Here is a 54,241-nt window from a genome sequence, read left to right as displayed (position 1 = left end):
CCTTTCAATGTATGTAAATTCATTTAATTGGGCATGGAGTTTAAGAAAAGAGAGTTTTTTTTTGAATTTGTGGTGTAAAATGAGGCATATATATTTTGTGTGACTATAAATAATTGTACAAAGTTAAATTATTTTCAAATAAGAAAATGAGTCATTTTTTTTTGCACGGACTAAAAAAGAAATAAGTTTACCTAAATTGAAACGGAAGGAGTATATGTATTCGTACAAGATTTTGACAAGATTAGAATGATCACTTTGACATAAAGTACAAGTACCACGTATCAAAAATAAAATAAGAAAAGTTGCTTTAAATAATTTGGTTATGTCCTACATTAACTTTCAAATTATCGGTATGCGAACGTGAAATCATTGTGGGTAAAGATACTAGTATGTTAGAACAGGATGAAGTAGACCTATAATTATTGAAATACATACAATCTCATAGTTGATTGTTTTTTCCATGTTAGTATGTTCATATTAGGTCGTATGAGTATTTTAACCTTGCCAAAGATTTACATGTTAGTAGAAAATCTTGATAGCTATATATATTTTTAAAATTTATTTTATATAACATTAATTTAAATTAAGTTTAAATTGAGCGACATAATTAGTGAAATTTCATATAATCCATCTCAAATTCTCAATTTACGAGTCGTTTAGTTGTTGCTCCTATACTCAAGCCCGCAAAAATTAGAGGAAGAAGGTCCGAAACATAGATTGTATATGGGTGAAATCGAACCCACGGGATGCCTCAGTTTTCGATGAAGTAAACGGAGCAAGAGACGTGACCGCAAGGAACCGGAATCGAGGCAAGGAGCCCTCGAGTCGGGATCTGGGCAAAACGCCTGCCCTTGGAAGCATCGGGACTACGACCCCAGGTTCGATTCGAATCCTAAAAAACTTCGGAGAGCATTACCAGATAATTGAGCACGACTAACAAAGGACCGTGATATCCGTGACCAGCCGGATGTCACGACGTGAATCTTAACACGTATCGGCAGAAAATCGACGATTAGTAAAATAAATTTTTTTTATCTTTTATGGAATTGTACTTAGGATAAAACTCCCCTACATATAGAGGGAGTATGATTATTCATTAGCCATATTGTAACACGCATATCAAGGCAATATACTCTTATTTTCTCTGTTATTCAAAGTTCTTACTTTTTGTTCATCATTAACGTGAGCCCGGGATCGAAGGCAGTCATTTCATTAAAGCTGTTACTGAGTCCGGGATCACTTCCCTTAATTGATTTGATAATTTATTACGTCCTTTATCCGTTTAATCTAACGCAATTAATCATTTGTATTGAATAAATTCGCGTATCCTAAAAATTATTTATAAATTTATTTGTTATCCGTTTTTAGGATAAACATATAAAACCTAATTCCAGTAAATTTGGCACTAAAAAGGTAGGAATGTATTACATGCAGACGAGGACAGATAAGCGCGGAGTTGGGATGGAAAGCAAAGTTAGAATAAATATATTCGCACTCGAAATTTATGCTAAATCATTAATTTGATCTTAATAGTTAAAAATTACAGTAAGAATATAGATATGTAAACATATATTTTACATTTATGAATTCAGTAAGGGGAGTTATAATCCGGTCAAAAGTAATTACATCCGCTACACTGATTATGTATAAAAGCGACTATACTATGAAGTGTTTCCTAATTCAATAACCATCGAGTACAGTGGCGGATCCACCCCTTTAAGAAGGGGTGACATGACACCCGCTAAGATGATAAATTTTTTGTATACTTATGTTTAAATTTTCTTAAACTAGGTTAAATATCTGATTCTGTGACCCACAACCGTAAATTAGACAAAGGTGCCATGACTGGTAGATCTTTTTGAAAGATTATCTCGTGTGTAAAATTCAAGTTGGAATTTATCTTGAACCTTGTCCGACTTTCCCGTTTCTTTATGCTTTTTATTTTCTTTTGCCCAGTGATTTTCCTCTTCGGTTATTCCCCCAAATTTTATATTTGTCGTTTTATTATTTTTTATATTTTTTTCTCCATTCTATTATTTTATATGTAGTTTCTAATAAGAACACTCAAAAAAGAGATTCCAAAACTTTAAAATTATTAAATAAGCATTCCTCTTAATGTTAAATTTATGAGCTTTCTTCTTTCAAATCCGAAAAACTTGGATTTTAATGGGAATTTTGAATTGAGATAATTTTTTTAAATCCTTTTTATTATATCATAAAGATTTGTGTTATTCTATGGTTATTAAATAAAATAAAAATCTCTTAACTATTAAATTATGACAAAAATTTCGTAAGCATTGCTTAAAAAAATATGAGATTTGTGTTATTGATTTTTGGGGACTTGTAGTTAATTTAATTTTATACTCATGGGGTATAATTCATCTATTGAAGATACTTTTAAATTTTCTTATTCTGATTGATGTTATTCCCTTATTGAAGATGTTATCTTACTTGTGTAAATTTATTTTTAATATACAGAAAAAGATATGATTTCCTAGTAAAAATATTAATTTTACTTATGTTGTTATAATAAAGGTGTGATTCCTTATTTAAAATGCTAATTATGTTTGTTTTTTTATATCCGATATGTAATTTTTATATTTACAAATAAAAAATACCTATTAGGTTGACCCAAATAAACTATATATAAAAAAAGAATAAATGTTCCTAACAAATTACATATTAATCATTATAAGGTATACATTAAAGGAAATTATGACACCTGCCATTTTCAAATCCTAAATTCGCCTCTGATCGAGTACGAGTACATTTTTATCGGAGCTTGGTGGCTTTCCTAGGTTAGTTAAATCCTAAAATAAGTGTTTTTTTTTTTATTTTAAAATAAGCATTTTGATCTTTGGCCAAACAGGCTATTTCAGGAATTTTGGCACTAAAAGATTAGATATGGATTACATGCAGGGGGGGACAGGTAAGCAATGATGTGAAGTTGTAAAGACAGGGAATCACAGATTATGGTCCCATTAGAGGAGTTACTTACTCCCTGGGATTTCCTAACAAATCAGCAAATTAATTGCGCAACGGAAATTCAAGGTGCAAAGTGACGAAAATAGACACATGATACGTTTTATTCCTCCTTTCAACAAAAAATTTGGTCGAATCAATCAAACCGGACGATCCACGTCACAGTCCCCCCCCCCCCCAACTCCTCGCTCCCCACGCGGCGTTCCCTCCTCTTCTTCAAGCCGTCAACCCAAAACTCAACACTTTTACCAGTACTGTTCATCTGTTTGAACATTTCACAGTTAGAGCGAGAAAGTTTTCTCTCTAGAGAGAGAGAGAGAGAGAGAGAGAGAGAGAGAGAGAGAAAGAGTTCGCTTTGATTTCAATCATTTCTTCTTTTTCTATCACATTGACGATTGTGTTTTAGTTGATACCTGAGGTTTTACGGCGTGATCTTATGCGAATGTGAATGTGAATGCCCGCTGATTTGTTTGCTGTTTTAATTGATGAGAATTGAGAAATTCAGGACTTTAATTTGCTCGAGTTGTGTTTCTGGTGAATCAGCGTGAAGCATTTGATTTGGAGGAGGTCACGACATGAGCAACCAACGGCAGGCGGTGACGGTTCGGGACCTCATCGAAGAAGCTAAAAAGCGGATTGTAATCTTGCTCCTATGTGTCATTGGACTGTCCTATATGATGTCTCGTGAGTGTCCACTTTTTTTTCCCCAGTTTTCTCTGATGATGATGATGGTGATGAATTTAATTTCGCTCCTACTTGTTTTGATTAGCTCTAAATTAAAGGTTTGTGATGTGCTTTTTGCTGCACGGAATGTATTTTTATTGAGACGTTGATTGAATTTAATAGTAGGTAACAACCATCCCTAGTTCACGAATTTAGCATTTTAAATAGATATGGTTCAGGAATAATCCAAGAGGAGCACAAGGCTTCCCGTGGTTTATCACTTGTTGTGACCAATGGTGGAGGTAGGAATTTCATCAAGGGGGTAAGGTATGTGTACACACTACCCTCCTCATACCCCACTTATGGGATTATAGTGGGTTTGTTGTTGTTGTTGTATTCAAAAAACTACTCTCTCGTGTTTAGGATTGTTGTGACCAATGGCGGAGGTAGGAATTTCATCAAGGGGGTAAGGTATGCGTACACACTACCTCCTCATACCCCACTTATGGGATTATAGTGGGTTTGTTGTTGTTGTTCTATTCAAAAAACTACTCTCTCGTGTTTAGGATTAACAAAATATAGCGCATAAAAAGGTTATTCACCTATATCCTACAATTCTCCAGCGAAGGAGATTCAGTTGAATCCCCGTCAATAAACATGGTTCTGCCACTGGTTGTGACATTGGTGAACATTTGTCGGGATGGTAATAGACGTCGAGTATGTTACTGCTTACTCTCTGTATGTTGAACCATGCCTCATGTGTTGCTAACAAGTTCTTTCCTTTGCATTCAACCAATTTCTCTGATTCAAGCCACCAAAGGTGCTGCAGGACTTTGAATTCACTTCTGCCTGTCAAGGGTGGTGGTGGGGGTCATATAAGATGTTCAACCTGAGTTCCTTAAGTAGTATCTCTCTACTTTTAAAGAAGCATGTTACGCGTGTGCATAGTTGAAGTCATCTGGCGCTATGAGGTTTCTCAACATACTAGATTCCCAAAATATTTTTTTTCCATTTGACAGTGTTTAGGAATGTGGTTGTTTGCTAGGTGACTCATTGAAAATCACCAAGTGTATGTAAGTATGTACAAGTTGAATGTGAGTGGGATTTGCTGCCTGCATATCATAGATATTTATTCATCTAAAATATCATTCATCTTTCCATATCTATTAATACTAGGAAAACGCCAAAATAAATGCAAGAGGTTCCATATGTTTAACGGTTCTGCCAGAGGATTAAAGTACTTGAGCAGAAGGTTAGGTCCCATATGTAATTCCCTTATAAATTAACTATAATGTCGGAGCTTGAATAGTTATGCGTTTATGATGCAAGGAGGTATCATAGTATCTACATGAATGGAAGCAAGTTTTGACTTTATTTCTCTGCTTCTCTCCCTCTTGTGCTGTGTTTCTCCACTGATAATATTTGAGGTCATTTGGGGAATATGTTCATTGAACAAAACATTCACTTAGAATATAGGTTGTTCGTAGAGAGGAAATTTGCTTCTCTCTCTCTCTCTCTCTCTCTCATACGTGTTTCTTTCTTGTCTTGCGCTAGAATCACATAGGTGCTGTGGTTATCATCATATCTTCTTTGTTCAGTACTCCTACCATGAAATTTATTTCCTCTTTGGTGAGAAAGCAGAGATTGAGGGGGAAAAGGATTCAGTAGGACAGGGGAGTGCTTTTGTCGAGACTATGTCAAATGATTATGAATAATATGAACCATATTTCCTTTAAATATTCACTTGAATTCTTGGAGATGCTAGATATTGACTTGTCACTTGATAAAGTAGTGAAACAATTGAAGACATAACAAATATAATAGGTAACCAGTTTGGTTTTATCAGTACTTTCTACCTGTATGGCTCGTAACTTTGAGTTCTTATGTCCATGTAGAAAATTTAGACATAACACAATTAGATTGCCAAATGTTAGTTTGCAAACCCTTGGAATAACTTAAAGCAATGTTGTCCAGTCATTACTTATCAAAAAAAAGAAAATAGAGATGAAGCAAAGTTGTCCAGTCAGGATTTGACTTGAATGAAGTGGATAATTATTTTGGAGAATTGCAAAAAAGATTTAGCAAGGAAGACTAACTATTCAAGTTCTGATCGCATGTGAAAGTGTGTCGTAAGCTACTATTCCAAACTTTAGAAGCTCATTTAGTTACTGAAACCGCTCTCAAACAAACGCGCAAGAAGCTTTAAACTACAGGAGACCTGTGCAAGAATTTAGAAACTTAATGTTGGACTGTTGTTTCCTCTCCATGTATAACCAAGATTAATGAGTTTGAGGGAAAATGAACTCTCCTTGCATTTTTCACATTATTCAATATGCCACTTTATGATGAAGCTCTCCAGAAGTGATCATCAGCATAAGAGGCTGGAGATAGAGGGGGTGAAAGTTCACGAAGTCGGACCACAATGAAAATAGCTTCCGTAGCTTGTTCTAGACAAAAATCCATATGGGCAAACAAAAGAAGTGGAGACAATTACACTATCAGGAACAAATTCCTAATGACTGGAAATTAATTGCATGAGTGACGTTATTCGATGATGCATACGTACTTTTTGTTCTTGTTTTTCCTTTTAGTTTGCATGGTTGGTTACCAGTGGATTTGAAATCTTAAAATTTTGTTACAAACGGAACCAGTAGAGAAGTCAGATGTTTGCCGAGACTACATAAAAAATTATCTTCATGGCGTTTTGAGAAACAATTCTTAAAGAGATCCAAGTTGAGAATTATGTGCATGGAACTGAAAGAGATGAAAAGAAAGTGCAATTTTCTTCATCGATTTGTGAGTTACAATAAATTACTTGATAACATCTCTTTCTACACCATGTAACTTACATATGTGTCACCGATATGGATTTCCTTGTCCTCATGAACTGTGTGCCCCATTTGGAAGCAATCTATTTCAATGGAAATTTAATCAAAGGCTATTATGGGAGGTTTATAAATGGAATGATCCTTTTAAATGCAACCAGAGAAACTATAATCTTTTACTGTTGCTCAAGCATTTCAGTTGACATGTTAGAGGGGATAGGAGGACCTTGACGATGATCTTCTTCTAAATGGTGCTGTTGAATGGTTATTAATACAACTTCCATAAGTATATGCTTGAGTTTCACATAAGGTTGTAGCCGTCGATAAAGTTGTAATAAAGATCTTGAGATATCAAGGTTTGAATCCACAACTACTAAAAAGTTACTTAATTGATTTCGCTTTGGTTGGAGTCCCACATCGGTTGTGGGATGGGTAATTGGTCTTCTTACATGGTCTTGGATAATACTCTCCTCATCAGCTAGCTTTGGGGTTGAGTTAGGCCCAAGGTCCATTTTTTCACATCATCTGCTTAAGTCTTGCTGGACAAAGTTACCAGACTTATAGTGGTGAGAATACCAATACCTGGTAGAATAATTGAAATGTGTGCAAGTTGTCCAAGCACCAGTATTAAAAATAGCATGAGCCTGTAATATTGCTAGACCTGATTCAAGTCGGGCTAATGCAAGAACTGTATATAAACGTCCAAGATTCCCTACGAAATATAAAGGTTCATATATTGCATAGCAAAGCCCCATTATTAAATTTCGCGATTCTTATTAGTTATGTCAATGTTTGCTTTCTTAGAAGCTTCCAGCTTTATCTAAGAGTTAAGTCTTACAGCCTTCCTTTTGCATGCCTATCATGACAAACCTTATTTTATTTTAGAAAGCACAAAACTTTTTGGTTTTGCACAAATCTTTGTTAATGAGTACCTGATAAAAAAAAGAACATCTTATTAATGAGTCTTGCATGTATCTCGACGGAGATTCTCTGTTCAGAATTTATTCTTACAAGAGTTCTCAGCTTCACTGGGAGCCTGGTTTTTGTAGTTTCTGTTGAGTGTCATTTTCTCATTAATTACATGTTAACTTTATTGTCTTTGACATTTCCGCTTACGGCTTACTATATATCTTGGCCGATGTCTATATGCCATTTTCTGTTTCCTTTCTCACCTTTGACATTTTTCAATGTACTTTCCACTTGCAGTAACAAGCTCTTCAGTTTTTGTCAACTTGCCTGCTGCTGCTCTCCTAATTGTTATCCTTCGCTATCTATCGCTGGACTTTGATGCACGAATAAAAGCTGTTACATACAAAAGCAAGTCATCCTCATCAAATGGTACTATTCAGAAGAAACAATTAGAGGATCCAAAAGCAGTTAATGAGACTTCTGATTGGAGGAAGAAAGTAGATTCACCTATTGTGGAAGATGCAATAGACCATTTCACCAGACATATAGTCTCTGAGTGGGTGACAGATCTCTGGTACTCCCGGATAACTTCCGATAGACAGGGTCCAGAGGAACTTGTGCAGATCATTAATGGCGTCCTAGGGGAAATTTCATATAGGATGAGATCTATTAATCTTATAGATCTTTTAACAAGGTTTCAAAGTTGTACTTACAGGATGCTACTGACATATTTCCTCTTTAGCTTATGTTATTCTATTTCTTCAAGGAAGTCATTCATTTGGATCATGCAGGGATGTTGTCAATCTGATATGCACTCATTTGGAACTGTTCCGTACAAGCAAAATTAGGATTGAGAAAAAACATTCAAGATCATTGACTATAGAAGAGCGAGATCTGGAACTTAAACTGGTGCTGGCTGCAGATGACAAGTTACATCCGGCTTTGTTTTCTCCAGAAGCTGAACACAAGGTAATCTCATTCTTCGTTCTTATAAGGTAATATCATTCTTTTTCCTGATAAAAACCAATAATCAATTGTTCCATTGGAGAACTATTAATTTAGGATGGCTTTATTTCACGTACACCATTTTCTTCTCTATCTGCAGGTTCTCCAACATCTCATGGATGGTCTCATTTCATTCACGTTTAAGTCAGAGGACTTGCAATGCTCTTTATTCCGCTACATTGTGAGGGAGCTTCTTGCTTGTGTTGTGATACGGCCAGTACTGAATTTAGCTAACCCTAGGTAACTATTCCTTGGGTCTTGCTTCCTGTAGCCATATGACTCTTGCTGCTGTTCTTTATTTTATCACCCAAATTTTCTCAGGTTCATTAATGAGAGGATTGAATCTCTAGTTATTTCATTAAAAAAGGCTGATAAAGGACCTACGGCAGCGGAAACAGAACACCAATCAAGTCCGAGTGCATCTGCAAAGGTATCCGCAGATCATTTTTCTCGGGTGTTGGATCCTTCTGCGAAGGGTGTTGAACTTGTTCAGTTAAAAAGGGACCAAACTAACGATACCAAGGATAATCATGCGATGGACAACGGGAATGGAACTGATTTGTCAAAGGATCCTTTGCTCTCGATTGATACACGGTCTACTCGTTCTTGGAGTTCTTTGCCATCACAAACCAACGCAGATGATGGGGGAGGTATCCAGAGACACCGTTCTGGAGGAGAGTGGGGTGAAATGCTAGATTTGGTGTCACGTCGAAAGACTGAAACCCTGGCCCCAGAAAACTTAGACAACATGTGGACAAAGGGAAGAAACTATAAAAGGAAAGAAGAGGCCAATCTAGCATCAGATTTACTCCAACAGAGTTCCTTGGTAGGGGCACCTAAATCACAGAAAGAGATTGAGAGAGAAAACAAGGTTAACGTGAGCCTATTTTTGAAGGCTAATACTCAACCTTTTCAATATCAAGAGGAAGATGAGCAAAACTTGGATGAGGTCGAATCAGAGAGCACTAGTTCTTACACTACTGAAGATGAGGAACCTAGCAGTGTGACAGGTCTTCACTCTCCTGGTATTTTAGTGTGGGATGCAAAAAATAGAAGGAACGTCAATCACATTCATCATCCACTTGAAAGTAATGCTGGTCATAAGACAAGAAAGGGAAAATCTAGCAAAGGGCATGTTCGCTCTAAGCACTTAAATAAAGTGCCATCTGCGAGGAAAAAATCTAGAGTGAATAGCCAAACAGAGCATGTATGGCAAGAGATACAAAGATCCAGCTTCTTACTAGGGGATGGAAATGATATATTAAACTCTAAAGATAACGAGAAAACAGAAGGTCCGAGTGATGACTCTGATACAGAAATATCTGGTAGAATTTCAAATGGCACGAATGCATCATCATCATCTTTGTCAACCAGCATTCTCGAAAACCACAAAATGGGTGCTAATTCTGCGAAAGGTTCTATAATTGCTGATTCCTTTTTGAAGTTAACATGCGAGGTACAGCAGTGATTGCCATTCTTGTTTTACATGTAACTTCACTTTATGAATTACTTTCACAGAGTTGGACATCCACAGATGCTATCCTTTCTTCTGTTGCAGGTCTTGAGTGCCAATATCGTAAAATGTGGCTCAAAAACTTTTGCTGTTTATTCCTTATCTGTTACAGATGTAAACAATCATAGTTGGTCTATCAAAAGAAGGTCTCTTGATGTAACTTTCTGCTTTTATCGTTATTGTGAATATCAAACACCTCTTTATCCAGAATATATCTCAACAGTATCCAGTGTCTTAATTTGTTCTGTTTGCTGCTTCTGACAGGTTTCGTCATTTTGAGGAGCTCCACAGACGTCTTAAGGAGTATCATGACTACAATCTTCATTTGCCACCCAAGCATTTCCTCTCCACAGGTCTGGATGTTCCAGTCATTCGAGAACGATGCAAATTCCTTAACACATATCTGAAGGTGGTGCTCTAACAGATAGCATCTAGAAGTGTTTTTCAACTAGTACTTTGTGATCTATACCACAGTAATTTCATGTTATAAGAGTTTGCTTTGATGTCACAAAAATGTGCTTAAGTTCTTATCTCATACTGTTTTCCTTCTCATTATCGTATATTTTATCTTCTCTAAAAAAAAAAAATCACAGCAGTTTATCTTAGTCTTAATCCTATAATTGTTATTGACTCCGTGATTTGCTGCGAAGTTTCTTCTCGCTTCCTGAAGTTGATCAAGTATAACTAGTTCTGGTGATATAGGGATTTCATGGGCAGCTTCGACTAGAAAAACATTTCATGAAACTGATTTTTATATATTCCTCTAAACTATCTTGTTCACTTTTTCTCTGCAGTTCAATTTATTTATTTATATTTTTTCTGATGTCACCTTTAATTTTTATTTGACTCTTTCTTTTTTTGTCACAGAAACTGCTGCAGCTCCCAACCGTTTCCAACTCCATTGAGGTTTGGGACTTCCTCAGTATTGATTCACAGGTTAAAAGATTGCTGATTTTTTATTTTTTGAGCTTAGATGCATCTTTTGAACAAAGAGCGTTGATCTTGTACATTGTTTTTGCAGACATACAGCTTTTCAAATTCCTTGTCCATAATCGAAACATTACCAGGTGAGTAACTGACTTGGCATGGCTAAGGGGCAGAAGGTTGGGTTTCGATTTTTATGTTAATCGTAAATGGTTCTTGTTATTCTTTCAGTTGACCTGGATGATAGCGTATGCCGCGTAAGTAAAGAACCTCTGCCCAGGATTGGCCAAAGAACTGATATCATATCCTCCACGGGAGAGCATTATGCTGAAAGAAAGGAGCGAATCATGATGCATCAACCTGTGGTGGATAAATCAAGATTTGGGAAAAAATATGTCGCACTGTCCCCTCCAAAAAGACCCATCAAAGAAACTTTTGAGGATTCAAGTAGTGACTCCGACAATGTGGTACAAACAAATAAAGTTTCTATCCCAACCATGGAAACGACGCTAAAATCAGTTGAAACTAATCCACGTGTCTCACATGCATCATCCGAATCCTTTATTGATGCTCCTGTTGATTCCTCCCTTCCCGTAGAGGTAGCTGCTACCAACTTGTCTTAAGTTTTAGGCTAATAGGTTCTTTTGCCATTGGACACCTGGGAAGAAATAGATTCGCAATGATCAGCTTGAGTTAGTGAGGTTAAAAGATATGCAAGTTACCTTTTTTTTTCTTATGATGCTTTCATTTGGTTTTCTCTTAAGAAATTACATGTAGCTTTAGCCTTTCAATGAACTAAGATGGTTACGAACCTTATTTATTTTATTTTATTGGTTTCACTGTAGTGGGTGCCTCCGAATGTAAGTGCACCTGTTCTAGACCTGGTTGACGTCATTTTTCAGCTCCAAGATGGTGGGTGGATCAGGTATCATTATTTTCCAACTGTTTTGCTCTTGGACCTGATTGATTACTCATTTCTGTTATAAACTTCTTCGGATGCCTTCCAGGAGAAAGGCATTCTGGGTGGCGAAACAGGTTTTGCAACTGGGAATGGGTGATGCATTTGATGACTGGCTAATTGAGAAAATCCAGCGTCTGCGCAGGGGTTCAGTAGTTGCTGCAGGCATAAGACGTGTTGAGCAGGCAAGTGTCGCAATTTAGTTGTTTTTTCTTATCACGGTGATAACAACAATTCAATTTGCATTTGATGACAAGAGGGGTTGCTCTGATGGTAAGCAACCTCCACTTCCAACCAAGAGGTTGTGAGTTCGAGTCACCCCAAGAGCAAGGTGGGGAGTTCTTGGAGGGAAGGATGCCGAGTTTCTATTGGAAACAGCCTCTCTACTTTATGGTAGGGGTAAGGTCTGCGTACACACTACCCTCCCCATACCCCACTAGTGGGATTATACTGGGTTGTTGTTGTTGTAATTTGCATTCCTAATTGTTGTGATTTAATCTGTTAATACGTCCTATATTATAGTACTGTTTTCCAAGATTTGTTGGTTCAAACAATGCTCTGTCCTCTTGTTATTTTTTGGTTCTTATGTATGCTTTCCTTTTTTGTGAGTGGGAATTGGGTAAAAACTACCCTCGTTAGCTTGCTTTAAGAGAAAAAGTTATAGTAGTAAGTATTGTTGTGTCTTATATATGTGCATTTAGATGACAGAGGTGTATGTTTTTTCTTAAAAGGCTGAAATGTAGCTTCAGATGACTGATGGTACCCAAGATTCTGTCATTAACATTTTATTGATATTGGATCAAGTGTTCTCATTCTTTGTGCTCCATGTAGATTCTATGGCCTGACGGAATATTCATAACAAAGCATCCAAGACGACAACGCCCTACCCCATCTACCAGTCCATCTCTTAATTCTCCTCACAACCAACCCCCCACTCCATCATCATCACCAACGGTAGAGGATATCCAGAAACTGGATGAGATGCAGCAGAAGGAAGCAGAACAACGTGCAAACCTTGTATATGAGCTAATGATTGGTAGGGCACCCGAGAAACATGCGCCCCTGGTTATTGACCATTTCAACATTCATGAAAATCCATAATACTTTTTCCTAGTTTGCCATAATTTACTCTGATAACTTTTTACAGAAAAAGCACCTGCTGCTGTTGTTGGACTTGTTGGTCGCAAGGAATATGAACAATGTGCAAAGGATCTTTATTACTTCATCCAGGTAATATAGTCAGGGTCTTTAGAATCTGCTTTAAATATGATAATATTTCGTATCTTCATCTTGTATTGGTTTGTTCTAGACAGACACCTTTCCTGAAGAATTACTGACTGAGGCGCTGTTCCTTTTACAGTCATCTGTGTGTCTAAAACAGTTAGTCCTTGATCTTGTTGAGCTGATACTGTTGTCCGCTTTTCCGGAGCTGGATTGCGTGTTCAGTACATTGCATAAGGAGAAGTCGAAGTTCGGAGAGCTCTAAATAGATTAGTGCGTCTGTTTTTCAGACAATTTGTCCATCTTTTAAAGGAAATTATATCAACTTCCGTTTTAGTATTTTTCTCTACCTTGGCCTTCTTGAGAAAATCAATTTTTGCTTACGTGGCTTGTGCGCTCACTTGTGCGCAAAATTTTGTTCTGGATAATTTTTCTTAGACAACACAAATGTTAAAAGCTAGAATCAACTCCCCGGAGAACATGTAAATTAGATTATTTTTTTTTTGAAATATTTTTGTGGGAAGACTTGTGTAAACTACATTTGACCAACATTGGAGATACCCTTGTAAATCTTTGAGGTGGGTATAAATATACAAGATATTTATCAGTAAAGTTGATATGCAATTACTCCACAACACAGTATTTTACTGTTTGTTTGTTCTGCCTCACAATCAGTGTCCAAGTTCATTGCGAACTTTACTCCTATAGAAGATCAATGTTTTCAAATATGTAGTATTTAAACGACAGGCCATTAATTCATAATACGCTCATTCCTATTCTCCAAGGTTATCAATCAGAGCAGAAGCACGGTAACCAGCAATTGAACACCACTGGGCACTGAGAATGGATAAACGACTGCGTTAAATGCCAAAGCTCCTAAACAACGAATATTCCTAATAGTAAATCGGCAAGCAAAGCCCCAAACAAACTGAGTGTTCCTACTAATAAATCAGCAAGCATGGCCCAAATAAAACTTTCAGAAAACCTACAGAAGGCCACTCCCGTTCATTGATTTGCCAGAATACAACAGCATTCTGTTGGATACAGTGGAATCCAACACCAGCTAGCGCAACAATTACACCAAGTACTTGTTACCTTCAACTAGCATAAACGCAGCCGAACTACTAAATCTTGTACCAGTAGCTTTGTCTACCAAAGATTAAGCAACCAAAGTAATTTTTATCTCCTATGTGATTTGAAGTTGACTCGCATGATTTCACTAACTTCATTAGTAATCACTTCATTGACCACAATCTGAAGTCAACAAGGAAGCATTTTATTTCCTTAGTAAACCATTAAATTCAAGGCTTCGCCAACTTTTACTTCCATTAGAAATGACATCTACCTACTATATGAATATGCACATCGCATATGCATTCGCCAACCAAATGATGAATAATCCATCATAAAACTGTCCTACTAGCAAACGCAGGTCAGTTAAGACTACATGAACAAGTCAGAAAGATTTTCATCGCATTTGGTTTAAAAGCAACAAGCAATAAAAGATACGAATACCGGGGGCATAACGAATACCGGGGGCATAGGTGGGGTAAACAAAACCTCAAACTTCAAATTCAAAAAAACTTAAGACATGGAAAGGGAGTTCAGACTTCGGAGCAACCAAAAATTGAAAACGGCCTATAAAATCCCTTAATGCCAAAATGCCAATTTCAACAACACATTTCCAAAATTTAAGCACTTCTAACTTTGATTGGGCATCAAATCCAGAAAATAACCAAAATGATGCTAATGTTATAAAAAGTACCCTCCCTCAATAACCCTCTCAAAGGGCCTCAAGCAGAAACTGCTGCAGCCTTCTTCCTTGGTGCAGCTTCAGTCCCTGGACAAACATTGCATACTTATTAATACAGGTGATTCAGAGCCTAAACTGCACAAATTATTAGATACTATTGGTACTTTCAGCAAAAACAATTGGGCGCGGAGAGCATAATATATCTAGCTCAATTAGCAAACTCTAACCTAAAAGCTCTAAAACTATAATTGATACGTCGATCACGGAAAATGCAGAAACTCAGATCAGAAACAATGGCAAGCCATAAAACGTCGTGTACCTTCTCTGAAACCGGTCTTGAATCTGCGAGGAACATTGCGAAGGTACCTCATGCGTCCAGTACCAGTTGTCTTTCTGCGGAGTGCCTTCTCGCTCCAGTTATCTATATATCAAACCTAGTATAAGGATTTCATTGCGTTTTATGCAATACAAATGATGGGGAAATAGGCGAAGAAAAAGAGCAATTACATTTCCTCAAACGGGCAGCAGGATAAGCACAAGCAGAACAACGGCTCTTCTGGAGATGGAAACTGCGGCGACCGCACCTCACACATAGTGTGTGAGTCTTGTTCCTCCTCTTACCGAAACTCCCTGTTCCCTTCCCCTATTATAATACAAAATCCACATTCAATTTCGCATCGTCACCCTTTGCACGCGTAATATGTAATAGAGGGGAAGAAAAGAAATGGATTTTCACTTACCATTGCAGTGCAGTTGCAGAAACCCTAGCGTCCTCCTCCTGATCGACTAAGAAAGATGAAGTGCGGCGATAATTGCAGTGTTTATACTTGGTGGTTGAGATAGGGCTTTAGGGTTCTTCAAATGGGCCGAAAAGGTTTTGGGCTAAAATTAATCTTATGTAGCCCACTCGACCTCTTCTATTATTGGCCTGGGAAACTTAGTAACACGTAATCATTATGATATCCATTTTTTAAAAAAGAATTTAGGATTAATGACAAACACGTTTAACTAATGAGATATGCATTCATTAGTTTACATAAATTATAGTATATTTTTCGTTTCAATCTTATCTTTGGTAGTTTTATCATAAATTTTACATTTTATCATAATCATTATTGTAAATTTTATAGTGTTTTTCTTGTAAAAATAGCACAGGCTAGCCAGTTTTCGGCCTGGTAATTCAAAAATAGCTAGCGTTTGCAAAGTTATTGAAAAATAGTCATTATTTTGCTGCAGCACGTACCGGTCCAGCATAATATACTGGAGATTGGTGCACTTGTGTATGAACTTCCAGCATATTATGTTGGAACTCCGACACGTAGAAAGTTCCAACATAATATACTAGAGATTGGAGCACTTGTGTATGAACTTCTAGCATATTATGCTAGACCGGTATATTATACTGAACTCCATTATATTATGCTGGAATATTTTTCGGATTTTGAACCGTGTTTTCGTTCAAATTTATCTTTACATGAAAAGTGACTAAATTTCGATTACTTTTGATACTGTGGCTATTTTTCAATTATCACTTGTAAATTTGGCTATTTTTGAATTTATTTTCTTTCCCCAATCAGTGTTTAATATTTCTTTAAGGCCCGACTAATTCAGGTTCCGTTATAAACACTCTCTACCAGAGGCACACATCTTTTTTTTTTCTTCTTCTTTTGTTCTTGTTGTATCACACGTCAATTACCTAACTCGTGAATAATGTGAAAGTTTTAGGTAGTTTTATAGTGACTAGATGAGTATGAGAATTCAAATACAATGATGAAGATCCTTCAATCCTTCCAAAAGAACTAAAAGCTGTTATATTTATTCAAAGGAATGAAAGAAAACCTAAAATGACCTAAACTTCTATTTTTAGTCTTCTAAAAATTCTGAAAAAAATGCCCCTAGTATCTATGCATTAATATCTCCTGCTGTTTATTGGCTTTTTGATTCAGTTGCGCTATAGTAATATTTATGCCATCGACTTTGTGATTCAACCTGTGCCTTTCGCCGGAAAATTATACTATTTTGCTAGATATTTTATTTTATTTTATGTATGTTTACTATACGTTGACTCCCTTAACTTTTCGGTATATCTAATTATTTATATTTTGACACCCCTTGATGAAAATTCTGAATCCGTCACTGAATTCAACTAGGTGCAGTACGGATAAAAATGACATTGAGCCTAGCTATTTTAGCTATCATATCGTGAGTTTGGATCTGCTAGGCGTTGGTCTGATATAAAACTGCTTATTGAGAGTTGATTGTTTGGTATAAAGTAAGAGCAGATTATAGGAATTTATTATTGAAATCGACAATACTAGTGGTAGCATGTTGAAGTGTTAACTGTAGGAAAGAGACTGAAGCATTGAGGTTGAGCATCATCTCGTCACCCACTTCAAGTCATCTCTGCTGTTTGCCCCTTATCCTCTTCAACCAACAGTGTATCAATCTTTTAATGATTGGGGTCCAAAACAGCTCTTACCAAATCTACCGCATTAGAGGTTAATTAAGGCCTCCCTTATTATTACTTGAGGTCCCAGTGGTGGGAAACTTCACAAAAAATTTAGGTGTACTGTTTAGTTATGTATGTATTAATCACATCAAGCACATTCACCCAACTCACTGTTCAACCTTTTATTTATAAATGAGTCTTTTCCGAGCAGACAGTCGAATAATGATCATTATTGAGATTTCATTTCCTAATTCCGCCATTCAATTATTCCTACGAATGCAGCTCAAGCTTTTAATGAAACCGAACCTAAGTTCTGTCCCTAGGAATTCAGCCTACGCTTAAATTCCTTCCCTCTTAAGGGTGGACAGAACAAGCAATTCTAATTCCAGGAAACTTTCTCATTCTACCTCCTTGAAAATAAGCTTTCAGCTTTTCTCCTCATTCTACCTCCTCCTTGCAAATTTTCTGTGCAGAGGGTAGGGTCAGAAAATTCAAGATATCAGAAACACAAAAAACATATCTGAAAAAACAACTAAAGCATGGAAGTCAAACAAAAAAAGTGAGGAATGTCCCTATGTGTTTCATAGCCTTTTAGCCTTTTGTCTTCAGCTAACAAGGAGCAAATCAGGTGTGTCCGTCCCCTATATTTTTCATTTATTTGTACGTGTTACAAAATACAAACTACTTTATAGTTTAACTTCTTCAAAGAAGCCAAACAAGTTGCAGTATCTCTTGCTGCGCAGATAGAAAAATCAGATGGAAGAGTTGTACAATAAGATAGAGCCACAAATGCTGCTTAAGAAAACCATCCAGAAGACCAAAAATTTCCTCCACAAAACTCCCCGTAATCTCAAGTCGTTTCTCTTTGGAGGTCACCACAAGCTACCTAAAGCTGCTCGTCACTTCAATCCTTTTTTCTCCGGTAGCAAACGAATCTCAAAGTCTAGCATTCCAGAGTTGGATGACTTTTACCGGAACTACTATCAACAAAGGCATCAGCTTGATCACAATGACATTCTAGATAGAAAGAATTCTGGCAAAAATACAAAGAAATCTCAAGGGATTGCTGAAGTAGAATGTAGCGAAAGCCAGAGGAAAATTGCAGTGCGGTTTGGTATGAAAGACATAGAAAGAGAAAGCAGAAAGGAAGAGGAGAAGAAAGGGCGAGAGATCTTGACCCGAAGCACAAGTAAAGGGAGTCTTAGGTTGCTGCAGAAGATGGAGGAATTAGAAATGATGGATAGGGAAGACGTGGATCATGAGCTAGATATAGAAGAAGTGCTCCACTACTACTCTTTGCTAAACAGCCCAGTTTACGTTGACATTGTTGACAGATTTTTCTTGGACATGTACACCGAGTTCTCAATTCCAAAACCATCAGGCAGTCTCAACAATTCAATGCGAACACTTGGTCCTCTCAAGCTCTAAAACAAACAAGTATACCTTTGTGTGTGCCTCTGAGATTGTGAGTGGTGATGCAATTTCCTATCGTTTACTTGTCTTCCTGTTTGCTAATTGTTATTCACTTCATATCAATTAAAAGATCCAGGAATGTGTGTGTTTCTTTACTATTTTGTTGGTGTAATATGATATTCAAAGTATAACTCTGGTCAATAGATATTTTTACTGGAATGTGCTTTCTTAAGAGACAACCTGACCTACTGATTGACCATAATGAGAGCTCGAATATGCCATTAAGAAAAGTGACCGAGCTAATACTGACAGATTAGTGTCTTTTAAGCCTGTCAAATTCGTGCAAACAAAACCAGTACGCTTAACTACTATGCACTATGATATGACAGAAATTTCAAGAAACGAGTAAGTGGAACTGAGAAGAGGCAGTTCAATGATAGAGGGACCAAAAACCAAAATTGCAATAGGCTAAACAAGTGACCAAACCATTGATCTTTTTCAGGAAACTTTCCGGCAATCTTTGCGCACCTGTCCCATTGGTGCAGTGAGGACTCCCAAGTTGGAAAGCTTCATCATTACCAAACCGAAATCTTTGTGAAACAAAGACACATCTGAAGCATAAGCTTGGACCCAAGTTTTAGTTTCTTCCCCTGCAGTCAGCTGCTGATCCACATAGAGTATTCCCCTGCCTTGTAGAAGACTGCGGAAATATAGTGTACCAAAATTTGCTCCTGGTCCTTCGTAGTCCATCTTCATTGCTGGCTCCTCAACCAGTGCAGATGCTAATTCATCGATAATAGATGATGGTGAAGGCGATGATGAAACTAGTTGGGATGGCGATTGTGATTTTGATGCAGGCGACATCAAAGAGGCTTGATTTGTGTTGCATTTGGACCTCAAGAGACTGACAAACTCCGAGTTCATAGTAGGGTCGGAGCTATTAGTCCCGCTGAAGTTGTAGAGCCTGTTGATGAAGAATTTGCAGTGGATCACTCCAGTGCTGTGAGCACCTGTTGCAAATAACTCTAAGCAAACACTACCTAAATAAACACCAGATTTCATCTGTGTAAGTACACAGAACTTAAGATTCCTACGAGTAGTAAAAATACAATACCTAAGAGGCTTACTGCCTCCCTTTCGTCGAAACCTTTGGATGAGAATGACTCAATCATCTTGGAAAGATCATCCTGAGGACTAGGAAGCTCAAAAGTTGCAATTTCTCCGAAGGAAGCCACACTGTCTCTCCTTCCTGTTTTCAGCGGGTAGAAAGGGCCACCAGTCTGAAATTAATGAAGTTTCTTCATTTGTGAGTTGTGTTACACACACACACAAAAAAAAAAAAAAAAAAAAAAATAACAGAGAGATAGAGCGATTACCAAAATAACACTTTCTCTAGCAGCCAAAACAACAGCATCAGCGCAAGAAACAACTCCTGGACAAGCTTCTTCAAGCTCTGATTTAATGATATCTATTACGTCGAAGCCCTTCAATGATTCGTTGGGAGGAGATTCTTTCTCGCTATGAAATCCTTCAGCAGGGTCCAGTAAAACTGATGCATCACACCCCTATTATTTCGCATTGATTGATTAGAAAACAATGAGTCATCACAACTGAGTTTGACTTCACAAGCACAATAAGAATTTGTCCCCAAGATAACATGTTCCAAGTTCATGCTTCGCCCTTAGACATTCACTATACTATTTGAGTTGGAAAGGAGAAAACAAAATCTCTCACGATAAAGAGCTCATTTGTAAGCACAATCGGTAACAAATAAACATGCGAGAAGAAGAGTTCACGCTGAGAACTTAAAAAATAGTTGCGCAGAATTAGTAAGTCACGTTAACCACTAAACCAAAGAATTGAGTCACATCACACACACACAAAAAAAAAAAAAAAAAAAGGTAGAAACCTCTGATAACGCCTCTGTTTTATCATTGATCGGAAAGCATTCCAAATCATAATAAGAGAATTATCAAAGCTCAATTTAATAAACTTCCTCGATAAAAATCAAACAGAATTACCAGAACTAATTAAAAATACTTCAAATGCACTGATGTATAAAACAAAAGCAGAAACAAGAGATTATAGAAGACAAGTAGTTTAGGAAAATGACCTCAACAATCAAAGTACTTCAAACGCCGTTAAGTTGAAATAGCATAATTAGTCAAAAACGAAAAAAATGCACTGATGTATAACGACACAAGCAGAACAAGATACTATATACAAGTAGTCTTAGGAAACTGAAGGAAAATGACCTCAACAAAGCAGTCGTGGAAAGCAAGTCTCAACAAAGCAGGAGCAATCTGTGGTCGCTTTTTGAAAAGATCTCGAACACTTGATCGGATGATTCGCTCAGCTTGAGGACAAGTTTGATGATAGTAATCGTATTTCAGGGATTCCCGAGCCCCTGTTTGTTGTTGGAGCTTCCTCTCCACATGAGAAGTAGTAGCAAACATAGGAAGAGGCGGAAATGAGTCAACATCGAAGATATAGTGAGATTCATCATCAGATAAGGAGCAATATTTGTCGTCATGAGAAGAAAACTTGTTATTGGTATCAATGTCGTCTTGGTTCTGCAAAGAGATGAGAATACACAACAGAAACACTAGAAAGCTCAATTTCCGTGTAAAATCCATGGCAAATTGAAACTTGCGAGATTTTTTTGATAGCTTTGAGAAGAAGGCGGTTTTGAGCATGAAACGAAGAGCGGGAATGGAATAATTGGTAATGGAAATGTTGTTTGTTACTTGTCAGTGAAGCTGGCTAGCTGCGTACCGTAACTAACTCTCACTGCCTTAATAAGAATGCCCTTTATCTTTCCTCTATTTACATTTCTGCCATCACGCTACTTCACCTGAGAGTGGCTAATACGTTCAGTCTCGAAAAGAATGAAATTAGTACCAAAGTAGGAGTGTTATATAGGGAGCCAATCAAATTTTCATTACAATTTGCCACAATACTTTAACAATGAAATTGTTATTGAAAGTACTAGTTTCTACTGTCTTGCATTGGCGGACCCAAAATTTTATGCAAGCGGATTCAATTTAAAACGACGTTAACCAATACGATGGTTGTAATAAGCGTAATTTATCCCCACTTTTTTTTTTGGGTTCACAAAGGTATCTTAAAATGAATAATTAAATAATAATAAAAGGAGGTCCGAATTCTGTTCTTCTTTCAAAAAAAAATAGGGCATGAAACTTAAAACGTTTAACAAAAACTAATTACTTTAACTAAAAATGTTAACAGTTACTTAGTTTTACATTTTTATTTAAACTTAAAAAAATATTCTATTTACACAATTTATATTTTAGAGTTTTATTAAACTCTAAAAAAAATAAAGTTATTAATTTACAAAAATAATAGGACAACAAAAAATAAAGAGTTATAACTTAAAATAAACTAGTACAAACTATAAAAGAAGATAGCTTATAAAGTGAACTAACAATTTAATTGTAACAAAAATAAACAATTTAGGATAACCTAGTTTAATATGAACTAACACATTACAAATAATTTTAAGATATGCACTTGCATATTTTAGCAAAAAATATTGTAAGATTTCATCTACTGAAGTTAAATAAACTGTAGATTAATTCTTATTGGATTTCATTAGGAGATCAAATATAAAATAAAATAGATATAAATTAGAAAATAGAGATAAAAGAAAATAAAAACAAACTAAAGGAATAAACTAGTGCACTTAAGGATGCACACACGAACAAAACTAAAAGAGTGTCATCCTGTTTCGAACTCGGGACCCTTAAGTTAACCTCGAACCCACTAGACCACTTCCTCCATCGGATGAACTTGTATGAGGTGGGTTCAAATAACTCATATATTCATATTTTACAGAATTTAACTTACGCAAAATATAAAAAATTTCAATGAAGCGGATTGATTTGACCCCGCTTGACCCTATGTGGGTCCGCCCCTATCTCTAAGTATGTAAATATATCAAAAAGTTACATTCTCACGGTCTAAATTACAGTGATAAATTCATTTACCATAACACTAATTTTTTTTCTTTTGTGTGTGCGCGCCTCATTTAATTGTTATTCTGAAACACAAATTCATAGATGGTGGGAAAAGGGTTCATATCTATTGTGTACGGGACACTACCTCTATTTCAATTTATGTGAATCTATTTTCTTTTTAATCCGTGCCAAAAAGAATTACCCCTTTCCTTATTTGAAAACAATTTAGCTTTATATAATTATTTATGGCCACACAAAACATATGTACTTTATTTTATACCACAAGTTCAAAAATATTCTCTTTTCTTAAATTCCGTGCCCAGTCAAATGAATTAGCATAAAGTGAAACTGAGGGAATAGTTCCATTAGACTGTAAGTCTAAGTGGTCGAGTTGGGACTTATGACAATGTTGAATAACTGGAAATTCCGGCTATTTGGCTTAAGTTCGGAAGCTCCACGTTAAATAGCAACATACAAAAGTCACAATTCTCAAGTAATTGAGTAGATTCCAAGTGCCCATTTGGCTTATGGAACTAAGCCAAAATGAACTAATATTAGCTGTTGTATACAAAAGTCACAATTCTCAATTACACCAGACTTGGCCAGTCTTCACCAATCGTCAATGATAGGCTGGATCAGATTAAACAAATTTCAGCCCCCAAAACTTAGCAAATGCCTCTTCTGCTCAGCAGATCAATCAACAATTAATAATCTTACAACACAAAGCTGTAAAGCCTTGCAAAAGCATCTATTTTATGTTTCTTTTCAAATGGAAAATGAATAAACAATGACAAGATTAACAGAAGGCTTCAAAAACTCTTCTGAAGAAAATCATCATGTGAATGTTGCTATTCCAAACTTCTGAAAGCCATCTGCTTTCCACATTAACACCTAAGGGTGCATTACTGAACACATTAATGGATCCACAACGGCACCTCATTCCAAAGCAAATATGCATAGCATCTGAATTTTCTATGCATACTGAATTAGAGCTTTTAGTGGCCAGAAGATACAAGAACATTGTGCTCCTTTAGACGTTTTTGAAAATGAGCTAACTGGTTCTGCAACTGCAGGATGCCAGCAGCCTTTTGGGAAAGGATTGCATTTAATCGAGAAATATAATCATCCAGCTGGTTCCCTGGTAGATCTGCCTCAACTAATAGATTCATCTCCTGAAATTGTGAAACCACAGAATTCTCAATCCCCACGAATAACCAGCTAGCAAGCAAAATTCTCTCGTCTACAAGGTGACAAGCAAACGCGCAACCACGGAAACAGGTACTTGCCGGCACCCTTATGGGACTCCAAGATTGACATAAAGTAATTATAGAAACACTTTTCCAACTACGGACTTCAGATATAATCAGTATAATCACCATGAAACCATCAGAATACAAATCCACTTCAACTCCCATAGTGAAGGCCTAAAGCTATTGCTATTACCAAAAAACACCCTTTCAACACATGCAATAAGCAACCAAATTTATGTTCATCACATACCTCTTTAACAATGTCCATTGTTTCCTCCACTTGTTTCCGATGGGCATTCACAAGATCTTCCTCTTCCTGAAAAATTAAACATAAAGTGATCAGAGGGCCACTCAGGCTAAGTGAAACTTCTCAAATTTCCACAAAATTGATCCACCTTTAAGAGAGCATTCAGATCATCGTCCGAGTTTGAATACTTTGCCTCTGTTCTAGGTGGCTCCTTCCACTTTGTCTGAACATTTGTTCTCTTCATTTTATCTTCTGAATTGGAGATGCTGTAACTGTCAAGCTTCTCATTCTTCTTCCACATAGACTTCTCTTGTTCATAGAAATCTTCATCATATTCATCTTTATCAGTTTGTTCAGGCCATGAATCACCTGTATCATCTTCAAATGTTGATGTAGAAGGTACAACTGCAGAAAAAGATAAATTTGTTGACTCCTTCAGATTCAATGTTGAGGATGAGACGTCCTTCTTTGAGTTGTTCCCTTTTGAGAGACTCTTCACCCTGAAATTTAAAGCAAAGTGCAAAGGTAAGACTATATGAATGCAGAAAGTAGTAGCTGGGGGAACAAAATCTAATTCAACAAATAATTACCTGTCGGCATATCTTAATGTATTTAAAGTATGCTCACAAGATCCTGCATTAGGGGAAATGCAAGATATCATAACAGTACGACTATTTCCAACAAAAGAGTCCCTCAGCACTTCAGTTAATTTACTGCCTCTAAAAGGAATGTGGTTTTGGTCATTGTCCAGCGCTCTAATGCATTCCTTCAGTGCCAGCAAACTTTTATTAATCTCTGCTCCTTCGATTCTGCATAACAGAAAACAAGTTAATAGGGTAGAACGAAAAGAATTTAACAGCAAAATTTTCTTAAAGGACAAAAAAGAGGCAGGAATTTATTAGATACACACCTGGTTTGCTTATCATTATCAGTAGTGTCTGCACCACGTTCACTTCCTGCAAGGTCTATGAAGGAGAGCTTTCCAATAACACGAGGAGGTTTCGATTCACTGCCATCAGCTGACCTCTTAACAGAAAGCTGGAGAATAGCATGTGATCTGGAAGATTCCTCATTGGCACCAGTGGTGCCAGTACTTCTAGTTGCATTTCCTCTGTCAATGAGCTCCTTAATCATCTCCACATCTGAGACTCTGTATTCTTGCAATCCAACTATACAAACTTGCTGTTTACCATCCTCTCTCATGCAAAGTTTCCTGCACAGAATTTGTTTCATTTATCCTCAGTCCAAAGCTACAACACTTAAATGTTGGAATATTCAGAACCACTTACTTCCGATCATTAAGGAGATCAAAGAGCTTTCCTCCATATATCTCAAAAAAGCTGAAAAACAATTGAAAGCCCTGGTTCCGGTAAGTATGATGAATGAGCCTCAAAAGATCCCTACATGCCCTCAGAGGTAGTGGTTTCATGGTATACGTTTTGCCACTTCCTAAATAAGCCAAAGACGAAAAGAAATTTAGGGGAAGTTCGTGTTTAGAAAATAGCAAGAAAACCAAGCTTCTTTGTATGATAAATGCAGAAAGTTGACACCAGATTTATTATGAAGAAAAAAAACTTGGAAGCACACTCAAAGACCTCTAGAAGAGGCTGCAAAATCTGCATATGACAAAATAAAAATTGACTAGGCATCGGTTGTTTCTTATACCTTGCACTTGAGATAGTGAACTGATATTGCTTACATGACCCAAAACAGACAGCCACTAACCATATTGAAATTCATGTCAAATGACTGGAAGACAAATTTTGAAGCTAATGCAAGCAGACATTTGAAAACTTAAGGCTATTATTATCAGCAATTGCATCATCAGATGATTAATATTTTCTTATGGTTCTGAAGAAAAGTCGAATTTGCGTGAATGAAACACGCTAGAAGACTTGCTATGACCTAGATCCCTGGAGAATGAGCATCTACCATTGCATGTAGGATGGCCCTTTCACATTTCTAAGTTAGGGTTTGCACATTCTGCAGAGCTGTGAGGTTTGAAGCCTCTAATCATGTTAAACTCACAATTATGTTATACCTAAATGACTTGTAACTTGAGAGGAATTGTTACAATAAGAGAATTTGAGTACAAAAACTTCATAGTAACCCAAATCCATCTACTCCCTCAATGTGCACCACTAGATGGTGTTTGACATATCCCGATTAATGTTCATGTGATCTTCAACTAATTGATAAAGGAGTTTGATCATCAAAATAACAAAGAAAAGCCACAAATGATTACACAGGTGTAAAATATTATCACTAGCATCAATCAATACAGAGGGTCTAAAGGCAACATCATCGAAAGTGTTCATAAGAAACTCACCCCGGATGAAAAGCGCATCTAGAGATTGGAAACCACTGATAATTGAGCAAATTGTTACAAGATCCAAATTCATTCAAACAACTATTCTTCACAGTTAGGCCAATCAACAGGAAAAGGAACTAGATGATATCAACAATGCTTGCACCAAGAGTAATAACGGTGAAAGATGAAAAATACTGATCAAGTGCAGGTTGCTTACCTGTTTGCCCATATGCAAAGCAAGTAGCTTTTGTGCGTTGGAAAATTATCGGGACAATGGGCTCTACTGTTTCATGGTATACCTAAGGAGACATGTGGCAGACCAAAGTTAACAAGGATCTGAATGCACTTAAGAGTTTGGGTCTGATGTAGAATCCTGTATTATATAATCACCTCATCATTTGAAACCTCCTCATTTAGCACAGCATCAAAGACAAACTCATGCTTCTCAACATACTGAGTCAAATCAACCTGTACATGAGTCAGATGTAAGAAATCTTAATTCATAAAAGGGATTTAGGGAAAATTTGGGCAAAGTGAAGCAACATGACATGGGAGGGAGATTTACAAAACACAAAGGGAACAATCATCATGGCAAACAATCAGATCTCAACATTCTTAATCTTACTGCATAAGTTTGGCATTCAAGAAAAATGAATTCCATCCGGCAACCATGGTTAACTGTTTGATAATAGTGATTTTCAGATTGCTGGTTACGAAAGTATTTGTTCTTGTCACCAGACTGTAGGTAAAGGGATAGACATATTTAACTGCTAATACAGGATAAATCATTTGCATTTCCACAAACCTTGAGTTTAGTTTCATGAACTACTAGAGAGTTGAAACGTGTTTCAACGATGTCTTCCTCAGTCTTTGCCAATTCCTTTTTGTTTAGTGGTCGCTTACGCACCTGGAAGTAGATAATCATTAGAACAACAACTAGAACAAGCACTAACAACTTCTTTCACGTGTAATACACATGAAAGAAGGTTGACTCCTGTGCCAGAGAAAAGATACTGAAACCACATAATAAGGATTGTGTATATGCTGTATTCATTAACAAAATAAGTATTCTGCACTCTCTAAACTGAGAATAAAATGTTTAGACTCCAGAACCAGAAGTAATGGAGTTGAGGAAAACATACCACCACTTTGATCTTTGCAACATTGCTGGCCTTTTCTTTATCAACAGCAAAACTCTTAGAAACATTACTCTCTGGTAAGCCCCGAACTCGACCAGTTTGCTTGTTGTTTGCAAGGAATTGCTCCGAGTCATCAAAGCTTTTTGCTCGACCAAAATGATGCATGGAAGGAGCATCATACAAGCCAGCAACAGGCATCTATATATGGGAAGTCAACATACGAGAACTTGAAATCCAAACAAGGAAATACAGAGTTAAAACTACAAAATTTCAATCAAAACTAGTCTAACATTATGTAAATGATCTAATGGAAGGAACAAGGACCAAAATGACATACGTTTTTAACATACATCAAACTGCCGAAATCCAGATATATGTGGTTTAGGGTTTGACCAAAATGATGCTATAATAAAATGTAGCTCAAAGAGCCAAAGTGTGTCAACTTGGAGTTTCTAACGCCCAATTGCCACTGTAGTAACCGAAAATCAACAGGCAAAATGGCAACAACATCGGTGGCGTTGTAAAATAAGAACCTCTAATCATGTAAAACTTATAAAAGTGAACAAGAATTTTGTGGCACTGTAAAATGAGAAGCTCAAATCAAAAGCATATCATATAAAACTTACTAAAGCAGCAAAATAATTGCACATCTTGCACTGACATAACAATGGCGATATCCAATAGCATTATTAGAATAATTAGTTCATCCAATCCCCTTAAAATACGAATACAGAATCTGTAAACCAAACCTCAGGTAGAAGTTCAGTATCCAATGAGTGTAGATCTAAGAGTCCAGGACTGAACTCATTGGGAGATATTTCTTCATCACCGTTCCTCCGCTGGCTTGACTGTCGAGGATTACCCGGCGGCGTCAAAGGCTCCGCAAAGAGATCGCTTCCTCCGCTGTAAGTCCTCTGTGCACCTCTATACATTCTCGAGCCTTGAGCTCCACCATAGTATCCATAATCCTATAACCGATAACAAAATCAAATGAAGAAAAACACTGGATTCTCAGATCTATGAGCTAGGGCAACAGTGAGCTTGAAAAACAAGGCAAAAAAATAGGAAAACAAAAAATGTAGAAAGTATCGGAAACCTGTGGAGGAGGAATAGAGGTATTTGAAGTTTGAAGATGTTGAAGACCAGCTGATTGAAGCCATCTGCCATTGGATGAGTTCTCCAGGAAGTTATCGGAGTATTGCCGCTGGTGATGCGCCGTCGACGTTCCAGATCTTTGCCGTCCTACTGCATTCATTTTTGTTTTCACTCTCTATTTACCGAACAGAAATCGTAACTCAATCTCCGATTAAAGCCGCTCTCTTCTTTTTCACACCTCCAGAAAATATCAATCAGCAGAAAGACTCGATCTTTTCTCTATTTTTTTTTATAGAAATCAATGGTTCGATAACCGGATTAGTTTCGCATTAAGAATAGAATGTGTGTCTGAGTGGTATCAGACAAATAGGAGGAGCGATTAAAGAGAGGGTTTGAAGTTAGAAGATGAAATGAAAGTTCAACGGTTCTGATTCATTTCACTGTTCAAATCTTTTCACCGTCAAAAGTACAAGTAAATCTGAATACATTTTCAAATATTTCCTCCGTTCCATTTTCATATTTGATTGAATATAAACTTTTTTAAGAACTTTCTTTTTGAAACTTGTTATGAAATACATACCATAACGTTTTTATAAAAAAATTAAAATTAAATTGTTGTATAATGTTTTTAAAAATAATTAAAAGAAAAGTGTCACATTTTCCAACCAAAAGGGAGACGATTAATTAGAGACGCTCAAAAGAAGATTTTGAATTTTGAAGAGTGAAGTTGGCACGTGTGAGAGCGTCTTTGGGTTTGGGTTGGTTTGTGCAGGTGCATGAGCCGCTTGATGGGGCCCACTGGTTTTTTTGAATTTTGAGGATAACATCATCGCAACACCCACAACCTGCTCACATGGTGGGTTCCGTCGTTTTATGCATTAATTGGTCAGAGAGTTTTGTTTATATGGATTTAATTAATTATGGGTTAATATTTGACCAATTCGACCCGCCTTTGACTTGTATTCAAAATTACGTGCATGTCGGGTGGTGATTAGATTCCGACACATGTAAACGATCGACGGTGCATTTTAAATAAATGGACGTGCGAAATACGAATATCATGGTGGGATTAATTAAATGCAAGAAAGGCTTGGCCGGTGATTGTGTCCAACTTTTAGGATGCGACTATGGAGTGAATGGACCCGTTAGCTACACTTTTAATAGACGTTAGCTGCACTTTGGATTAGTGATGTTTTCATGCTATACTACGTATTGGCGGAAATAGTCTTTTTTGAGACACCTTTTTAAGTTTGCCCTCGTTAATTTAGTGACCTAAATTTATCCACAGAGTAAAAAATTCATGCGAATACTTTTAAAATACTAAATTTAGCCTGAAGGGACAAAATTATAAGAGTCAGCTCAGAAAAGATCATTTGGTAATATGCCAATCATAATGAAGTCCAGGCCATCCTCCTCTTTGCTGAATGCTCAAGTCATTCCTAATAGGAATTAATTTTGGTTAATATGCAAATTCCATTACATCAGTTACAATTTACAGCTTGTTTGGATAGTTGTTACATATAGTTTCATAATGTATCGTATTGTATTATTTGATGATTGCAATGTTTGGATAGATTGTACTGTTTGTCGTCGTTTCATAATGTCACGCACCAAAAATATGAAGAATAAACTTGCAATATTACTAAAAAAAATAGGAGACGAAGTTGAATTATGATATAAAAAAATAGGGTAAAGGATAAAATATGTTTATTTAATAATAAAGAAGGGAAAATAAGAAAAATAAATAAGGTTACGACGCCACCACACCAAATCCGTCGTTACATAAAGTGACACTTTTCGTCGTTACGTAACGACTGATTTAATGATACGATACATTAAAATTTAAGTAGCAATCAAAATAAACATTATATTTAAAGTAACAATACGATACAATAGTATAGGTAAGAATCATCCAAACAAGCTGTTAGTATGACAAGTTTTTGAGTTAGAGAGAGTCTATGACACTTATTAAGTACCGTGGTGGTGTACTCAGCCCTCAAGGGCTACTCTTCAGGGCTCCGCTTACTTTACATATTTCAGGATGAGGTATGATACGTGGCACGCGGACATGACTAGGATTAGGGTTGTTTATCGGGAGGATTGTGCGGATATTTACGCTTAACGGTTCGGCTTATTGGTTATCGGTTTGTAAATACACTAATCCGTTACCCATCCGATAAGATATCCGACGGATCCGTATCGGTTTAACAATTATCGGACGGTTTATCGGCTAAATCAAATAGACAATGAGTGCATATACCACTTGACATTAAATCACTAAATTTAAACCTTGAATTCAATCCGTTTATATGACACTATCATGCCCTAAATATTCAAACCGTTTTCAGAAATCACTAATTGCTACTTTGTCAAAACCTTCTAAAGAACTCTTTAGTAATAAAAATAATTGAAGGAGACAACCTTTTTGGTTTCTAAACCATTTGAAAGGAAAGAGGAGAGACTGGCGAGAATGATGTTGCTGAGTGCTAACTGATTGGGAAAATTAGAAATTAGGGATTTAGGGTTTTAAATATTGGAAGAGATATTTAATATACATAGGGATAAAAATATAAATATAAAAATTCTTAACGGGTTAACGGTTTATCCAATAAGAAAATTGAATAATCCGCCCCCAAACCGATAAACCGTTAATTATAAAATTTCAATCCGTTTACCAACCGTTAATACGATAATCCGATACCAATAAGATAATTTTACAGATCGGTTTTTGGTTACGGTTCGATTTTGAACGGCCCTAACTAGGATGACTCTCTTCGTGAGATATATGGTGAGGCACCACTCCTATTTAGTGGTAGTTATTATGTTATTTTCTTAATTTATGTTAGTCGAGCATTAGCCCAAATGTTTAGTTATATTCTTTGGTATAGAGGCTCCATAGATAGTTGTAAAAAGTTATAGCAATGGGGTTGTACACGACATACATGAAAATATATTTATTTTACTTAGTCTCGTTGTTATTGTTTACCTTCAAAATTGGATAACAATTAAATTTGTGAGTGGTTGTAAGGATATATGGATTAATTTGATACAAAACGATAAATTGAGTTAGAATGGACAAGCAAAGATACGGTAAATTCAAACCATGCGAGGAGGATGATTCCAACCTTAGTGACTTTTTCACCCTCGATCCGGGCTCACAATGAACAATATTGACGAACGAGAGAAAAAGCTTGCAATAACAGCGAAAATAGTAGTATATTACTTTGGAATGTGTGTTAAATTGTGCCTAATGAATTATCAGACCCTCTTTATATAGTAGGGGAATCCTACTCTAAGTAAAACTCTATAAAAGGTAAAAAAATCTCATGTTTAACTGATTGTTAGTTCTTCATCGATATGTGCCGAGATTGACATCGTGATATTCGGTCGGTCGCCGATATTACAACCTTTTGTTGGTCGTGTTGGATCGATCTCGAATCATGACCCCGATATTCTCAAAGGCAGACAGTGTGCCATCGGATTCTGACTCGATGAGACCTTTGCTTCGATTCTGATCCTTCACAATCATATCTCGAGGTCGTTTTACCCTATTGGAGGTCGGAGTGTATCATGGGTTCGGTTTTTACCCGTATACAGATAGTCCTCTCGTTTCTCGGAGAGTAAACTGATGAGAAACGACATGAGCACCCCGATTCCTTCTTCAATACGCTGTGACATAAACAACAAAAAGCCTGAAACGTCTCGTCAGTCATGTCATAATGGCATTAAATGCACGTCAGCCACCGGTTGGCTTTTCCTGGAGGCGAAACGCCGTGGAGCTACTATAAATAACCCCTCTTTTGTTCATTTTTTACTTTACATCAAATTGTCTACCCTCGTACCCTCATGGTTTCACTACTCTTTTTCACATTCTAGCATTTTTACCTCCGTTACTCGAGATTCCTTTGAAATCTTTACTCATCATCCACTCAAGCCAATGCATCTGAGCTTCCAACTTTCAACCTTTCTCTATCTTTTTCAAGGTTTCCCCTATAATAATGGCAAAAACCTCAAAATCTATTCCCCAAAAAGTTGTTTCTACCTCCCAAACGACTGTCGGAACCAACGAAACTACTTTCGATGTGGTCGACAACAGGAGACCCGCTGCTAACGTGGTTACCAATGAACCGGCTCCTGAACCTCCCTTGAAGATGTTCATTCCCGGGTGTTGTTCGATCGCTGACAACCTCAAGGTCAAGAAGCCTTCTTTGGTACAAGGTCGGCGTGAGGATGCCTCGAGATACATTTGCTCAATCACCGAAGAGGACCTCCCCACGGTCCGAAAAGACTGCAACTGGGCCGACAAGGACATCGTGGTCCCCGACTCCGAAGAGTCCATTACCACCCATGTCGAGGGATATCTGAGTGTTTACACTTATCCCTTTACATTGGGCCCGGTGGACTCGGTCATCTTAGACTTTTGTAGGAAGAAACGTATGCCTCGGCCAAATTCACCCTTCACTGTGGAGGATCGTGATCCTCCCCCGATGTTTTGTGAATAAAATCAATTCGTGCATCTTCACCATCGATCATCTGCTCTGTTTATACAATCCCCTAATCTTACGGGGGAGACTGATAAAGTTTGTACATCGGACCAGCAAAGCCCTATTTTCAAGCATCGACGAGGACCGGGATCAAGGTTGGCAGGGTCGTTTTGTCCGGTGAGGACCTCGGATTTTATCCCAGCCGAATTCAGACCATTCCCCGAGAAGTGGAATGCATCACGTAAGTAAAACTTTCCCTCGAATGTTGATTTCGTGTTCATATCTCTTTTTTTATTGGTATTCATGGTGGTGCAGCTGTCGCTCGAGTCCCAAATGTTGTCCCTCGACTCAAGGAGTAGGTCGAAGGTATTGTCTCACAGATGCCCTACTTCGAGTGCTCGTGGAGTAAACTCTCGAAGGGCCGTTGGGAGACCCGTTCCCATGGTAAGATTCCTTTCCCGAGTAGGTTGTGTTAGGCTTCTTCTTTTAGCATTACGTTCTTATTATTTTTTCTTTACTTCTCTTTTGTAGGTTTGCCTAAGACCGTCGATCTTAGGCCCCCGGTTGGGGATGAGGACTTACCTACCAATTCTTACGCTTCGGGACAACCCGGAGCCACGGCAGGGGAGAATAAAAGGAAAAGCGCGCCCCGAGTTCCCCGAGCTCAGAGAAAAAGAAAACGAGAAGGAGGTTGGTTCGTATGCCGAAGGAAACCTACAAATCCCGAGTGCTTGAATCGGAATCACTCTTCCGGCTCAGAGACGAGCCCGAGGAGGATGAAATCTTTGTGGCCCATGAGCCATCTGTCCCCGAGGAATGGGTGGCAGCCGAGGGGGAAACGACGGAGGCTAATCCCCCTCAAATTTGCAAGGTTGAATCCGAAGTAAGGGCTGAGAACTCGTGAGACGCCGGCCCTGCCCCACCCGGCATTATAGATATTTTGAGATCGCCTTCGTTCATAGAATCAATGTTTGATGAAGCCTAAATGACGAAGGGGTGATCCCATAAAGGGGTCCATGGAGTAGATGATCCCCTCCGAGGCTATTTTGATGGTGTAGACTCATCCACCCCGGAGGATTTCACCGGATTGGGTGACTTAGAGGTGCCGAGGAAAAGTCCACCCTTGGAGGCTGGCGGGACGAGCTTGAGCCCGAGATTAATCAATCGGTTTCTCGCTCTGAGCACGGATCCTTCTCGGAAGTGGTATGTCCTTATCATCATTCCGGAGGATGCCCGGATCCATTCCGCCCCGCCCCCGTAAGGATAGCTAGTTACCTCCGGTGCCTAGTAACCGAAAAAGACCAGATAAAAATGAACAAGGTAGATCTGCCATGCCTGTTCAATGAAGCACAACAGGCGTTGGACTAGGTAATTCTTGATAATTCTAATGTCTCTTCTAATATTAGAATTAGTTCTTGATGATTCTAATATCTCTTCTCATATTTGCAGGCCTCGGTGCTCCACCATGAAACCTTTCTCTGGTATTGGGATGAGTTGAGTCAGCTCGAGGCCGAAGTCAAAGAGCTTACTAAGAAGAGAGGCATGTATAAGCTTCTGATCGAGAAACGTGAAGGAGAAGTCAAAAAGCCTCTGAGCCGAGTTGGAAACGATTCAGAAAGAACATGCCGACCTGTTGGAATAGGTAAAAATCTTTGAAGTTAGTGACAATGAGCTAGACACGCTGTCTAACAGTCAGAATCCATAGGTTCAACAGAAGGTTGATCATGTCGACCAGCTCCGTACTGAGATGGATAAAGTCAAGGTCATGGCCGAAGAGTAGAAGGGCAAGATGGACCGATTGGCTTCGAAAAATGAGACTGGCCGGGAGTAGCTGGCCTCGGCGGAGGCCCAACTTCGATTGATGAAGGAGAAAGCTGAAACCCGATCCCAAAAAATCGAAGACCTCCAGTCTCAGCTGGGCTCGGCCGTTACCACACGGAATACCCTTGCCAAGGGACTTGAAGCAGCCAAGCCAGTGATAGAATTAACCAGGGCCGACGCTGAAGAGATGGTGGCCCGGTATAAAGTTGATGTTGTGGCAGCTCAGGAATGCCTGAAGGCCATCGTCAAATATGTGAGGTGGCTGTCCCGGAGAGAGGTTCTCGAGGAAGTTCATGCCCGGGAGTTTGATTTATCGGTCGATATTGAAAATGTTAAGAGGCTTGAGGCCGAGGCCAAAAAGTTAGTGTACCCCGAGAAAGAGGAAGATTTTGAGGGTTCGGGCGGATCCGAGGATGGGGAAGACCCCGATGGTTCCGGTGACGAGGCGGGCTCCGGCGAAGATCGAGCTTCCTAGGTGCTTTGTAGATTTTTCTTCGCTTTTGTACTTTTGTATTTTGTTGAGGCCGTTTGGCCTTTGTAAAAATTTATGTATATATACAAGGATTTTTCCCTTCGACAAATTTCAAGCTTTTTTCTTTTTTCTTTTTTCTTTACGATCGCAAAGATTTGGAATGCCTTAGCACGTAATAATTAGGTCTTGTTCGGAGGTTCGAACAATGCTCGTTCTTGATATTATTTTTCTTAAGACTGGTGGGGGCTTGGTATGACCGGAAGATTTCCCCGAAGTGCTTACTTAGAATTTTTTAGATTATAATTTTGTCGAGGGTAGCCTTTGAACAAGTTTAGAAATTTTGAAGGCCTTATGTTTTGGTTACGGATCTCGGACGTCTCTGAGCCATTCTAGGACGGTCGTAGCCTTTTAAGTTCAGGTGTTTCCCAATGGGCTTATTAACCCGAGCCATCCGGGTTAATAGTTGCATCATTCATTGGTCGTTACCTTCAAGTGTTAGTCCAATCCGTAATATATTTTAAAAAAAGTAATGAAGAGGGTCGTACCTTAGCAGTAGTATCGTTTTAAGTGGGTTGTGTTCCAGTTGTTCGGTAGCCTCTCACCGCTCACCGTTTCGAGTTTGTACGATCCTTTGCCGGTGATCTCAATAATTCGATATGGACCTTCCCAATTCGGTCCCATCTTCCCTTCGTTCGGGTTCCGGGTGCTCAGTGTCACCTTTCTTAACACCAAGTACCCGACATTGAAGTGTTGAAGGTTTGCTCTCCGATTGTAATATCTTTCGATTCGTTGCTTTGGGGTGGCCAACCGGAAGAGGGCGACCTTGCGCCTTTTGTCTAACAGTTCCAGGTTCGTACTCATGGCCTCGTCATTTGATTCTTCGGTCGCATATCGGAACCTGGGACTCGGTTCTCCTACTTCGATCGGTATAAGAGCTTCGACACCGTAGACCAACGAGAACAGGGTGGCCCCGGTACTGGATTTTGAGGTCGTATGATATGCCCATAGAATTTCAGGCAAGATTTCCTTCCATTTCCCTTTGGCGTCGGTCAACCTCTTTTTGAGGTTTTGGAGTATGGTTTTGTTCGTGGACTCTGTTTGCTCGTTTCCACTAGGGTGATAGGGCGTTGATAGGATCTTTTTGATCTTATGGTCCTCAAAAAACTTGCTCACTTTGCTGCCGATGAACTGTTTCGCATTGTCGCACACAATCTCGGTCGGCATTCCAAATCGGCATATTATGTGATCCCATATGAAATCAATAACCTCCTTCTCCCTAGCTTTATCAAATGCCTGGGCTTCCACTTACTTAGAAAAATAATCAGTCATAAATAAGATAAATTGAGCCTTACCAGGCGCCTAAGGCAGGGGACCGACGATGTCCATTTCCCATTTCATGAACGGCTAGGATGACAAGACCGAATACAGCGGTTCCCCGGGCTGATGGATCATCAGAGCATGCCTCTGAGATTCATCGTATTTTTGCACGAACTCCTTTGCATATTTTTCCATCTCGATTCAGTAGTAGCCGGCTCTGATTATCTTCCGAACCAATGACTCGGTGCCCAAATGGTTCCCGTAGGTGCCGTCGTGGACTTCCCTCAAAACATACTCAGTGTCTCTCGGTCCCAGACATATGGCGAGTGGGCCATCGAATGCCCTTCTGAATAGGGTACCGTTTTCGGACAAGCTGAACCGGGCCGCCTTCATACGTAGAGCTCTCGATTCTTTAGGATCCGAGGGACGTTTTTCGGTTTTCAGGTAATCTATGTATTTGTTTCTCTAGTCCTAGGTTAAGCTTGTCGAGTTTATCTCGGCATGGCCTTCCTCCACTTTCGATTTCATGAGTTGTACGACCGTTCCCGAGTTGAATTCATCGTCGTCGACCGACGATCCCAAGTTAGCAAGAGCATCGACCTCGCTGTTTTGATCCCGAGGTACATGTTGTAAAGTCCATTCCCTAAATCGATGTAACGTTACCTGTAGCTTATCCAGGTGTCTTCGTATTCGTTTCTCTTTGACTTAGAATGTTCTATTGACTTGGCTCACCACGAGGAGGGGATCGCACTTAGCTTTGACCATCTCGGCCCCCAGGCTTTTATCCAGTTCAAAACCTGCAATCATGGCCTCATACTCGGCCTCGTTGTTAGTCAATTTTACAGTTCTAATAGATTTCCTAACTACATTACCCGTCGGTTGCTTCAACACGATGCCAAGTTCTGACCCCTTTGCATTCGAGGCACCGTCCGTAAAAGAGGGTCCAGATTCCGGAAGAGGTCCCTGAGTTCAACAACAATTCCTTCTCGACCCCAGGAATTAGGGTTGGCGTGAAGTTAGCCACGAAGTCCACCAAAATTTGAGATTTGATAGCGGTTCAGGGTCGATATTGGATATCGTACCCGCTGATCTCCACGACCCATTTGGCCAATCGTCCCGAGATCTAGGGCTTATGCATTAGGTTTCTTAATGGGTAAGTAGTCACAACACACACGGGATGGCATTGAAAATACGGTTTTAGCTTCCTAGAGGCGCTTAGCCAAGCGAGCGCCAATTTTTCTAGGTGAGGATACCTAGTTTCGGCCTCGCCTAGGGTTCTGCTAACATAATAGATAGGAAATTGCGTACCTTCCTCTTCCTGGATCAGGACTCCACTTCCCGCTACCTCGGATACTGCCAAGTACATGTACAACTATTCGCCTGCCTTCAGAGTATGAAGCAAAGGTGGGCTCGAAAGGTACCGCTTCAGTTCCTACAAGGCTTGTTGGCACTCTAAGGTCCATGAAAAGTTATTCTTCTTCTTCAACAGTGAAAAGAACCGATGGCTCTTGTTGGAGGACCTCGAGATGAATCAACCCAAAGCGGTTATGCGCCCGGTTAACCTTTGAACGGCCTTGACATTATCCACAATGGTGATGTCCTCGATGGCCTTGATTTTATCGGGATTAATCTCGATTTTCCGGTTTGACACCATGAATCCGAGGAATTTCCCAAAACCGACTCTAAATGCGCATTTATCCGGGTTCAACTTCATATTATTTTTCTTCAATATATCGAAGGTTTCCTACAAATGTTTCAAATGGTCCTCTGCTCGCATGGGACTTAACCAACATATTGTCAATGTAAACCTCGATTGATTTTCCTATTTGCTCTTCGAACATCCGATTTACTAGGCGTCGGTAAGTGGCACATGCATTTTTTAGTCCAAATGGCATTACGTTATAGCATTAGGTACTGTATTTAGTGATGAAGGACGTTCTTTCCTGGTCGTCCGGGTCCATCCAAATTTGGTTGTACCCGGAGTAGGCGTCGAGAAAACTGAGGAACTCGTGGCTGGCTGTGTCATCGATCATGTGATCGATATTTGGCAGAGAGAAAGAGTCCTTGGGGCATGCCTTGTTTAAGTCTTTATAGTCTACACACATTCTCAATTTATTCCCTTTTTAGGGACTACTACTATGTTTGCTAACCAATTCAGGCACTTAACCTACCCGATTTACCCTATTTCAAGGAGCTTAGATACCTCGTCCTTGATGATTGCATGCTTGACTTCGGACTGAGGTCTCCTTTTCTTCTTGACCGGATGGAACTTCGGATCTAGGTTTAGCTTGTGAGTAGTTATCTCCGGCGAAATCCCTGACATATCGAGGTAGGACCAAGCGAAATAATTTATGTTAGCTATAAGGAATTGAATGAGATTTTTCTTGAGCTCGGGACTTAGCCCCGTGCCCAAGTGTACCTTATGAACATGCAAGTGTTCGATCAATATGACTTGTTCCAGTTCTTCGACTATTGATTTGGTGGCGTTGGAATCATCGGGGACTATGAAAGATCTGGGAACTCCGTAGTCATCGTCCTCATCCGTCCCATGCTTCTCCGGTTTGATCGAGGCAGGTATCGATAATTGCTATTTGGTTTCATCTCTGGCCACCAGACCTAGACCCTTCGATGTCAAAGGTGTGGATACCGAGATCACCTCGTTGACCGTGAATATCTTATTTGTGGTCGGTTGTTCTCCGTAAACTATTTTAATCCCTCCTAGTGTCGGGAATTTCAGCACCTGGTGCAACGTCGAGGGTACTGCCCTCATGTTGTGAATCCATGGTCTCCCGAACAGAGCATTATACCTCATATCTCCTTCGATCACGCACAACTTTGTTTCCTGAATAGTTTCGGCGGTGTTCACCGGTAATGATATCTCCCCTTTAGTGGTCTCACATGCCATGTTGAATCCGTTTAGAACCCTGACTGCAGGCACAATTTGGTCATGTAGACCTAGTTGTTCCACGACCCTTGATCTAATGATATTAGACGAGCTACCTGGATCAATTAACACACGCTTAACTCGAGATTTATTTATGAGTACAGATATTACCAGTGCATCGTTGTGGGGCTTTACGATGCCTTCAGCATCCTCATCGTTGAAAAACAATGTTCCTTTTGGTACGTAATCTCGAGTCCATTTTTCCCTCATGATGGACACTTTGGTGCGCTTTAACATCGGCCCCTGGGGAACGTCGACCCCACCGATGATCATGTTAATGATGTGCTGAGGCTCCTCCTGCTTGATATGCTTACTAGAATCTCTATTCCTGAAATGGTTTTTGGCTCGATCGCTCAGTAACTCCCTGCGATATCTGTTGTTGAATAACCGGGCTACTTCCTCTCTCAATTGTCGGCAATCATCTGTTATGTGGCCGTGAGTGCCATGATATTTACATATTAAGTTGGGATCCCTTTGGGCTGGATAGGACTGTATAGGTCGAGGCCATTTGGTGTCTTTGATGCGTCTGATGGCAAATGACGAGCGCAAAACATGCACTTAAATTATTCTTGCTAGTCAAAGATAGTATAGTATAATATCGTGTCCACAAGGATTGGATTTAAACAATGTTATCGTAGTTTGTAGCTAGATTGCTATCCAGGAGGATCAAAAGTTGAGATTTATATAATTAATAATCTAAAATCTTTAGCTATTGATTAATGACAATCGCAACAAAATTAAGCAAGGAAATTATCAATGGGAGAAAATATGGGTTGATCGGATAGGTGCAAGATAATTGTTCGGGATCTAACTCTAGATAATTCACTTCTAATGTTTAAGTGAGTCTCTCGAATTCACTTAATTATCAGTACAATTGTTTAGTAGAAACTCCTTTCTCGATTAAGTCTCAACCTCACTATATGAACCAATTTAAGCTCGGTGAAGATATGCAAGAATTCTTAATAGATTGGTCTTTAGGAGAACCTCTTTCGATTATCCTCCTAACTAGGTTTAATCAAGGATTCAACTAGCCTCTTTCGATTACTTCGAAGAATCTATGAACTCAACCAACAATATAGTATAAATATATCACAAGTTATGCCTCTCTCGATTACAAGAATAAGTGAACATAGATGCAACAATTTAATCTTCCCAAAACGATTCAAATACATAAAAATAAAGTTATAATCCACAAACAACCATCAATACACCAAATCCATCAAAACCCAAAAGTTTATACTCCATAGACATGGAGAAGTTCTTCACAAATTAAATAAAAGTATAGGAAAACATAAGTACAATCCAAACCCGGATCTTGAGTGAGGAAGAAAGGATGAAATCCTTGTACTCTTGCTTCTCCCTCTTCTCCTTAGCTTCCTTAGGTCTAAGGTATGTCAAAAGTGTGTCAAAAATGGTGTTTTGGGGTATTTAATCCGCCCCAAAACAAATTCCGGATGAAACTACCCTTTTCTTAGCAAAATAGGACTTTTCCCGGACACGACATGCACAGTCGTGCACCTGGAGACCTGCTCACGCACTTGGTCGCGCATTTTGCACATTGTTCTGCCCCAAGTGCACACCCAGGTGCGCGATCGCGCACTTGGTCGCGCATTTTGCACATTGTTCTACCCCAGGTGCGCGCCCAGGTGCACAATCGCGCACTTGCTCGCGCATCTGGGTGGTATCAGTTAGAAATTTGGGAAAACGTAAAACATGAAAGTTGTATCCCTTTTAAATAGATTTCCAACGATATATTGTGGAGCCCAAATGGATTTATGAGCGAAAATGTATATGCATTTTACTGGACAATACGCAGTATGCCTGCTCGATTCTTCGTTTCGTTCTTAAAGTGCACTATCATCCGTTGATCCCCGAAAATGATCCCAACTTAATCCTTGGGATTTTACTCAGACTTCAAAGCTCCAAAATAGCATGAATTCATGTCACAACATCTACATAGCTCGGAACCACTCCTATATGGCACAAAACACACAATAAGTGCAAAACACGTCTAATTAAAGCTCAACATAAGTAAAGTGCAGTGAATTAGAGTGCAATAAGTGACTAAAATACGGGATTATAGCCTACCATCAACACCCCACACTTAAATCATTGCTCGTCCTCGAGCAATCAAATTACACTTTATATAGACATGACCTTTTTAAACAACTCTCCTAACTCATCATACCAAGATTAATAGAACAGATTAAGCACAAGACTGTAACATCCTCGCCTCAAGAGTTGACTCAACAACAACACCCATTTTTCACAACCTGCTCACTTACTCTAACACAAAGGTCAATGACATTACCATTCCTTCATAAATCAAGTGCCCTCACACAAGAATAGAGAGTAGTTCCACAAACAATAAAGTTTAAGAATAATTAGGAACTCAAGATAGGAAGAATTCGCTCACTCTCAGAATAACATTCATGTGCAACAAAAAATGTACCATAAGCTTGTCCGTAGTGTATTACTCTACTAATTGAGCTTATTCAGTCAAGGATTAAGTAGGACTTTATTTGGTTGTAATGTAAGCTGCGGGATGGGTAGGATATATTTGATGTAAACGTGACTACACCTCCCAAAGCACTTTAATACATACAATTTAACCATTAAAACTCAATACTTATGTCAAACCATAACTTCACCTTTATATCAATATACGTCAACTCCCAACTTCTTTAATCATAAATACATCAAGATTTACCACTATCAATGAATATAAACTATTTTTTTTATTCATTTTCTTTTTCCATTCAAGTGGCTTATACTTTTTCACAACAGTGCTCCTTTCTCCTTAGTTCAATAGTTCCACTCAAAAGCCAAACCAACCACCCCACACTTCAACTTTTACAAAGTTCATACAATTTCAAGTACTCACGAGAGGTAAATGTTTCAAATAGATAGCATTTCAAACAAAAGGATAAGGCTTGTATTATGGTTGCCAAAGAAACAGGATTACAGGCTCAACGGGGTTAACTACGATACATAACAACGGGGTTAACTACGATACTGTTACACCTTATGCGTCATAAGGTGATGTAATGAATATGAGACTTGTTAATAATTATTTAAATAATTTTAAATTCATAATATGACTATATATATATATATATATTATTTGGATAGAAAATATAAAGTTTGGGAAAAATCGGATTTAAGTTGCGAAAAAACTGACTAAGGATTTGCTTTGTAACAGAGATTTTTGAGAAATAAATTGTGTATTCTATATGAGGTATTTTTGGGATATATTATATACCAAATGGAAGGTCTACGAGTCTAGTTTCCAACGCATTAAACTGTTTGTTGATACAACAATGGAGTAGATAGATATCCTCATTTTTGCGAGACTGCGCAAGCAGTTCGGTTGTGACCCACTTGAGACGACCTCCGACCTTATGTTTTTTTAAAGGCGTTTCAGACTCATTTCGGGTCATTTCTCACCCTAATTTCATCTAACAGCTCTCCAAAACCCTACCTAACATATCCCAAGAACCAAACTCAAGGGAAATTAACTCAAATCATCATCGAAGGTGGTAATGACTACAAGAGAATGCTTCTATGATGTTGTGGTGTGATTGAGGGCTATTGTGAGCTAAGTTGAGATAGGGTTTCGAGTTGTAGCTGCTGTCCAAGATATGTATAACATCTTCTTGATTGTGCCTAAGGTTAATCTTGTGTTGGTTGTGTTGTTTGAGTGAGAAACCATAAGATAGCACTTGAAAGAACATGGGATGTAGTTGTCTTTTTGGTTGGACTGTTTTATGGCCAAATAGATGGTTTGTGGTGGCTGAAAATTGTGAGAAATAATTTGATAATGTTGTGGCTGCTGTTGTTAAGATTTTCTAGGTGTTAATTAAGTTGATTGAAGAAGAAGAGATGAAAAACAAGTGATTGACGATAAAAATTAAGGTGCTAGACGTATGAGGTTGTTCTGGAAGGCATTTTGTGGATGTTTTGAACTAGAAATAATATAGTACATATAAGTATGATGTTCTGAAGGTTATAAACTAATTTATAGAATATCAATTTATATCTTGTTGTGAGTAAAAACGAGCTTGCCGCTCAATTTGGTTGTTAAGATAATGAGAGAAACTCATATTGGATTATATTGTTGTTGTTGCTATTGTTGGTTATAGTTGTTGTTGGGATGTTGATGAACCTTAGTGGCCTTTAGTATGTATTAAAAATAGGGTAGTTGCTGTCCGATTTTCCTTAAGCTATACGACTAGCCAAATACGATGGTATGACATTATATGTTAACAGCAATATCATTTCACTTGTTGTAGATGCAAGAAGTTGTGTTGAGCTTGGTTGAGTAATAAGGAAAAGATCATACTGGTATGTTAAAGCTATCCCTTCTTTCCTTTTGGCATGATCCATGTGATGCAATGAATCGAGAAAGCACACAACTTTCACAAATAATTCTGTTCTTAGAAATACTAGGGTTGCCTATGTTCTTGATTCCCCATATGTCCTACTATCATATCGTCTGTTCATGGGTCTTATGATATTCCGAGAGATCTTATAGACTTACTTCCTTATACATTGCATTCATTTATACATGTACATTAAACCATGACTAGATGGCGTTATATACGCATATATTATATGTATATGGGATATGAGGAAAGGTTATGGCGTTATATACGCAACACCACCTGATCAGCTGGTATACATTTATGATTTCGCCTACAGAGGCTGAGATGATATGATGGGATGCCCTTATAGGCTTGATGATGTTATGTACGCATATATCTATACATGATATGACATTTATACACATATGCATGACATTATAAATGTTTCATGATTCACAGATCTATTCAGACTTACAGGTTGAGTCCTTTACTCCATGTTTCTTTCATGTCTGTTATATACTAATTTTTATGCTTTACATACTCGGTACATTATTCGTACTGACGCTCCTATTGCCTGGGGGGGGCTGCGTTTCATGCCGCAGGTGCAGGTAGACAGGTTGACGGTCCCCCATCTTAGGATCCTTGCTCAGCGAGAGTTGGTGTGCTCCATTTGATCCGGAGCTGCTATTGAGTTTTGGTATGATACTTTTGTATATATATGGGTATGACGGGTCCCGGTCCCGTCCTCTATACAACTGTACACTCTGTTAGAGGTCTGTAGACAGTCATGTATAGTTGGATAGTATGTGGCCTTACCGGCTTGCCCTACTGTATTCCACATGTATATGTATATATATCTTTTGAGTATGTCTCCTCACGTATGTTATTCACATGATTCAGCAGTTTAGGGGCAGATGTTATGCATGACCTACACTTATTTCATGTTTATATCTTAGACGTATGCTTAAGGGTGTTCAGTAGGTAGAACTCGGGCACTCATCACAGCCCATCGGTTTGGGTCGTGACAGATAAATAACAATTTGGTGGGTAAACTATATAGCTGGCTCAACAAAGAAACGCCTATAACACTTCCAAGACTGAACAAACTATTATTTCGCTTTGCGGACACACAGGGAAAGTTCTAGACATCAAATGCAATGCACAGAATTCACGAAACCTCACACACACATGGCACATAACTCACTCAGGATCGGACTCATCAAGACACTCTAATCAAAGTAGTTAAGCAAAGTTAAGATCGTACAATTTAAGGTGCTTATACAAGAGTCAAAAAATGAGCCTAAGTGTCACAACTAAAGCACTTATTATTATCAAGGCATAATGAAGTCAAGAGATATTGCTTTCATTTAAAATCACAGCACAAGGTTTCCTATTCCTAAAAAACAACTAACTACACCCGGTTCAAACAAAACCCTTGGAAAAGAACCGCGACACAAAGAAAAACCAAGGGGAAATTATTATACTACCTACAGAATTTTATATATATATCTTCGACTTTAAAAATTTCAATTAAAAGAAATAAAAACAAATAATTATTTACATATTTACATCCCCAAACCACACTTTAAATTGTGGCATGTCCCCAAGACACACAAATAAAAAGCAAGAGGTAAAGAAAACTCCCCTGGACTTTTTTCGCTTCCAAGAACTTGTGAACTCCACCCCTAATTCTGAATGCATCTTTCGATTTCTCTCCTCGGGGTTCTTTATGGAGCTCATCAGGCCAAAGTCCTTTAGGGATTTTTGAAAGACCCGCTCTTTTCTTTCTTCTTGGCCTCATTTTGAGCGGATGATTGTTCTTGTATGATTATCCTTAACTTATTTTTGCATTCATTTACAAGATCAATCCCTGCATATTCCTGTAAATCCCCAAAAAACAAAATCCACATGATCAAGGTTATAGTAAGAAAATGAAGAGGAAAGGTCATGTGAGTACTCCTCTAGTAAGTCCAAGACCATTTGTTCCTCATTTTCTTCTACTAAAAATTACAATTGTGGATAGGTGGATGGGGAGTTGAACTCTTCTTGTATTGCTTCATAATCAACCAAAGCCTCATTATCAATCATTTCAGTTGAAACAGAGTCCTCTTGCAGAGTGGACAACTCTCTCTGTAGATGTTCATCATCTCGGGTAGGCTCATTCTCACCGGGTATCTTCTCCATATATTCACCATCACAATGCAATGAGCTTTCTGAAAGTGTACTTATTATTTGACTCACTTGTATTGTTAGGTTTTTAATGGCTTCATCATCTTGTGTAGATCTCTCTTCCACCTTATTTATGAACTTGTACATAAGCTCTTCTAAACTACCATTCTCAGCTTGAGGTGGTTGTCTCACTTCGCTTTCATTCCAGTCATAATAAGGATATTCATCCCAACCAGAGTCAGAATTGAACCCATATGAATCCTCATACTTGTACGGACTAGAGACAAAGTGAGAGTGTTCAAAAGATGAACCATAGGAAGAATACCTATCTGCTTGACAATCAACCAATAGATGATTTCCACCGCATTTAAAACACCTAGCAGACCACTGTCAATGTTCAGCTGTTAACTCTTCAACCATTTTCTTAGGTTGGTTGTACTCCATCTTCACATCATTTAGAATTCAATAACAAGAATATGCTCTTCAAGATTTCTTCAATAGAAAAAAAAATCTTGAAGAGAAGTTAACCAAACAAACTAAAAATAAAAGAAAAAAATTAAAAGCTAATTCCTGAATTAGCACTACAAACTACTTCAAACACCATTGATTGCCAATCCCCGGCAACTGCACCAAAATTTGACGAGCGCAAAACACACACTTAAATTGTGCTCGCTAGTCAAAGATAATATAGTATAATATCATGTCCACAAGGATTGGATTTAAACAGTGTTCTCGTAGTTTGTAGCTAGATTGCTATCCAGGAGGATCAAAAGTTGAGATTTATATAATTAATAATCTAAAATCTTTAGCTATTGATTAATGACAATCGCAATAAAATTAAGCAAGAAAATTATCAATGGGAGAAAATATGGGTTGATCGGATAGGTGCAAGATAATTGTTCGGGATCTAACTCTAGATAATTCACTTCTAATGTTCAAGTGAGTCTCTCGAATTCACTTAATTATCAGTATAATTGTTTAGTAGAAACTCCTCTCTCGATTAAGTCTCAACCTCACAATATGAATGAATTTAAGCTCGGTGAAGATATGCAAGAATTCTTAATGGATTGGTCTTTAGGAGAACCTCTTTCGATTATAGTCCTAACTAGGTTTAATCAAGGATTCAACTAGCCTCTTTCGATTACTTCGAAAAATCTATGAACTCAACCAACAATATAGCATAAATATATCACAAGTTATGCCTCTCTCGACTACAAGAACAAGTGAACATAGATGCAACAATTTAATCTTCTCAAAACGATTCAAATACATAAAAATAGAGTTATAATCCATAAACAACCATCAATACACCAAATTCATAAAAACCCAAAAGGTTCTACTCCATAGACATGGAGAAGTTCTTCACAAATAAAATAAAAGTATAGGAAAACATAAATATAATCCAAACCCGGATCTTGAGTGAGGAAGGAAGGATAAAATCCTTGTGCTCTTGCTTCTCCCTCTTCTCCTTAGCTTCCTTAGGTCTAAGGTATGTCAAAAGTATGTCAAAAATGGTATTTTGGGGTATTTAATCCGCCCCCAAAATAAATCCCAGATGAAACTAACCTTATCTTAGCGAAATAGGACTTTTTCCGGACAGGACATGTGCGGTCGCGCACTTGGAGACCTGCTCGCGCACTTGGTCGTGCATTTTGCACATTATTCTGCCCCAGGTGCGCGCCCAGGTGCGCGATCGCGCACTTGATTGCGCACCTGGGTGGTATCAGTTGGAAATTTGGGAAATGTAAAACATAAAAGTTGTATACCTTTTAAATATCTTTCCAACGATATATTATGGAGCCCAAATGGATTTATGAGCGAAACATTATGTGCATTTTACTGGACAATGCGGAGTATGCCTGCTCGATTCTTTGTTTCATTCTTAAAGTGCACTATCATCCGTTGATCCTCGAACACGATCCCAACTTAATCCTTGGGCTTTTACTCAGACTTCAAAGCTCCAAAATAGTATGAATTCATACCACAACATCTACATAGCTCGGAATCACTCCTACAGGGCATAAAACAAACAGTAAGTGCAAAACATGCCTAATTAAAGCTTAACATAAGTTAAGTGCAGTGAATTAGAGTGCAATAAACGACTAAAATATGGGATTATAGCCTACCATCCGCAGACACGATAGCAGCGGCATCGATGTTGAAGTTGTACTCCGATAACCTCAGCGCTGTAGAAACCGTTTTTGCTTATGAGTCCCCGATTATTTTGACCGCGATCGCTTCTCCTTTCACTGCTCACAGGTTTTCGTCTAGACCCGTTGTCACGACCCAAAATCTCACCTGTCATGATGGCGCCTATCTCAATACTAGACAAGCCGAAAATCTCAATAAAATACCATGTCTTTTAAATTTAAAAATAAAATAATTAAATTCAGCAGAAGAAATCTCACAATTTCAAATATAACACTCCCAAAATCCGGTGTCACTGAGTACATGAGCATCTAAATGAATACAAAGTCTGACTGATAAACATCACTGTGTGAAGTATAGAACAGTACAATAACTAAACAGGAAGGGAATCAAGTATACGGTCATCAAGCAGCTACCTTGATACTCTCCAATAGAAATAACTTCGAATTCTAGCAGCCGTCGTATCCGGGAGCACCTGGATCTGCACACGACGTGTAGATTATAGTATGAGTACAACTAACTCAATAAGTAACAAGACTAACATCTGGGCTGAAAGAAATGATGAGCTCCGCAGGTATAGTCGAGTAAAAATAATGATACATAAATGTAGGCATGCTTTCAAGTTCAACAGTTAAACTCAATACAAGTGAAATAGATCAATACTGCATGATATGAGGCATATGACATCTCAGTAAAAAGACCTCACGTAAATACTGGTCACAAATTATCCGGTCACTTGGTACTGTTTATGGCCAATCCAGCCCAGGGGTGTTCTAACCCGTATATAAATACACACCAACTGGCAGTCAGTCACTCAGTACCGTATAAGGCCAATCCAGCCCTGGGATAATTTATCCCCCAAATATAAATAATACGATCAAGATCCATGTCTAGGTAAACTCATTACAATATAAATAAGTAAGGCAAGTCCATGCCCTGGAAAGTCTATCCCGAATATCGATGATCATCTACGCTCACCGGGGGTGTGTACAGACTCCGGAGGGGCTCCTTCAGCCCAAGCGTAATACAAAGCCAATATGGCCTAATGCAGGCGGGTAGTCCTGATCCGTATAATAACAAAGCCTATAAGGCCTGCTGCAGGCGGGCAGCCCCGATCCATAAAATAGTAAAGCCTATAAGGCCTGCTGTAGGCGGGCATCCCCGATCCATATAATAATAACGTATAAAGCCATTATGGCCTGCTGCGTCGCGCAACTCAATCCCATAAATATCCTCACAATGGATAATTATTACTGAGTGTGAAATATATATTTTTGAATAATTAATTCAACAACAACACGACCCCATGGGTCCCAAAATATTGGCATGTAGCCTAAACATGATCTTTAATAGGAGTCTCAGATCAATTTCTCTAACACGTGGAGAATGTTCAGATAATAACATGATTCATTAATCTTACAACTGCACAGGATTTATTCAAGACACAATTTATATGGTGCACGTCCACATGCTCGTCACCTATCGTGTATGTCAACTCCAAACAATTTATATCATACCAAATTCGGGATTCATACCCTCAGAATCAAGTTTAGAAGTGTTACTTACCTCAAACCGTGTAATTCTTTACTCTGATATGCCTTTGCCTCGTGAATTGGCCTCCAAACACCTCGAATCTAGCCACAAATAATTCGTTTCAGTCAATAAAAATGATAGGAATTAATTCCATAAGAAAATATAAATTTTCCATCAAAATCCGAAATTTAAATCGTCGGTGGGACCCACGTCTCGGAACCCGACAAAAGTTACAAAATCCGAAATTCCATTCAACCACGAGTCTAACAATACTAATTTTACCAAAATCCGACCTCAACTCGACCTCCAAATATTCAAATCTTATTTTCAAATCCCTAAGTCCAAACCCCCGATTTATACCTCAAAAACATGTAATCTAGTCGGATTATTCGATGATAATTCAATATTATGGAGTATAAATGATCACAAGTGACTTACCTCAAGTTTCCCTTGAATTCTCTCTCAAAATCGCCCCAAAAATCGTGCTTGAAGGTCCAAAAAAGGCAAAACTCGGAACCCCTAGGTTTTTAACATTCTGTCCAGGATTTTCGCGCCCGCGATGATTTTTTTCGCACCTGCGATCTTCGCATCCGCGGCATAACTCTCGCACCTGCGGTGTCCGCATCTGTGATGGATTTCTTCGCGCCTGCGGTGTCCGCACCTGCGATGGATTTCTTTGTGTCTGTGGCTTCGCACCCGCGGCAAAACTTTTCGCACCCACGGTGCCTGGACAGCCCATGCATTTTTCGTTTCAGCGACTAATTCGTCGCATCCGCGAGCTCGCACCTGCGGCCCTTTTTCGCGCAGGTGCGATCACACCAGATGCCCAGCTGCTTCAGCTCCTACTCCAAATCCAAATTCGATCGTTAAGCATCTGAAACTCACCCGAGGCCCTCGGGACCCCGTCCGAACATACCAACAAGTTCCATAATATAACACGGATCTACACAAGGCCTCAAATCATATCAAATAACATCAAAACGACAAATCGCACCTCAAATCAAAATCTATGATCTTTGAACTTTTAAATTCTTTATCTTGTGCCGAAATATATCAAATCAATCTGGAATGACTTTAAATTTTGCACACAAGTCATAAATGACATAAAAAAACTATTCCAATTTCCAGAATCAGATTTCGAGCCCGATATCAACTCCCCGGTCAAACTTCCAAACTTAACTTTCTATTTTAGCCATTTCAAGCCAAATTCTACTACAGACTTCCAAATATTTTTTTGGACATGCTCCTAAGTACAAAATCACCATACGGAGCTATTGAAATTATCAGAATTCAATTCCGAGGTCGTTTACTCATAAGTCAATATCTGGTCAACTTTTCCAACTTAAGTTTTCAATTATGAGACTAAGTGTCTCATTTCACTCCAAAATCTTTTCGGACCCGAACCAACTAACCCGATAAGTCATAAATCCACTGTAAGGTATAAATTGAGCAGTAAATTGGGGAACAAGGCTATAATACTCAAAACGATCGACTGGTTCGTTACACCCGTTACCCCTACGATCACCGTTGTACGGTTGATACAGATCTCTACTAGACCTTGGTTCATGATCAATGTCTCTTTTGGATCTGTCACTAGCTCAGACGGGATAAACAGACCCGGAAGGGGCCCCAAGATGATCATCTTCGACCCTAATTTTTGATTGGTATCGGTTATGCACATCGGCCCAAGTTATAACCGGGTATTATACCAAATTTTGCTTCAACTGCTGCGAAGCCAATGAGCTTCGAGTATTGAGTCCTTGGGTGAAGGCCTGAACTGCCCAATCATCTACCACCGGCGGCAGGTCCATCTGTTCCATTTGAAATCTTGACACGAACTCCCTAAGCATCTCGTTATCTCTTTGCTTTACCTTGAAAAGGTCTGACTTCCTGTTTTTGACCTTAATGGCTCCGGCGTGCGCTTTTACAAAAGCATTTACAAGCATAACAAATGAGTCAATAGAATTGGGGGTAAGTTGTGATACCATATCATATCTCCTTTTGACAAGGTCTCTCCGAACTTTTTCAACAAGACAGATTCGATCTCATCATCTTCGAGGTCGTTCCTCTTGATGGCGCACGTGTACAAAATCACATGTTCATTTGGATCAGTTGTTCCGTTGTACTTAGGAATTTCAGGCATGCAGAACTTCTTCGGGATCGGCTTCGAAGCTGCGCTCGAAGGAAAAAGTTTTTGAACAAACTTTTTGGAGTCTAGGCCTTTCAATATCGGTGGTGCTCCAGGGATTTGGTCGACCCTGGAGTTGTAGGTCTCCACCTTCTTATCGTTGGCTTAGATCTTCTTTTCTCCCGTTTCTACTCGTTTTGTCAATTCTGCGAGCATCTTTATTATCTTAGGGTTGGTCCCGAATTCAGCTTCATTTGGCATATTTGTGGCTGGTTTATTTCTGCGAGTGTTTTCCCGGGACGGTTCGGGATCAACTCTACTGGGAGCGCGACTTTGGTTCTGCAGTTGGGTTATCGCTGCCTGCTGAGCCTGCAATATTTCTAAGTTCACCCGTAAATTGATCCCATCTCCTTCACCGTCACGAGTAATTTGGGCTACCGATCGGACTCCCCCGCGGACGCTGTTCTCAGGATCGGTTGGCAAATTCGTGTTAATGGCCATATGTGAGTTGGCGTCGATCGGGTCCGCGGCCGAAATTCTGTTGGGATCGGCAGGGGGCACCTCGTTACCGGTCACCGTATTATTGTTCTCGTCATGGTTGCCAGACTCAGCACCCGTGTTTAGACGGGCAGATTCGGAGTTCGACATTTTTAACTTTGACCTGAAATCAAAGACATTTCAAGAACAAGTGTGAAGTAGGGTGTGTTATGGAAATTTGTATCAAATTACCACTATTATCCTTAGCCCCATGGTGGGCGCCAAACTGTTTACCCTCAAAATCGGATAACAATTAAATTTATGAGTGATTTTAAGAATATGCGGATTAATTCGATACAAAATGATAAATTGAGTTAGAATGTACAAGTAAAGATACATTAAATTCAAACCATGCAAGGAGGATGATTCCAGCCTTAGTGACTTTTTCACCCTCGATCCGGGCTCACAGTGAACAATATTGATGAACGAGAGAAAGAGCTTACAATAACAGTGAAATAGTAGTATATCTGCTTTGGAATGTGTGTTACAATGTGCCTAATGAATTACTGGACCCCCTTTATATAGTAGGGGAATCCTACTATAAGTACAACTCTATAAAAGATAAAAAATCTTCTGTTTAACTGATTGCCGGTTCTTCATCGATACGTGCCGAGATCCACGCTGTGATATTCGACCGGTCGCGGATATTACAGCCTTCTGTTGGTCGTGCTTGATTCCCCGACAATGTCCTCCGAAGTCTTTCAGGATTTGGATCGATCTCGAATCATGACCCCGATATTCTCGAAGGCAGACAACGTGTCCCCGGATTTTGACTCGATGAGACCTTTACTTCGATTCCGATCCTTCGCAATCATATCTCGAGCTCGTTTTATCCTATTGGAGGCCGGAGTGTATCATGAGCTCGGTTTTTACCCGTATACAGTTATTAGTATGAAAGACTTCATGTATGATTATGAATTGGAAAACTTTCTATCGTTAACTTGAAAATATATATGTTTTTCAAAGAGTTTGCGCAGTTAAATTGGTTTTCATACATATAGTTTGGGTGCATCATATGGATTGGTTCGCTCGGATCGGGTAGTGTGCCGGGTGTCGGTAACATGGATTTAGATCGTGACACACCATCTCCCCTTCTTCTTATTCTAGTTTGGTCATCACTTCCACCGCCTCCGATCACCATCTCCTTCTGTCTTTCTTATTTCTCGGTCAGATTTAAAAAAAAAATTTGGTTGTTTTGTTTGCTGACATGTAATTTTTTTTATTGGTCTAGTCTGTCACCTCAAAAGAAGGTGAAGTTAAGTTCACGCAACAATTTTGGTTTAGAGTTGTCAAAATTGTGTTTAATAGACACATTTTATACAGAGTTAAAGTGCTTAATAGGAACCAATATTAGTTGAAGTGTTTAAACTAAAGTTAGTGCCAAATTTAATGCGCTATCCATGTATTTGGCCTTTTTGAAATAAAAAAAATCTAAGAGACGCAGAATATTTAATATTTGATCTAATAATACAAAATCTAGATGTTTCAACCTTTATATTGGGGTGTCTTGGAACTACCTGAAATTCAAATCACACCAAACCGATTATATGTATCGGGTATAGTAATAGATTTTGTATTTTTATTTAAGCCCTTAATTTTTGAGTTTTTAGTTTTAGAAAACTAAAACGTTAATTTGGCTTTCAAAAATCACAGTAATGTTAGAAATTAGCAATTTTATCTTACAGAGTAT

The 54,241-nt window shown here is 38.5% G+C and overlaps 5 protein-coding genes across 7 annotated transcripts; 2 read left to right on the top strand and 3 right to left on the bottom strand.

Moving 5' to 3' along the window:
* The first annotated feature begins 3,115 nt into the window (after nt 1-3,115).
* LOC107815362 (uncharacterized) lies at nt 3,116-13,612 on the top strand. 2 transcript variants are annotated; one of them, XM_016640932.2, is made up of 15 exons: nt 3,116-3,666; nt 7,677-8,073; nt 8,171-8,348; nt 8,485-8,624; nt 8,706-9,840; nt 9,943-10,043; nt 10,162-10,306; nt 10,765-10,833; nt 10,919-10,964; nt 11,053-11,420; nt 11,667-11,746; nt 11,829-11,964; nt 12,611-12,815; nt 12,927-13,009; nt 13,140-13,612. In XM_016640932.2, the coding sequence occupies exons 1-15, from the start codon at nt 3,558-3,560 to the stop codon at nt 13,263-13,265; spliced, it is 3,318 nt and encodes a 1,105-aa protein (XP_016496418.2). In that variant the 5' UTR covers nt 3,116-3,557; the 3' UTR covers nt 13,266-13,612. The 2 variants fall into 2 exon arrangements, 1 of the variants encoding a protein (XP_016496418.2); XR_012708485.1 differs by lacking the exons at nt 11,829-11,964; nt 12,611-12,815; nt 12,927-13,009; nt 13,140-13,612 and having other exon boundaries at nt 11,053-11,522; nt 11,667-11,747.
* Nucleotides 13,613-14,610: 998 nt separating this feature from the next.
* LOC107815363 (large ribosomal subunit protein eL37x) lies at nt 14,611-15,627 on the bottom strand. The gene is made up of 4 exons (XM_016640933.2): nt 15,494-15,627; nt 15,261-15,396; nt 15,073-15,174; nt 14,611-14,840 (listed from the first exon to the last, which is right to left on the bottom strand). The coding sequence occupies exons 1-4, from the start codon at nt 15,494-15,496 to the stop codon at nt 14,794-14,796; spliced, it is 288 nt and encodes a 95-aa protein (XP_016496419.1). The 5' UTR covers nt 15,497-15,627; the 3' UTR covers nt 14,611-14,793.
* Nucleotides 15,628-17,370: 1,743 nt separating this feature from the next.
* LOC107815365 (uncharacterized) lies at nt 17,371-18,834 on the top strand. Of its 2 annotated transcripts, none has more exons than XM_016640936.2 (2): nt 17,371-17,830; nt 17,946-18,834. In XM_016640936.2, the coding sequence occupies exon 2, from the start codon at nt 17,959-17,961 to the stop codon at nt 18,628-18,630; it is 672 nt and encodes a 223-aa protein (XP_016496422.1). In that variant the 5' UTR covers nt 17,371-17,830; nt 17,946-17,958; the 3' UTR covers nt 18,631-18,834. The 2 variants fall into 2 exon arrangements, with proteins under 2 accessions (XP_016496422.1, XP_075107440.1); XM_075251339.1 differs by having other exon boundaries at nt 17,929-18,834.
* A 131-nt stretch (nt 18,835-18,965) lies between these two features.
* Nucleotides 18,966-21,314, bottom strand: LOC107815364 (putative Peroxidase 48). The gene is made up of 4 exons (XM_016640934.2): nt 20,871-21,314; nt 19,992-20,180; nt 19,730-19,895; nt 18,966-19,625 (listed from the first exon to the last, which is right to left on the bottom strand). The coding sequence occupies exons 1-4, from the start codon at nt 21,309-21,311 to the stop codon at nt 19,114-19,116; spliced, it is 1,308 nt and encodes a 435-aa protein (XP_016496420.2). The 5' UTR covers nt 21,312-21,314; the 3' UTR covers nt 18,966-19,113.
* A 2,273-nt stretch (nt 21,315-23,587) lies between these two features.
* LOC107815366 (kinesin-13A-like) lies at nt 23,588-28,794 on the bottom strand. Its single transcript, NM_001325950.1, is given in 12 exon segments — nt 23,588-23,764; nt 24,093-24,158; nt 24,238-24,589; nt 24,680-24,898; nt 25,000-25,302; nt 25,379-25,538; nt 26,618-26,699; nt 26,791-26,868; nt 27,206-27,307; nt 27,543-27,737; nt 28,289-28,507; nt 28,636-28,794. Coding segments are annotated over 12 exon segments (2,112 nt in total).
* Nucleotides 28,795-54,241: the final 25,447 nt, after the last annotated feature.

The sequence above is a fragment of the Nicotiana tabacum genome, chromosome 4, assembly GCF_000715075.1.
Source record: "Nicotiana tabacum cultivar K326 chromosome 4, ASM71507v2, whole genome shotgun sequence".
In the NCBI taxonomy this organism is placed as follows: Eukaryota; Viridiplantae; Streptophyta; class Magnoliopsida; order Solanales; family Solanaceae; genus Nicotiana; species Nicotiana tabacum.
The sequence above is the reverse complement of the archived record's forward strand: the minus strand, read 5'-3'. Positions and strand labels throughout refer to the sequence as shown.

Excerpts from the sequence above, each read along its gene's own strand:
- LOC107815363 (XM_016640933.2), bottom strand. Across the intron at positions 15,175-15,260 it reads TGCTGCCCGTTTGAGGAAAT|ATAACTGGAGCGAGAAGGCA; the intron begins GTAATTGCTCTT and ends TTTGATATATAG. Across the intron at positions 14,841-15,072 it reads CAAGACCGGTTTCAGAGAAG|GGACTGAAGCTGCACCAAGG; the intron begins GTACACGACGTT and ends ATGTTTGTCCAG.
- LOC107815364 (XM_016640934.2), bottom strand. The coding sequence starts at position 21,311 with ATGCTCAAAACCGCCTTCTTCTCAAAGCTATCAAAAAAATCTCGCAAG. Across the intron at positions 20,181-20,870 it reads TCCACGACTGCTTTGTTGAG|GGGTGTGATGCATCAGTTTT; the intron begins GTCATTTTCCTT and ends GCGAAATAATAG. Across the intron at positions 19,896-19,991 it reads CTAGAGAAAGTGTTATTTTG|ACTGGTGGCCCTTTCTACCC; the intron begins GTAATCGCTCTA and ends CATTAATTTCAG.
- LOC107815365 (XM_016640936.2), top strand. The coding sequence starts at position 17,959 with ATGGAAGAGTTGTACAATAAGATAGAGCCACAAATGCTGCTTAAGAAA.
- LOC107815362 (XM_016640932.2), top strand. The coding sequence starts at position 3,558 with ATGAGCAACCAACGGCAGGCGGTGACGGTTCGGGACCTCATCGAAGAA. Across the intron at positions 11,421-11,666 it reads ATTCCTCCCTTCCCGTAGAG|TGGGTGCCTCCGAATGTAAG; the intron begins GTAGCTGCTACC and ends GTTTCACTGTAG. Across the intron at positions 11,747-11,828 it reads CAAGATGGTGGGTGGATCAG|GAGAAAGGCATTCTGGGTGG; the intron begins GTATCATTATTT and ends GATGCCTTCCAG.